The sequence below is a fragment of the Bubalus bubalis genome, chromosome 18, assembly GCF_019923935.1.
Source record: "Bubalus bubalis isolate 160015118507 breed Murrah chromosome 18, NDDB_SH_1, whole genome shotgun sequence".
In the NCBI taxonomy this organism is placed as follows: domain Eukaryota; kingdom Metazoa; phylum Chordata; class Mammalia; order Artiodactyla; family Bovidae; genus Bubalus; species Bubalus bubalis.
In genome coordinates, this window is record NC_059174.1 from 49,352,897 (window position 1) to 49,424,844 (window position 71,948).

Genomic DNA, 71,948 nt, shown 5'->3' on the forward strand with positions numbered 1-71,948 from the left:
TTCATATGCTAGCAAGGTTATCCTCAAAATCCTCCAGGCTAGGCTTCAGCAGTATCTGAACAGAGAGCTATGCTGTTGGAGAAGTTTTTTTCCAACTGTGGTGGAGGTGATGAAGTTCCAGTTGAGCTATTTCAAACCCTAAAAGATGATGCTGTGAAAGTGCTGCACTCAATATGGCAGCAAATTTGGAAAACTCAGCAGTGGCCTCAAGACTGGAAAAGGTCTGTTTTCATTCCAATCCCAAAGAAAGATAACGTCAAAGAATGCTCAAACTACCGCACAATTGCACTCATCTCACACGCTAGTAAAGTAATGCTTAAAATTCTCCAAGTCAGGCTTCAGCAATACATGAACCATGAACTTCCAGATGTTCAAGCTGGTTTTCGAAAAGGCAGAGGAACCAGAGATCAAATTGCCAACATCTGCTGGATCATTGAAAAAGCAAGAGAGTTCCAGAAAAACATCTATTTCTGCTTTCTTGACTATGCCAAAGCCTTTGACTGTGTGGATCACAATAAACTGGAAAATTCTTCAAGAGATAGGAATACCAGACCACCTGACCAGCCTCTTGAGAAACCTGTATGCAGCTCAGGAAGCAACAGTTAGAACTGGACATGGAACAACAGACTGGTTCCAAACAGGAAAAGGAGTACGTCAAGGCTGTATATTGTTACCCTGTTTATTTAACTTATATGCAGAGTACATCATGAGAAACCCTGGGCTGGAGGAAGCAGAAGCTGGAATCAAGATTGCCGGGAGAAATATCAATAACCTCAGATATGCAGATGACACCACCCTTATGGCAGAAAATGAAGAAGAACTAAAGAGCCTCTTGATGAAAGTGAAAGAGGAGAGTGAAAAAGTTGGCTCAAAGCTCAACATTCAGAAAACTAAGATCATGGTATCCAGTCCCATCACTTCATGGCAAATAGATGGGGAAACAGTGGCTGACTTTATTTTTCTGGGCTCCAAAATCACTGCAGATGGTGATTGCAGCCATGAAATTAAAAGACACTTGCTCCTTGGAAGGAAAGCTATGACCAACCTAGATAGCATATTCAAAAGCAGAGACATTCCTTTGCCAACAAATGTCTGTCTAGTCAAGGCTATGGTTTTTCCAGTGGTCATATATGGATTTGAGAGTTGGACTATAAAGAAAGCTGAGCTTCAAGGAATTGATGGTTTTGAACTGTGGTGTTGGAGAAGACTCTTGACAGTCCCTTGGACAGCAAGGAGATCCAACCAGTCCATCCTAAAGGAGATCAGTCCTGGGTGTTCATTGGAGGTACTGATGTTGAAGCTGAACTCCAATATTTTGGCCACCTGATGCGAAGAGCTGACTCATTTGAAAAGACCCTGATGCTGGGAAAGATCGAGGGCAGGAGGAGAAGGGGACGACAGAAGATGAGATGGTTGGATGGCATCACTGACACAATGGACATGAGTTTGGGTGGACTCCGGGAGTTGGTGATGGACAGGGAGGCCTGGTGTGCTGCGGTTCATGGGGTTGCAAAGAGTCAGACACAACTGAGCGACTGAACTGAACTGAACTGAACTGATGGTGTTGCAGGACTCTTGAGACTCCCTTGGACAGCAAAGAGATCAAACCAGTCAATCCTAGGACATTCTGGGAGACCGCTGTAAGTAAATGATAGCCTCAAGAAAGCTTCCTAAGTGGCACAGGGTAAAGAATCTGCCTGCTAGTGCAGACACAAAAATACAGACCCAAAAGATGCAGTTTCAATCCTTGGGTTGGGAAGATCCCCTGGAGTAGGAAATGGCAACCTGCTCCAGTATTCTTGCCTGGAAAATTCCACGGACAGAGGAGCTTGGAGGGATACAGTCCATGGGGTTGCAAAGAGTTGGACATGACTAAGCGACAAAGCACACACACACACTAGAAAGCTATCAGAATGTCATGGCACGAAGCAGGCTTGCTTAACTATAAAGCCATAAATAAAAGCATGAGCTATGTCCCAGGCCATTAGGTGAAAGAAAAATATCATCAGCCTTCTACTGATTTGAATAAGTGCTATGATCATCCTAGTTTGACCTTGGAGGGTCAGACACTCTCCTGCCCAACATGAAGAAGGAGCTAGTGATGTAAGCCTGATGTCAATTCAAAGAAGGCAGTCCTTTCCCCTCCCCACTTTCCTTTGACTTTAAATTGTAGCCCACTTAATCTTTGGGGTAGAGCCGCCTCACCTGCCTGCTTGCATCTCTTACAGGTGTCCTATATTAATAAATCTACTTCTTGCCTATTCCCTTGCTTCTAGCTGAATTCCTTCTGTGCTGAGACACAAAGAACCTGAGCTTCATTAAGTCCTGAAATCAAATGCATGGAAAACCAGGTTTTGGCCAGGTTTAAGTTATTGCTGTGGGTGTTCAAGTCCCAACTGGATTTTGGCCGGGTTCAAGTCCCAATCTGAGGTGACTGGTTTCACTTCTCTGGATGAGGTAAGTCTCAAAAAACCTCAGTGACAAGAAGCAGCCTTCCAAGAAGCCCTTAGAAAAGCTAGTGAGTTGGAACATTTGTAGTAAAGAGTCATTTCTGGTTCTTCCCTGGTGGTCCACTTGTTAAGACTCCACACTTCCACTTGATTCCTAGCTGGGGAACTAAGATCCTGCATGCTAGGTGGCACAGCCAAAAAAACAAAAAAAAGTTGACTCATTTCTATGCCACAGGCTAATTAAATGGACCAAAAGTCATGGCCCAAATACCACTACTTAATGAGCATGAATACCCACTTCTTAGTGAGCACATTAAGTGTCATGGAAATAAAAGTCCTACGTGGACATTCCTTGGATGTTTAATTCTAGCTCATTTTGGTAAGGAATCTGAATCCAAAGCTCCAAATTGGTCTTCTTTAAGACATTAGATGCCCACCTCATGTCTTAGTTCTCAGTCTTCTGATGTCTGAAATGGACTGGATAACATCTCCCAGAGTCAAGACTAGTTTATGATACCTGCTCACCTCCCAAAGTTATTTTAAGAGCCAAGCACGATGACTGTGTCAGCAGAAAGGTTATACGTGTCCAGTTGCTTGGGAAAGGAGTTTTTCAGCTCTTGGTCACTGAAAAGCTTTGCTCCAAATGAACTTCCCCCACTTATTTACTTCCTATCCTAGCCATTTGGGCTTCTTGTCACAGCTCACATCAGTGGCTGCCAGCATCTTATTTATTTCTTTTCTCCCCCAGTTGGTGTCAGTTCCAGTGGGGCAGGGACACCTCCCTACTGGCTTGCCTAACCCCAGCCTCAGCACCATGCCTGTTTAAGTGTTTCAGAAATTTTTGCTGTCATCAAGTTGTGTGTGTTAGTCACTCAGTCATATCCGTCTCTTTGTGACCGCACAGACTGTAGCTTGCCAGGCTTCTCTTATCTACGGGATTCTCCAAGGGAGTGGATTGCCATGCCCTTCTCCAGAGGACCTTCCTGACCCAGGGATCAAACCCTGGTCTCCTGCATTGTAGGCAGATTCTTTACCGTTTGAGTGAAAGGGAAGTCCTATTTATCATCAAGTTACTGTTCTTTTTTTTTTTTTTTAAACTTTACATAATTGTATTAGTTTTGCCAAATATCAAAATGAATCCGCCACAGGTATACATGTGTTCCCCATCCTGAACCCTCCTCCCTCCTCCCTCCCCATTCCATTCCTCTGGGTCGTCCCAGTGCACCAGCCCCAAGCATCCAGTATCATGCATCAAACCTGGACTGGCAACTCTTTTCATACATGATATTTTACATGTTTCAATGCCATTCTCCCAAATCTTCCCACCCTCTCCCTCTCTCACAGAGTCCATAAGACTGTTCTATACATCAGTGTCTCTTTTGCTGTCTCGTACACAGGGTTATTGTTACCATCTTTCTAAATTCCATATATATGCGTTAGTATACTGTATTGGTGTTTTTCTTTCTGGCTTACTTCACTCTGTATAATAGGCTCCAGTTTCATCCACCTCATTCTGTGTTCATGTGTCTGTAGGTAGAAATGTAACTGAAAGTGGGGTCTGGCTGCTCACTGCTCAAAAGCCAATAAAGAAGTAAAGTTGGTTGGAAGGCAAGTTGGCTTTATTTTGCATGCTGGCAACTGGGAATAGGGGAAGGCTAAACTCCTGTCCCCTTCCCCCTCAACAATCTGCGGGCAAGAGCTTTTATAGATTGAAAGAGGGGGCTGCATGCAGAAAAACACAGTCAGCTCTGACAGTCTTTTTTTAAGGATTTTTAACACTACGTTTATTTATTTATTTTTGGTTGTGTGGGTCTCCATTGCTTTGCACGGGCTTTCTCTAGTTGCAGCGAGTGGGTGCTACTCTTCCTTGTGGTGGGCGGGCCCCTCCCTGGCGGCTTCTCTTAATTTGGAACACAGGGACTAGGCACACAGGCTCAGTAGTTGTGGCACACAGACTTGCTTGCTCCACAGCATGTGGGATCTTCAGCATTGGCAGGTGGATTCTTACCTACTGTACCACCAGAGAAGCCCTCTGATAGTCATCTTGAAATTGGTCATCAGTGATCAGACCAGCATCATCTTGATTCTTTCAAGTACAATTAATCTTCAGTTCCAGGGTCAGTTTGTTCCCATTTTCTTGAGGTCTGTTCTTGGAATCATGGCAGTTTAAGTCATGGCCACAGTCTGGTCATCGTGTAGTTAACTTCATCCACGTGGTGCGGGTTTTAATATATGTAAGACAGTTCACAGAATATGGCTTAGAATGTTATCTATAGCCCTTGAGTAGGAACTAAAAGTCCTTGACTTTGCTTAATGACTAAACTATTATTGTTTTGTCCTGTTTGACTGCTTTTCTTTGCTTCTGCATTTTCTCACTTTCTGATTAAACTTATTCTTTGGTGAAAGTTTTTTTCCAGAGACAAAAGGCAGTCAGAGGACATCGTGGGGAATAACCATAGAGTCCCACTCCATTTCAGAAATAAAGCCCTTTGTGGATGGCAACTTCTTTGTGAGCAATACAAAAGAATTATTGACATATGTACTTCATAAAATGAAAAATCACTTTGCAGTAATGTACTCTGCTAAAGTATTTTGTAGACAGAAATATTGCTATGTTATGAAATACTTTGTAAACCACCCAGTGTTTGTCTATGCTGTATCCTATGTACAATCTTTATTATTCTATGTATAATCTTTGTAAATGTTAAAGTGCTTTGTAAGTTTAGAAGTACTTTAAAAAGTACAAAATGTTCTGTAAACAGCAAGAAGTTCTGTGTACTGCAATATACTCTGTAAACATTACATAGGTTTTCTAAAGGCAATTTTTTTTAAATGTGAAGTGATCCATACAAGTTGAATTGTTTTGTAATCATCAAGTGCTCTTAAAACTGTAAAATACTTTATAATTGGAAAGATGTAAATTGCTGTATGCTTTTGAATAATCAGATTATTTGTAACAGGCAAAGTCTCTTGCATATTATAAAGTACTGAGCTCACTAAATAACAAAGTAATGTGTAGACAGCAGTGTGTTTGTCAGTGATAACTGGTTTATTAATATAGGATTTGTTCTTTATAAAATAATTTGTGACTTCCCTGGCAGTCCAGTAGATAAAACTCTACACTTCCACTGCAGGGGGGCATGGGTTAAATTCCTGGTCAGGGAACAAATATCCCACTTGCCTCACAGGATGGCCAAAATTTTTTAAAAATTAAACAAATACTTAAAAAAATCAAATAATTTGAAATGGGATAGCTTTTGAAGGGCATGACCACCACAGAAATGGTCTTAACTACTTTGAAACATTTGACCCCAGGTGTCTAAAACATGCTTGGTATACACCAGAGGCTCAACAAGTGTTTCTGGGATGAATGAATATTTTGTAAACTTTAAAGTATTTTGCAAACACTAGAACGATTTTAAATATTACACCATAAATTACATAGATTATAAAGTATAATGTTTCGATAATCAGCAAATTGATTGTAGATTGTAAAGCATTTGGTCATTTTTTAATGCAGTTGGATATCTACAAGGCAGTTCTTGTTGTTCGTTGTTCATTTTTCAGTTGATCAGTCGTGTCTGACTCTTTGTGACCCATGGTCTGTAGCATGCCAGGCTTCCCTGTCCTTCACCATCTCCCAGAGCTTGCTCAAACTCATGTCCATCGAGTTGGTGATGCCAGCCAACTATCTCATCCTCTGTCATCCCCTTCTCCTCTGCCTTCAATCTTTCCCAGCATCAGGGTCTTTTCCAATGAGTTGGCTGCTCTTTGCATTAGGTGGCCAAAGTATTGGAGCTTCAGCTTCAGCATCAGTCCTTCCAATGAATATTCAGGACTGATTTCCTATAAGATTGACTGGTTGGATCTCCTTGCTGTCCAAGGGACTCTCAAGAGTCTTCTCCAACACCACAGTTCAAAAGCATCAATTCTTAAGTGTTCAGCCTTCTTTATGGCCCAAGTCTCACATCCATACATGACTACTGGAGAAACCATAGCTTTGACTAGATGGACCTTTGCTGTAATGCTTGACATTTTAAGATACATGATATGCTGACATGTATTTGGAAAAGATAAACTTATTTTAATAATGCCTTCAAAATAATGAAGTATTTTGTACACGAAAAACTGTGATTTGAACTGCAAATTCCTGCATCCCTTTAAAGTATTTTTCATAATGTAATTAATTAATTATTTGGGGCTTCGATGGGTCTTCGTTGCTGCACGTGAGCTTTCTTTAGTTGCGGAGAGCTGGAGCTGCTCTCTAGATGTAGTTTCCGGGCTTCTCATTGTGGTGGCTTCTCTTGTTGTGGACAGGCTTTGGGCACTTGAACTTCAGTAGTTGTAGCACAGAGGCTCAGTAGTTGTGATGCACGGGCTTAGTTGCACCGAGGCATGTAGAAGTTTCCTAGACCAGGCATCAAACCCATGTCCCCTCTGTTGGCAGGCAGATTCTCATCCACTGTGCCATCAGGGAAGTCCTCTTATAAAGTATTTTATAACTGAACGTTTTGTAATACATGTGCAGTAGGATTCCATTTATAGGAAACTTCCAGAATAGACAAAAAAAAAAACATACCAGTGGCTAGAGGGAAGAAAGAGTGGTGAGTTACCTGATAAGGGGACGAAGTTTCCTTTTGGGGTGATTAAAATGTTTTGGAAGAAAAAGATGATGGTGCAGAGCATAGCGATTGTACTCAAGGCCATGGAACTGTTTAAAGTGGTTAAACATTAATTTTACAATACATGAATTTTACCTGAGAGAGAGAGAGAGAGCGAGCAAGGGAGCACAGATAGCCATTGGCCAGAAAGAACAGAACTTTATTTTGGTCTCACTGGTTTTGGAGGATAAAATCAGAGAGGGGGGGAAGATACACAGCATAGAAGTTGAGGGCTGGGCCATTTTTCCTTCCTCCCGTCCATAGATGTAGTTCCTCCGGGCAAGCGCAGTCTCTACTCCCGCTCCCCCAGGGTCCGCGGCCACCATGGCGCATTAGAGGCAGCAGTGCCTGCGGCAGCATCGGCCTTTGCAGCGGCGGCAGCAGCACCAGGCTCTGCAGCGGCAACCCCCCCCCCCCCTCCCCCAGCGGCTTAAGCCATGGCGCTTTTCACGGCATTCAGCAGCAGCCTTGCTGTAACCGACAAAGACATCTTCGAATTAAGCACATTCCTCGAATTAAGCACCAAAACCTCGCAACATGGCCGAGATGAGCTTTCTGAGCAGCGAGGTGTTAGGGGGGGACTTCGTGTCCCCCTTCGACCAGTTGGGTTTGGGGGCTGAAGAGAGCCTAGGTCTCCTAGATGACAACCTGGAGGTGGCCAAGCACTTCAAACATCATGGGTTCTCCTGCGACAAGGCTAAGACAGGCTCCTCCGAATGGCTGGCTGTGGATTGGTTGGTCTCAGACAACAGCAAGGAGGATGCTTTCTCCGGGACAGATTGGATGGTGGAGAAAATGGATTTGAAGGAGTTTGATTTTGATATCCTGTTCAGTAAAGAGGACCTGGAAACCATGCCAGATGAGCTCTTGGCCACGTTGGATGACACGTGTGATCTCTTTCAGCCCCTAGTCCAGGAGACTAACAAGGAGTCCCCCCAGATAGTAAACCCAATTGGCCATCTTCCAGAAAGTTTACCAACAATTGACCAGGGTGCCCCCTTCACTTTCTTTCAACCTCTTCCCCCTTCCCCAGGGGCCCTGTCTTCCACTGCAGATCATTCCTTTAGTTTAGAGCTATGCAGTGAAGTGGTTATCCCTGAAGGAGATAGCAAGCCAGACTCCACCACTTACACTGCTGTGTTCCCTCAGTGCATAAAAGAGGAGGATGCCCCCTCAGATAATGATAGTGGCATCTGTATGAGCCCTGACTCCTCTCTGGGCTCTCCCCAGGATAGCCCCTCCACCTCCAGGGGCTCTCCAAATAGGAGCCTGCTATCTCTAGGTGCCCTCAGTGGCTCTTCCCGCCCCAAACCCTACGACCCTCCTGGAGAGAAGATGGTAGCAGCAAAAGTCAAGGGTGAGAAGCTAGACAAGAAGCTGAAGAAAATGGAGCAGAACAAGACAGCAGCTACTAGGTACCGCCAGAAGAAAAGGGCAGAACAGGAGGCCCTCACTGGCGAATGTAAAGAGCTAGAAAAAAAGAATGAGGCTCTGAAAGAGAAGGCAGATTCCTTGGCCAAGGAGATCCAGTATCTTAAAGATCTGATAGAAGAGGTTCGCAAAGCAAGGGAGAAGAAAAGGGGCCCCTAGTTAGGGTAGTCAGGAGTATGTGCGCTTGTATATAGGAGGCTGAAGCTGTGTTTTAATAAATTATTTTGTAGTGAAAGTAAAAAAAAAAAAAAAAAAAAAGTTGAGGGCTGAACTAGCCATGTCAATTCAAGGTAGGAGGAGGAGGGCAGGGGTGTGCGGAGCAGATGGAGACAAGGGTGGGAGGCAGGAGATCTGGTACTGATGCTGCTGTTCTGGGAAAGCTTGGGTCTAAATCTTTTTGTCCTCCTTTTGGGCCTCAGTTTTCCTAACTGTGCTGGGGGGTTTGGTGGTGACACTAAGATATTGCAGGTATTTCTTGACCCTGAAATATCCTCAGTTAACAGTGCAGGCCATCTGGGGATGAGGGTGACTACAGCAGGTTGGAGGTGATGGGGAGACCACAGAAGGGACTTTCCACAGGAGAGAGTGAGCAGGGAGGAGTCAGGAGCCTGCACGCCTTAATTCTGGACAGAGGGAGGGGCTGGAGGCAAAGAGTCCAAGGGGATCTGAGCCTCTTCTTGCCTTCCTCCTCCCCTGCAGGGCAGAAAGTTGAGCTGGAACACAGTGGGTGGTCGCACTGCCCCTGTCTCTCTCAGCATGAGGTTGATGTCTTCCAGGCCTTGGGGGACCCCAAGGAGAAGTTCTGCAGCAGAGAGGTCAAGAAGAGGAAGAGCTCTGAGCGGGCCAAGCTCTCACCTAGACAGAGGCGTTTTCCTGCGGGTGTAAGGGAAAGGGTGTCAATGGAGGGGGATCCCTGGAAAACATGTGGCTGCCCCACCTCCACAGTCCTGAAATCTGTGCATGCTCATTTACATAGATTTGCAGGCAAAGTACTTGCGATCCTATCCTTGTCCTCAGTACCAACACCAGAGTGTGTTGCGGCGGGGGGAGTGGGGGTGTATGTGCCAGTGCATGCAGGGGTGTGTGTCTGTAAGTTCTATTTCAGTTCTGCCTCTTCTCAGCCTATCCCATACAGCCCTCCTATGTCCCTCCTGGCACCTAGTCTTTTCCTATCTAGAAAGTTGTGTGCCTCTATATATTAATTATAATCTCAACTAAGCCAATTTATGAGAAAATGGGAAAACAGTGGAGAAATCTCTGACAGCGTGCCTGGCTATGAGGTACAGGGGAACTGAAATCTCTGGCCTGTCCTGAAATGGGTGGGCACTTGGCTGTACAAATGGTGACCTACTTCTAATCAGTGGATTAACTGCCTTTGCTCTAAGCTTCTGAGTGTCCGCACTCTTCTGGTCACTTCGACCCTCCTCCCAGCCCCCTGGTCCTGCCCACCATCAGCAGGCAACAGAGTCAGCCTCCCAGACCCAGTCCCCACCCATGGAGCTTCTGACTGCTCATGCCCACATCATGCTTGATAAGTACCCTTGAATAGTGCCCTGCTCACCCTTGAGCCTCATTTTCTATCATAACACCCACTCGTGTCTTCCTGGAAGGGGAAGTCGACCATCACAAAAGTGCCCATGTAGGTGGAGCCCTGAATATCCACAACTGACTTCAGCACAGGCTGTGTCCACTGGAATAACCAAGAGAGGGACCAGTGTGTGCTTGGGCTGGGCCCCAGTTTGGACTGCATCCTGTTGACCCACAGTCTCAGTGGGAAGGAAAGGATCCCAGAGAGCTGCCTTGTGTGTGTGGCAAAGTTCATTACAGCTCATAAGTAGTCACAGCACATCTCTGGGTGCATAAACGTCTCTGGCACATTGAACTTGGATGGGACTTGCTTTGTCCAATGACCTGAGAGCTAAACAGGTGCATGTTATTCTGTTTTCCTTGTTTCTATGTGTGTCTGGATAGAATTCCCACTAGCTCCATTTCTACATGATGACCTGGGATGGGGAGCATATTGCCTGAGCAGAAAAATAAACTTTTGACTTTTAGTTCTTGAGATATTAAGCATATTTATCATAGCTTAGCTGTGCCCTGACCTACATAGACCATGACTTCCTACTGGGTCTTCAGCAAGCCATCTGCCCTCCTGGGCTTCTCTGTTCCAATTCTATGAGAGAGAAAGATTCAACACTCAGACACTGACTGTTTCTTTAAGAGGTCAAAGGAGAAAAACAATTTGATCACTTGACAGGAGCTGAAAAAATTATCGAGAATACTCAATGCGAGTATTAAATTAAAATTTTAAGAAGAACTTGTAAAATAGGGAGAAGAAAGATATTTCCTTTGGTAGAGTAGTCATAAAATATCTGGAATAGGCAATAGCCAGCATTGAGCTTCATAGAGAAAATAAAAATACTCTCAAAGTTAGGACTTGGACAAGATTGCTCACTATCAGTGCTATTATATTACATGATTCCAGAAGTGCTAGTCCCTGATATTAGGGAAAACATGACATGACATATGGCTTTAGCATAAGAAATAATTAAGTCATAATATTATCATTTACAGATGCTAATACCAGTTATTAGGAAAACCCAAGAGAATAAAGGAAACACTGTTTGTTATGAAAGTAATACAAAGAGTTTGTTCAGTTATGACAGAAATATACACCCCAAAAGCTCAGTGGATTTCTGATATACTTATTAAAACAATTAAAATGTTCTTAGAAGAGTGTTTCTGGACTGAAGTGTGTGCTCCCAAAATTTATTTGTTATAGTCCTAACACCCACGGTGATATTTTCTGAAGGGACCTTGGAAGATAATTAAGTTTAAGTGAGCTGGTTAGGGTGGGACCTTCTTGAGGGGAGAGGAGTCTTTAAGAAGAGGAAGTGATACCAGAGCCCTCACTCTGCCATGTGAGGCCACAGCAAGATGGCGGCCGTGTGGAAGCCAGGAAGACCAGAACCTGACCATGCTGGCACTCTGATCGCAGACTTGTGGCTTCCAGAACTGTGAGAAAATAAATTTATTTTGTTTAAGCCACCCAGTCTATGGCATTTTGTTACAGCAGCCCATAGCCCAACCTGACAAAGAGGCTCTACAAACAATAGCCACAATCTCCTCCCGTGTTTCCTAGCAATAAATTTAGCAAGAAATACACAAAACCTAGCTAAAAAGTTCAAGATGCCTCCAATGATATGAGAAGGACTAAATGGACACACTATCTTTTGTCTAGGATATATTCAACATGTAGACTTGTCAAAGCTATGTGAATCAAATTACAAGTTTAGGTTAACCCTAATAAAATCCCAGTGGAATTTTTTTTTGAGACTTTGACAAAATGATTCTAAAGTATGCTTGGAAAAAAATAAAACATGTTACAGGAACAAAGAAGAGCAATGGTACCTGTAAAATATTAAAACACATTGTACAGATAGAATAATTCAAATAATATTGTATAGCTGGAAAAGGCAGATTAGACAGGCAATGTGAATATGCATCATCATAAAAAACAAACAGAAATAGACCTAAAGAGATTAAACATTTTAAATATAAATTTCAAATAGTGGCTAAAAATTGAATCATTTGATAGATGATGGATTGCGGGTAACTGCAAAATTCTGGGAGTAAATATTCCTTAATTCCTCCTGGATCTCATTCTAAACTGGCTTGTATTTTAAATATGAAACTAGCTAACAAGAAGTAAATCAATGAATTTTTCTTCTTTCTTTTCCTTTCTGTCCCTTTCTTTCTTTTTACTGTTCTTTCAGCTACTTACCCATTATCTATCTATCCATATCACATACCTTGAAAGTGAAAGTGAAAGTCACTCAGTGGTGTCTGACTGTTTGCAACCTCATGGACTATATAGCCCATATAATTCTCCAGGCCAGAATACTGGGGTGGGTAGCCGTTCCCTTCTCCAGGGGATCTTCCCAATCCAGGGATCAAACCCAGATCACCTACCTTGCATATATGTAAATATTGAAAATATTTTTAAAGGACATCCTCTGTAGTATTAATAGGTCTGATTTAGCAGTGACTTAAAGGTTATTTTTAATTCCAACTTTTTACTTTACATCCTTATTTGTGTAAGTTAGAAGAAAAACGGCTATTTTAATTTTGAAAGAAAAACTGTAAACACTTTTCCTCATTGTTGGGACATAGCAGGTGCTTGATAATGGATCATTTATTTCTGTGTGTTCAAGTATGTGTCTGTGTCTCTCACTTTATCTCTATCACTGAGTCTCCATCTTTCTCCCTCATCATACCTCATCCCTTCCTTCCCCCGCCTCCTCACCGCCCCCACTATCCTTGTCTCTGTAGATGTCTTGCTTTCTCTGTCCTTCAAAATCTCATCTTTTGCTGAAACGTGTTTGGGCCTGAACTGAGTCAGAAAGTCACACACAGAGTGGGAGTGAACAGGCATTCCCTTGGGGGAGAAAAAGCATGGCTTACCCATGGAGAATGGAATGAAGACTTCTAACTTTCTGAAGTTGCCCTGCGTATCCAGGAAATGGCCAGGGTAGAAGGCATCTGGCTTCTCAAAGTGGTGTGGGTCACGGAGGGCAGAACTCAGGATGAGATACATGGTAATGCCCTAAAAGGATGTTAAAGACAAGTGGACCCAAATGACCATCAACAAAGAGTGACTGAATCCATTGTGGTGCCTCCACAGCTGATAATGAGCTTCACTCACTGTGTGGCTCTATAGTTCGTGGCAGGAATGTTGAAATGACTCTCCCCTATTTGGTTGCTAGTGTCCTATCCCTCCAGGTATCCTCACCAACCACCCTGATCCCTCATCCCCAGGACCCCTTGGTCTTCTTTATGATCCATCAACTAAAAGGCTCACATCTGACTCAACAGAGCCCTATAAGAAGCTGACTCCAGGACTAGGGCCAGAAAATAATCTGATGGGTGCTGGTATCAATCAACCACTGGGTGATCGACACTGTGAATATCACCCCTAGGTGCACCTATACTCAGCAACATAAGTACCATGAAAAAAATGTTAGAACCATAGGCATCAGCCTGAATAATATATCTATACGTTATGCTGCTATCTGTGCTCAGTCGTGTCTGACTCTTTGTAACCCATGGACTGTAGCCTGGCAGGCTCCTCTGTCCATAGGGATTCTCCAGGCAAGAATACTGGAGTTGGTTGCCATTTCTTTCTCCAGGGGATCTTCCCAACCCAGGGATTGAACCTGCAGCCCCGGCACCTCCTGCATTGGCAGGTGGATTCTTTACTACTGGGCCACCTGGGAAGTCACCAGGGAAGCCCCTATCTATACAGTGTACTGTTATATTAAAAAAGGAAAGCCATACTCATGCACACATACCAGACACACACCAACAAGTTGAAAATTGTACTGATATGGACTTAAAGACCAGAGGGGAAGGTGACATGCACACTGAACACAAGTTGCAGAGTGACAGACAAGGTACCAGTCAGTTGTTGTGTATGTGGAAAATCGCTGCAGACAGTAACTTCAACCAAGAAATTAAAAGATGCTCCTGGAAGGAAAGCTACGACAAACCTAGACAGGTAGGTTTTAAAAAGCAGAGACACCACTTTGCTGACAAAGGTCCATATATTCAAAGCGATGTTTTTTTCTAGTGTCAGTCAGTTCAGTCACTCAGTCGTGTCTGACTCTTTGTGACCCCATGAATTGCAGCACACCAGGCCTCCCTGTCCATCACCAACTCCTGGAGTTTACCCAAACTCACGTCCATTGAGTCGGTGATGCCATCCAGCCATCTCATCCTCTGTTGTCCCCTTCTCCTCCTGCCCTCAATCCCTCCCAGCATCAGGGTCTTTTCCAATGAGTCAACTCTTCGCATGAGGTGGCCAAAGTACTGGAGTTTCACCTTCAGCATCAGTCCTTCCAATGAACTCCCAGGACTGATCTCCTTTAGGATGGACTGGTTGGATCTCCTTGCAGTCCAAGGGACTCTCAAGAGTCTTCTCCAACATCACAGTTCAAAAGCATCAATTCTTCAGCGCTCAGCCTTCTTCACAGTCCAACTCTCACATCCATGCATGACCACTGGAAAAACCATAGCCTTGACTAGACAGACTTTTGTTGGCAAAGTAATGTCTCTGCTTTTTAATATGCTATCTAGGTTGGTCATAACTTTCCTTCCAAGGAGTAAGCGCCTTTTAATTTCATGGCTGCAATCACCATCTGCAGTGATTTTGGAGCCCAGAAAAATAAAGTCAGCGACTGTTTCCACTGTTTCCCCATCCATTTCCCATGAAGTGATGGGACCAGACGCCATGAACTTAGTTTTCTGAATGTTGAGCTTTTAAGCCAACTTTTTCACTCTCCTCTTTCACTTTTATCAACAGGCTTTTTAGTTCTTCTTCACTTTCTGCCATAAGGGTGGTGTCATCTGCATATCTGAGGTTATTGATGTTTCTCCCAGCAATCTTGATTCCAGCTTGTGCTTCTTCCAGCCCAACGTTTCTCATGATGTACTCTGTATATAAGTTAAATAAGCAGGGTGATAATATACAATCTTGACATACCCCTTTCCCAATTTGGAACCAGTCCATTGTTCCATGTCCAGTTCTAATGTTGGTTCTTGACCTGCCTACAGATTTCTCAAGAGGCAGGTCAGGTGGTCTGGTATCCCCATCTCTTTCAGAATTTTCCACAGTTTGTTGTGATCCACACAGTCAAAGGCTGTGGTGTAACCAATAAAGCAGAAGTAGGTGTTTTTCTGGAACTCTCTTGTTTTTTTGATGATCCAATCCAATGGACATTGGTAGTTTGATTTCTGGTTCCTCTGCCTTTTCTAAATCCAACCTGAACATCAGGAAGTTCACAGTTCACATATTGCTGAAGCCTGGCTTGGAGAATTTTGAGCATTACTTTGCTAGCGTGTGAGATGAGTGCAATTGTGCGGTAGTTTGAACATTCTTTTGTACTGCCTTTCTTTGAGACTGGAATGAAAACTGACTTTTTACAGTCCTGTGGCCACTGCTGAGTTTTCCAAATTTGCTGGCATATTGAGTACAGAATTCTAACAGCATCATCTTTTAGGATTTAAAATAGCCCAGCTGGAATTCCATCACCTCCACTAGCTTTGTTCATAGTGATGCTTTCTAAGGCCCACTTGACTTTGCACTTCAGGATGTCTGCTCTAGGTGAGTTATCACACCATGGTCATTATCTGGGTCATGAAGATATTTTTTGTATAGTTTTCTGTGTATTCTTACTACCTCTTCTTAATATCTTCTGCTTCTGTTAGGTCCATACTATTTCTGTCCTTTATTGAGCCCATCTTTGCATGAAATGTTCCCTTGGTATCTCTAATTTTCTTGAAGAGATCGCTTGTCTTTCCCATTCTATTGTTTTCCTCTATTTCTTTGCTTTGTTCTCATAAGAAGGCTTTCTCATCTTTCCTTTCTATTCTTTGGAACTCTGCATTCAAATGGGTATATCTTTCCTTTTCTCCTTTGCCTTTTGCCTCTCTTCTTTTCTCAGCTATATATAAGGCTTCCTCAGACAACCATTTTGCCTTTTTGCATTCTTTTTCTTGGGGATGGTTTTGATCACCAACTCCTGTACAATGTTACAAACCTCCATCCATATTTCTTCAGGCACTCTATCTATCAGATCTAATCCCTTGAATCTATTTGTCACTTCCACTGTATAATTGTAAGGAATTTGATTTAGGTCATACCTGAATGGCCTTTCCTTACTTTCTTCAATTTAAGTCTGAAAGTTGCAGTAAGGAGTTCATGATCTGAGCCACAGTCAGCTCCCGGTCTTGTTTTTGCTGACTGTTGTAGACTTTTTAATAACCATTCTGACTTGTGTGAGGTGATACCTCATTAGAGTTTTGATTTGTATGTTTCTAATACCTGTCAATGCTCAGGATCTTTTCATGTGCTTGTTCACCATCTGTATATCCTTTTGGAGAAGTGTTTACTCAAGTCTTCTGCCCAGTTTTTGATTTGGTTGTTTGCTTTTTGGTTATTGAGTTATATAAGCTGTTCATATACTCTGGAAATGAAGCCCTTGTTGGTCACATCATTTGTAAATATTTTCTCCTGGTCTGTAGGTTGTTTTTTTATTCTGTTTAAGGTTTCCTTTGCTGTGCCAAAGCTTACAAATTTGACTAGGTCTTGTTTGTTTACTTTTATTTTTATTTCTGTTGCCTTCGGAGACTGACCTAAGAAAACATTGGTACAATTTATGTCAGAGAATCTTTTGCCTATTTTATCTTCTAGGAAGTTTATGGTATCATGTGTTGTCTTTTAGGCCATTTTAAGGTATTTTTGTACAGGGTGTGAGGGAGTGTTCTAACTTCATTGATTTATCAACAGCTGCAAATGTTCAGCTTTCCCACCACCACCTGCTGAAGAGACTATCTTCTCTCCAATGTGGATTCTTGTCTCCTTTGTCAAAGATTAATTGACTGTAGGTGTGTGGGTTGGGCAAAGTGTTTTCTATTGTGCAAGTCACTGCTGGAGACCTTGCTATCTTTAGAGCCAATGGGAATAACTTTCACCTTTTCATTCACCCTATGTCCTGGCATGGTGCCACAACTAGAGATAAAGCCCACGTGCAGCAATGAAGATCCAAGTGCAGCCAAAAATAAATAAATATTAAAAAAAAAGAAATACCTTCAATAACTTAGTGTTACAACCATCCCTAGAACAGTTAGGGAAACTGAGGCCCCAAAGGAGGGCAAGATTTAGATCCTGTTTCTCAATGACCCTGCCCACTGTGACATGTGAATGAGTATATAGGGAGAGTAACACTGATGGTCTCTGTGCCCACAAAAGGAGTGAAAAAAGAGTAGTCAGGAGGTTCTGATGCTGACACTTGTTTCTTGAGATCAGTTTCTAGAAACAGGGCAGAGTTTGTGCTACTCACATAGATTATTAACCAATATTTTGTTCTCTTTTCCCAAGAAATAGACAGAAAATGCATTTTCCTACTCACTTTGAAGTTAGACATAACCATGTGACTTGCCTTGAAAGTGGAATATGAGTTAATGTTATCATTATCATTATTACTGAAACAACACACTGTTGAAAAACTGTCTTCTCACTACTGAGAAAAACTCAGAATAAGATGGCCTCAAAGTTAGAGACAGAGACACAGATATTAACATTCAAGAGAAATAAAAATACAGAGAAACAATAATCAAAAATTATCTCAAGAATAGTGAGAGGGACAGACAGAGAAAAAGAGCAAAGTGAGATAAGAATTGAATCTCATCCAGTGGGGTAAGGGCTCACATAGATCCTATTTTCTTCTTTTACTGAATCACTTACAGCATTATTGTTTCAGTCAGTGTATGATTAAATATGCTGTTCAGTTCAGTTCAGTTCAGTTGCTCAGTTGTGTCCGACTCTTTGCGACCCCATGAACTGCAGCACACCAGGCCTCCCTGTCCATCACCAACTCCTGGAGTTCACTCAAACTCACATCCATCGAGTCGGTGATGCCATCCAGCCATCTCATCCTCTGTCGTCCCCTTCTCCTCCTGCCCCCAATCCCTCCCAGCATCAGAGTCTTTTCCAATGAGTCAACTCTTCGCATGAGGTGGCCAAAGTACTGGAGTTTCAGCTTTAGCATCATTCCCTCCAAAGAAATCCCAGGGCTGCTCTCCTTCAGAATGGACTGGTTGGATCTCCTTGCAGTCCAAGGAACTCTCAAGAGTCTTCTCCAACACCACAGTTCAAAAGCATCAATTCTTCAGCGCTCAGCTTTCTTCACAGTCCAACTCTCACATCCATACATGACCACTGGAAAAACCATAGCCTTGACTAGACAGACCTTTGTTGGCAAAGTAATGTCTCTGCTTTTCAATATGCTATCTAGGTTGGTCATTACTTTCCTTCCAAAGAGTAAGCATCTTTTAATTTCATGGCTGCAGTCACCATCTGCAGTGATTTTGGAGCCCAAAAAAATAAAGTCTGACACTGTTTCCACTGTTTCCCCATCTATTTCCCATGAAGTGATGGGACCAAATGCCATGATCTTTGTTTTCTGAATGTTGAGCTTTAAGCCAACTTTTTCACTCTCCTCTTTCACTTTCATCAAGAGGCTTTTTAGTTCCTCTTCACTTTCTGCCATAAGGGTGGTGTCATCTGCATATCTGAAGTTATTGATATTTCTCCTGGCCTAATTATGCTGTAGTAACAAACAATCCCCTCGTCCAAGGTAAGGAGCAACAGCTGTGCTTTGCTGAAGCAGCCATGAAGAGATACCCCACATCCAAAGTAAGAGAAACCCAAGTAGGATGGTAGGTGTTGCGAGAGGGCATCAGAGGGCAGACACACTGACACCATAATCACAGAAAACTAGCCAATCTGATCACATGGACCACAGCCTGTCTAACTCAATGAAACTGAGCCATGCCATGTGGGGCCACCCAAGACAGACGGGTCATGGTGGAGAGGTCTGACAGAATGTGGTCCACTGGAGAAGGGAATGGCAAACCACTTCAGTATTCTTGCCTTGAGAACCCCATGAACAGTATGAAAAGGCAAAATGATAGGATACTGAAAGAGGAACTCCCCAGGTTGTAGGTGCCCAATATGCCACTGGAGATCAGTGGAGAAATAACTCCAGAAAGAATGAAGGGATGGAGCCAAAGCAAAAACAATACCCAGTTTTGGATGTGACTGGTGATAGAAACAAGGTCTGATGCTGCAATACAATATTATAAAGTAATTAGCCTCCAATTAAATACATTTAAATTAAAAAAAAAAAAAAGAGCAGTATTGCATAAGAACCTGGAATGTTAGGTCCATGATTCAAGGCAAATTGGAAGTGGTCAACAGGAGATGGCAAGAGTGAACATCGACATTCTAGGAATTGGAGAACTAAGATGGACTGGAATGGGTGAATTTAACTCAGATGACCATTGTATCTACTACTGTGGGCAGGAATCCCTTGGAAAATGGAGTAGCCATCATGGTCAACAAAAGAGTCCAAAATGCAGTACTTGGATGCAATCTCAAAAACGACAGAATGATCTCTGTTCGTTTCCAAGGCAAACCATTCAATATCACAGTAATCCAAGCCTATGCTCCAACCAGTAACACTGAAGAAGCTGAACTGTTCTATGAAGACCTACAAGAGCTTTTAGAACTAACACCCAAAAAAGATGTCCTTTTCATTATCAGATCAGATCAGATCAGTCGCTCAGTCGTGTCCAACTCTTTGCGACCCCATGAATCTCAGCATGCCAGGCCTCCCTGTCCATCACCAACTCCCGGAGTTCACTCAGACTCACGTCCATCGAGTCAGTGATGCCATCCAGCCATCTCATCCTCTGTCGTCCCCTTCTCCTCCTGCCCCCAATCCCTCCCAGCATCAGATCTTTTCCAATGAGTCAACTCTTGGCATGAGGTGGCCAAAGTACTGGAGTTTCAGCTTTAGCATAATTCCTTCCAAAGAAATCCCAGGGCTGATCTCCTTCAGAATGGACTGGTTGGATGTCCTTGCCGTCCAAGCGACTCTCAAGAGTCTTCTCCAACACCACAGTTCAAAAGCATCAATTCTTCAGCGCTCAGCCTTCTTCACAGTCCAACTCTCACATCCATACATGACCACTGGAAAAACCATAGCCTTGACTAGACGAACCCTTGTTGGCAAAGTAATGTCTCTGCTTTTGAATATGCTATCTAGGTTGGTCATAACTTTCCTTCCAAGGAGTAAGCATCTTTTAATTTCATGGCTGCAGTCACCATCTGCAGTGATTTTGGAGCCCAGAAAAATAAAGTCTGACACTGTTTCCACTGTTTCCCCATCTATTTCCCATGAAGTGATGGGACCGGATGCCATGATCTTCGTTTTCTGAATGTTGAGCTTTAAGCCAACTTTTTCACTCTCTACTTTCACTTTCATCAAGAGGCTTTTGAGTTCCTCTTCACTTTCTGCCATAAGGGTGGTGTCATCTGCATATCTGAGGTTATTGATATTTCTCCCGGAAATCTTGATTCCAGCTTGTGTTTCTTCCAGTCCAGCGTTTCTCATGATGTACTCTGCATATAAGTGAAATAAGCAGGGTGACAATATACAGCCTTGACGTACTCCTTTTCCTATTTGGAACCAGTCTGTTGTTCCATGTCCAGTTCTAACTGTTGCTTCCTGACCTGCATACAAATTTCTCAAGAGGCAGATCAGGTGGTCTGGTATTCCCATCTCTTTCAGAATTTTCCACAGTTTATTGTGATCCACACAGTCAAAGGACTGGGATGCAAAAGTAGGAAGTCAAGAAACACCTGGAGTGACAGGCAAATTTGGCCTTGGAATATGGAATGAAGCAGGGCAAAGGCTCATAGCATTTTGCCAAGAGAACGCACTGGTCATAGCAAACACCCTCTTCCAACAACACAAGAGAAGACTCTACACATGGACATCACCAGATGGTCAACACCGAAATCAGAGTGATTATAGTCTTTGCAGCCAAAGATGGAGAAGCTCTATACAGTCAACAAAAACAAGACCAGGAGCTGACTGTGGCTCAGATCATGAACTCCTTATTGCCAAATTCAGACTGAAATTGAAGAAAGTAGGGAAAACCACTAGACCATTCAGGTATGACTTAAATCAAATCCCTAATGATTACACAGTGGAAGTGAGAAATAGATTTAAGTGACTGGACCTGATAGACAGAGTGCCTGATGAACTATGGATGGAGGTTCGTGACATTGTACAGGAGACAGGGATCAAGACCATCCCCATGGAAAAGAAATGCAAAAAAGCAAAATGACTGTCTGGGGAGGCCTTACTAATAGCTGTGAAAAGAAGAGAAGTGAAAAGCAAAGGAGAAAAGGAAAGATATTCCCATTTGAATGCAGAGTTTCAAAGAATAGCAAGGACAGATAAGAAAGCCTTCCTCAGCAATCAATGCAAAGAAATAGAGGAAAACAATAGAATGGGAAAGACTAGAGATTTCTTCAAGAAAATCAGAGATACCAAGGGAATATTTCATGCAAAGATGGGCTCGATAAAGGACAGAAATGGTATGGACCTAACAGAAGCAGAAGATATTAAGAAGAGGTGGCAAGAATACACAGAAGAACTGTACAAAAAAGAGCTTCACGACCCAGATAATCACAATGGTGTGATCACTGACCTAGAGCCAGACATCCTGGAATGTGAAGTCAAGTGGGCCTTAGGAAGCATCACTACGAACAAAGCTAGTGGAGGTGATGGAATTCCAGCTAAGCTATTTCAAATCCTGAAAGATGATGCTGTGAAAGTGCTGCACTCAATATGCCAGCAAATTTGGAAAACTCAGCAGTGGCCTCAGGACTGGAAAAGTCAGTTTTCATTCCAATCCCAAAGAATGCTCAAACTACTGCACAATTGCACTAATCTCACACACTAGTAAAGTCATGCTCAAAATTCCCCAAGCCAGGCTTCAGCAATACATGAACAGTGAACTTCCAGATGTTCAAGCTGGTTTTAGAAAAGGCAGAGGAATGAGAGATCAAATTGCCAACATCTGCTGGATCATTGGAAAAGCAAGAAAGTTCCAGAAAAATATCTATTTCTGCTTTGTTGACTATGCCAAAGCCTTTGACTGTGTGGATCACAATAAACTGTGGAAAATTCTAAAAGAGATGGGAATACCAGACCATCTGACCTGCCTCTTGAGAAACCTATATGCAGGTCAGGAAGCAACAGTTAGAACTGGACACAGAACAACAGACTGGTTCCAAATAGGAAAAGGAGTACATCAAGGCTGTATGTTGTCACCATGCTTATTTAACTTATACGCAGAGTACATCATGAGAAATGCTGGGCTGGAAGAAGCACAAGCTGGAATCAAGATTGCTGGGGAGAAATATCAATAACCTCAGATATGCAGATGACACCACCCTTATGGCAGAAAGTGAAGAGGAGCTAAAGAGCCTCTTGATGAAAGTGAAAGAGGAGAGTGAAAAAGTTGGCTTAAAGCTCAACATTCAGAAAACCAAGATCATGGCATCTGGTCCCATCACTTCATGGGAAATTGTCGGGGTCCAGCCCTGGCTGATCCAGGGTATTCGAAGCGGGGATGGCGTCGGCAACCTATTTAATTATTTATTCATCAAAGATATAAAGAGTAATAGAATGAGGATAGCTCAGTAGGAAAATTCAGTGGAGAAAAGAGGCTGAGTAGCTTGGTTTATGCGAGGGACCAATAAAACTTCAAGACAAGAAGCTTGCACCACTTACGTAGGCCACAGGCGTCCTTCCGTTCTCCCGAAGGAGAGGAGACACTGAGGCCTCCCCGATCCGATCTTAGAAGCCCAGGCATAATTAGTAAGCATGGTGGGTTCCGCGCTCCAGATGGAGACTCAGCCAGAGTTTGAGAGAGAGAGAGAGAGACATGGGGAGACCAGTCTTTCGAGGAACTGATCCCAATTCTTTATTTTCCATGGTCTACTTTTATACACTGAGATGTTATGCAAAAGTCATGCGGGGTCAGCAGTCCTGACTTTTATCAAAGTCAGGTGCTTCATACAAATGTATACAGAGGTCTTAGGGGTGTGACATCATCTTCTGGCCAGGGGGCCTGCTGACGATTTATGACCCTCTCCTTGTGACACCGGTCAGTCAACCAGGACACTTATTTCTCCAGGGGTGATTATTCTTAAAACAGATGCCACCCAAATAAAGTTACATTCCTATAGGGTGAGGGTGTAGTGGGTTTTAGTTAAGGAAAGAATTTATTTAGCCTAAGGTCTAACGTGATTTATATCAAAGGTTAATACTTATTTCTTCTATATATTCATTAATGTGTGTAAGGGCAGGGGATATGGAGACTTAGCAACAAACATTGGCTCAACAAATGAAAAACCCTTCACCAATACAATTTCTAATCAGCCCACTATACTTATACTAATGGTTTTCTAACTTCTCTAAAGAACCTGTTTATAGAAGGTTTAAAGCATCTCGTGCCTCTCACAGTTGGGAGGCTGTGAGCAATCACATGTGGCCGGACAAGCCTGTCAGGCAGGCTAAAGAACCTTCAGAGGAGTTTGTAGGTTGAAACACTCCTATCACGCCCAGGAATTATTATTAACTGGAGCTCTAAGTTAACTCCTTCTCCGAAAGAGGTGGTGGGGGACAGCCCCCGTAAAGCCAGAGGTGTAGGTGAGAGCACAAAGTAGTAAAGTAGGCAGGCTCTGGTTATGGGGGTAGATGCTCGAGGATTTCCAGGGGGACTCCTGAGGCTCGATCCCGCCTTTGTGTATGTCGAGCCTCCTTCCTCATGACCTTTGCCATGGGCGGAGTGCCTCACGCCGGCCCCCAACAGGAAATGGATGTGGAAACAGTGGAAACAGTGGAAACAGTGTCAGACTTTATTTTTCTGGGCTCCAAAATCACTGCAGATGGTGATTGCAGTCATGAAATTAAAAGGCCCTTACTCCTTGGAAGGAAAGTTATGACCAACCTAGACAGCATATTCAAAAGCAGAGACATTACTTTGCCAACAAAAGTCTGTCTAGTCAAGGCTATGGTTTTTCCAGTGGTCATGTATGGATGTGAGAGTTAGACTATAAAGAAAGCTGAGTGCCAAAGAATTGATGCTTTTGAACTGTGGTGTTGGAGAAGACTCTTGAGAGTACTCTGGACTGCAAGGAGATCCAACCAGTCCATCCTAAAGGAGATCAGTCCTGGGTGTTCATTGAAAGGACTGATGCTAAAGCTGAAACTCCAATACTTTGGCCACCTCATGCGAAGAGTTGACTCATTGGAAAAGAACCTGATGCTGGGAGGGATTGGGGGCAGGAGGAGAAGGGGACAACAGAGGATGAAATGGCTGGATGGCATCACCGACTCTATGGACATGAGTCTGAGTGAACTCTGGGAGTTGGTGATGGACAGGGAGGCCAGGCATGCTGCAATTCATGGGGTCGCAAAGAGTTGGACACGACTGAGCAACTGAACTGACTGAACAAAGAATGCCAGAATCTCAATTGCTTACAAGAGCTAAGCATATTTCTTGGTCACATTTATTTTTATGGGAAGTCAACAAGAGATTCTACTGCACGTCTTCTTCATTTGGGGACTCAGCTGAAGAGACAGGCTCCATTGGGGATTTTGCTTGTCTAGCAACAGAGTTAAAAGAGGGATGATGGCAGACTATGCAATGGCTCTTACAGCTTTCACTGTGATAACACTCAACACTTCTCCTTGTATTCCATTGGCCAAAGTAAGTCATCTGTCCTAGCTGGACATCTGTAGCATGTGAAATATAGTCTATCTGTAGTGGGAGTAAGGGCAGCCTAGCCCTGGGGTCCAACACAGGGAAGGCAAGTCCCCTTAGCTGGTTTGAAAACCAGCAGGGCTCACCAGAGGGCTATAAGACTTTGCTCTTAAAGAGCGTGCTTGGTTGGATTGCTTACTCCTAATCACAGCACTAGGTGATATGGAAGAATGCAGAAGCTATCTGGAAGATAGAATAATGGAAAGCATCCAATCAGGACAGCAATAAGAAAAACAAAATTTTTTTAAAAGAGGATAGTTTAAGATAGCTCTGGGACATCAAGCATGCTAATATTCACATAATAGAGGTCCCATAAGGAGAAGAGAGAGAGAAAGGGGTAGAATGTCTTTGATAGCATTGTAGTGGAAAAATTCCAGAAGTTGAAGAAGGAAACAGATTTCCAAGTACAGGAAGCATGGAGAGTCCCAAAGAAGATGAACCCAAAGAGATCCACACCAAGATGTATCATAGTTAAAACGGCAAAATTAAAGAATTTTCAAGGCAGCAAGAGAAGAACAAAAAGTCACAAGAGACTTTAAGACTATCAGTTGATTTTTCTGCAGATTCTTTACAGGCCAGAAGGAAGTGACGTGATATGGTCAAAGTGCTGAAAGGGAAAACACTGCAACCTAGGATATTCTGCCCAGTAAGGTTATCATTCAGAGTTGAAGGAGAAATAAAGAGTGTTGCAGACAAGCAAAAAAGTAAGAGTTCATCAATACCAAACTGAACTTACAAGAAGTTTAAAGGGTCTTAAGTGAAAAAGAAAAGGTTACAACAGAGTAAATTTTTAAGTGACTTAGCAGCAGCAGCAGCAGAAGCAAGAATTTAAAAGGAAGGAAAAAATCTGACTAGTAAGAGCTGTGGATCAACCACTTAAGTAAGCTAGTATTATAAAAAGGTTAGAAGACAAAATCTGTAAAATTAACTCTAACTACAATAAACACTTAAGAGATAGATATCAAGATGTAAAAAATATGGCATGAAAAATGTAAAATGTGAAGGAAGGGAGTAAAAAAGGTAGATTTTTTTTTTAGACTGCAAAGGGACTTAAATGACTTAAATATAAATATATAAGTCATTTTTAAAATGTAAATATAAATAAACTTAATTATCAGTTTGAAATAAGTATATATAGATATAAGTCAACATATAGGAACTCCATGATAACAATATATTAAAAGTCTATATTACTACTACTACTAAATTGCTTCAGTCGTGTCCGACTCTGTGTGACCCGGGAGACGGCAGCCCACCAGGCTCCCCCTTCCCTGGGATTCTCCAGGCAAGAACACTGGAGTGGGTTGCCATTTCCTCCTCCAATGCATGAAAGTGAAAAGTGAAAGTGAAGTCACTCAGTCGTGTCCAACTCCTAGCGACCCCATGGACTGTAGCCTACCAGGGTCCTCTGTCCATGGGATTTTCCAGGCAAGAGTATTGGAGTGGGTTGCCATTGCCTTCTCCAAAAGTCTATATTAGATACAAAACAAAAAAAAAAAACCCTAGAAAGAAAGGAATATAAGCACAACCCGAAAGAAAATCATTAAACCAAAAGGGAAGAGACTGAAAGGTGAAGAACACCTTCCTTCCATTACCCTGATAGAGAGTAAAACAAAAATAGGGCATCCCTGTTCTCGAATGTTCCTAGCAGCTCCATTCACAACATCCAAAAGGTGGAAGCAACCCACATGTCAATCAACGGATGAATGAATACACAAAATACACATTGTGTGGTATTTCCACACAATGGAATATTATTTGGCCATAAAACGAATGATGTACTGATACCTGCTACAATATGATTCAATCCTGATAGTTCAGTTCAGTTCAGTTCAGTCGCTCAGTCGTGTCCGACTCTTTGCGACCCCATGAATCGCAGCACGCCAGGCCTCCCTATCCATCACCAACTCCCGGAGTTCACCCAGACTCATGTCCATCGAGTCAGTGATGCCATCCAGCCGTCTCATCCTCTGTCATCCCCTTCTCCTCCCGCCCCCAATCCCTCCCAGCATCAGAGTCTTTTCCAATGAGTCAACTCTTCTCATGAAGTGGCAAGCTAAATGAAAGACCCAGAGAAAATCACTTACTGTATGATGCTATTTATATGAAATTTCCAGAATTGGTAAATTCACGTGAAAAAAAAGCACACTAATGGTTGTTGGGGGTCAGTGGGAGGAGAGAACTGGAGACTGACATATTTTAGCAGGATGGAGTTTTGTTATGGGATGATGAAAATGTTTTGAAATAGATGGAATTGATCCTTACACAACATTATGATTGGACTAAGTGCCATTGAAATGTACACCTTAAAATAGCTGTGGTTAATGTTACAATATGCAAATTTTACCTGAAAAGAGAGAGAGACATGGAGCACAGATAGCCATTGTCCAGAAAGAACAGAACTTTATTTTGGTTTCAATGATATTGGAGGATAAGATCAGAGAGGTAAAAGAGCTATTTTGGAGTCATGCAGCGCAGAAGTTGAGGGCTGAATGAGCCCTTTCAATTCAACGGAGGAGGGGGGCAGGGGTATGCAGAGTAGATGGAGACAAGGGGAGGCAGGCAGGAGATCTGGTGCTGATGCTGCTGTTCTGGGTAAGCTTGGCTCTAAATCTTGCCCTCCTCTGGGGCCTTAGTTACCCTAACTGTTCTAGGGATGGTGGTAACACTAAGTTATTGAAGGTAATTCTTTTTTTTTTTTTTTAATTTTTATTTATTTGTTTGTTTTTGGCTGCACTTGGATCTTTGTTGCAGCACGTGGGCTTTCTCTTTAGTTGTGGCAATTGGAGACTACTCTCTAATTGCGCTGCTCGAGTTTCTCATTGAGGTGGCCTCTCTTGTTGCGGAGCACAGGCTCTAGAGCAAGGGCTTCAGCAGTTGTGACACACAGACCCAGTTGCCTCGTGGCATGTGGAATCTTTCCAAATCAGGAACTGAATCTATGTCCTCTGCACTGCTAGGCTAATTCTTTACCAATGGACCACCAGGGAAGTCCAGCCCGTATTTCTTGACCCTGAAATATCCTCAGTCAACAGTACAGGCCATCTAGGAATAAGTGGTGATTACAGCAGGATGGATGGAGAGACCACAAAAGGGACTTTCCACAGGAGAAAGTGAGCAGGGTGGAGCCTGCACATGTTAATTCTGGACAGAGGCAGGGGCTGGATGCAAGGACTCAGAGGACATCTAGGCTTCTTCTTGCCCTCCCCCTCCTCTGCGGGGCAGGAAGCGGACCTGGAAAAAAGGAGGTGGTCTCCCCAGCCCATTCTCCCTTGGCGAGAGGTCGATGTCTTCAGGGGCCTTGGGAGACCCCAAAGAGAAGTTCTGCAGCAGAGTGGTCAAGAAGAGGAAGAGCTCTGAGCGGGCCAAGCTCTCACCCAAACAGAGGCGTTTTCCTGCGGGTATAAGGGAGAGAGTATCATTGGAGGATAAGATCAGAGAGGTTAAGGAAACTATTTTGGAGTCACACATCATAGAAGTTGAGGGCTGAATTAGCTATTTCAACTTGAAGAAGGAGGAGGGCAGGGGTGTGCAGAGTAGATGGTGACAAGCAAAAAGTAAAAGTTTATCAACATGAAGCTGAACTTGAGAACATTTGGTTGCCCCATTCCCCAAAACCCCAGGATATTTGCATGTTCATTTACATAGATTTACATGCGAGGTGTTCTGATCCTATTCTTGTCCTCAGTACCAACACCACCAACAACGTTAGTAGGGGCTGAGAGTGGGGGCGGGCATAGGGTGAGCAGTGCTCATACATTTCTATCTCAGTTATATTTCAGTTCTGCCTCCTCTGGGATTATCCAGTACAGTGCCCTCCTCTGTCCCTCCTGGTACCAAGTCCTTTTGTGTCTCATTTTTTTGTGTGTCTCTGGTTAAGTATACTGTCAACTAAGCCAATTTATGAGAAAAAAAATGTGAAAATGCTGGAGAAATCTGTGGCAATATGCTCTAGGTATGAAGACCATGAGAGATGAGTTCAGGGGAGCTGAAACTTTTGGCCTACCCTGGAGTAGGCGGGCACCTGGCTGATCAAATATTGACCTACATCTGATCATTTGGTCTAAACTTCTCAGTGTCCCCACTCTTCTGGCCACCTTGACCTTCCTCTCAGCTCCTTGGTCCTACCCACAATCAGCAGCCAACAAAGTCAGCCTCCCAGACCCAATCCCCACACCCCAACCTGTGGAGGTTCTGACTGGCCATGCCCACTTCATGCTTATAAAGACTTGAATAGCACTCTGTTCACCTTTGCCCCCATTTTTCTGACTCTCATAACACCTACTCATGTCTCCCTGCACGATGAGTTTGACCACCACAAATTGTCCCATCGAGATGGAGCCCTAAGTATCCACTGACTTCAGCACAGGCTGTGTCCACTGGAATAACCAAGGGTGAGGTCAGCATGTCCCTGGGCTGGGCTAGAGTTTCCACTATATCCTGTTGACCCGCAGTCTCATGGGAAGGAAAGGAGCCCAGAGAGCTGCCTTGAGTGTGTGGCTAAGTTCACTATGCTTCATAAGTATTCATAGATCATCTCTGGGTGTATAACATCTCAGCCACATTGAACTTGGATGGGATTTTCTTAGTCCCACGAAGTGAAGGCTAAACTTATACATGTCACACTGTTTTCCCTGTGTCTTCATGTTTCAGGATAGAGCCTCCGTTAACTCCCTTTTCTACATGACTGTCATGGTTTGGGATGGGCATGTTGCATGATCAGGAAAACAATCTTTTGGCTCTCAGTTGCTGAGATATTCAGAGAGTTTATCACAGCTTAGCCCTGCCCTGACCTCCATAGATCATGACTTTCTACAGGGGCTTGGCCAAGTCCCCTGAACCCTGAGCCTCTCTTTTTCCAATTCTACAAGAGAGAGAATGAGTCAACACTCAGACGTCAAAGGAGCAAAGCAATTTGATCATCTTGACAGGAGCTGAAAAGATTACTACTCAATATAACATCCTGATCAAATTTTTCAAAAAATAAAATCTTGTTGTAAAATAGACATTAAAAAGATCTTTCCTTAATTTCATTTAGAGTTGAGAAAAATTGGGACCTTCTCTGGCAGTCCAGTGGTTAGTATTTTGCATTTTCACTGCAGGGGACACATGTTCAATTCCCAGTCAGAGATCTCAGAGCCCACAAAATGTGCGCCGTGTCCAAAAAAAGAGAATAGAATTGAGAAAAATATATGGTAGGATCACTGACTCAATGGACATGAGTTTGAGCAAACTCTGGGAGATAGTGAAGGACAGGGAAGCCTGGCATGATGCAGTTCACGGGGTCACAAAAAGTCAGACATGACTTATTGACTGAACAACAAAATATGTTAGAATAGCCATAAAATATCTGGAATAGATCATAGCCATCATTAAGCTTAAGAGAGAAAAGAAAAATATTCTCCTTAAAATTAGAAGTCACTACTTTTACTGTCATTACTATTACTTCCCATGTTTCCAGAGGTGCTAGCTCATATTAGGGAAAACATATGACTTTAACAGAAGAAACAAAAAAGTCAAAATATCATCTTTTGCAGATGCAAATGCCAATTATTTGGAAAACCCAAGAGAATGAAAAATGGTTAGTTGTAAAAGTAATATAAGGAAATTGTCTGTTATGACAGAAATATACATTTCAAAATACCAGTGGATTTCTGATATACCTATTCTAAAAATTTTAAATACTACATCAAAAGATTGCTGTGAACTTAATCGTGTCCTTTCAGAATTTATATGTTGCAGCCCTACCTCCCAATGCAATGGTATTTGGAGAAAGGATCTTAGAAAGTAATTGGGTTGATCTTTTCTTTTTGGCCGCCCCTCATGGCATGTGAGATCTTAGCTCCCTGACCAGGGATGGAACCCATGCCCACTGCAGTGGGAGTCCAGGGTCTTAACCACTCGACCACCAGCAAAGTCTGGTTATTAGGTTTGCATGCATGCTTGCTAAGTCACTTCAGTTGTGTTGGACTGTTTGCGACCTATGGACTGTAGCCTACCAGGCTCCTCTGTCCATTGGATTCACCAGGCAAGAATACTGGAGTGGGTTGCCATGCCCTCCTCCTAGGGATCTTCCCAACCCAAGGATCGAATCTATCTGTGTCTTTTACTTCTCCTGCATTGGCAGGCAAGTTCTTTACCACAAGCACCACCTGAGAAGCCCTTAAGGTTTAGATAAGCTCATTAGAAAAGCTCCTTAGGCCTCCATGAGGGAATAGTGTTCTTTTTTGTTTGTTTGTTTAAAAATTATACCGTTTTCTATTCTCTAAACTTTCAACAATACATTAGCTTTATAATCAGAAGAAAAAGCTACTAATAGCAACAATCTCTTCTCATGTTTCTTAGGAATAAATCTATCTAGAAGTATTCAAAACCTAGTTAAAAAAAATTCAACTGATATAGAGGTGATTCAAAGGAAATGCTATCTTCTTGACTGTGTGTGTGCTCAGTCCTGTCCAACTCTGTGCGAGCCCACAGACGGTAGCCTGCCAGGCTCTTCTGTCCATGGAGTTTCCCTGGCAAGAATACTGGAGTGGGTTACCATCTTTTCCTCCAGGGGATCTTCCCAACCAAGGAATCGAACTCATGTCTCCTGCATTGGAAGGCATATTCTTTACTACTGAGCCACCTGGGAAGCCCTTCTTCTAGACTGGGCTGTCAAAGTTATTTGAATTTGTAAAGCTGTCAAAGTTATTCAATGTAAACTACAAATTCAGGTTAATCTTAATAAAATTTCAGGGGGAGTTTTTGAGACTTTGACAAAATAATTCCAAAGTATACTTGGAAGGAAAACAAAATATGTTTAAAAAAAAGAAAACCCATAGAACTATCTATAGAAGAAGAGTAATACAGAGAGACTAGCAACTGTAAAATAATAAAACATATTTCTTGGGTAGAAATAGTCAAGCAGTATTATATAGCTAGAAAGACAGATGAGTAAATGAACCAGATTTAGATCTACTCAGATTGAAATTTTTTAAATATGATAAATTTCAAGTCAGTGACTAAAAGTTGAATTATTTTATAGATGGTTGAATTAGGTTGTTGTATAGTTGCTCAGTCGTGTCTGACTCTTTTGCAACCCCATGGCCTGTAGCCCACCAGGCTCCTCTGTCCTTGGGATTTCCCAGGCAAGAATACTGGAGTGAGTTGCCCTTTCCTTCTCCAGGGGATATTCCTGACCCAGGGATCTAATCTGTGTCTCCTGCATTGGCAGGTGGATTTCTTACCACTGAACCACATGGGAAATCTGATTGAATCAGGGCACACATGCAAATCCAAGAATGAATATTCCTTAAATCTCTGTTCTTTAAGTGCCTTCTGAACCTCACGCTAGTCCATGGCTTGGATTAACAATTGACAAACAAGAAATAAATCACCGAATCTCCCTTCTTTTCTCTTCCTTCATTTTTACTATTCTTTCATTTTCTTACCTATTGTCTGTGTATCTATCTGTGTATCCATGTATGTAGCTATTTATCTACCTATCTATCCATCTATCCATCTAAACCTTTGTGTTCGTATACATACTAATAAAAGGACATCCTCTGTTATTAATAAGTGTGGTTGAGTGGTAAGTTACAGGTGATTTTCAAATTGAATTTTATTATTTCTTGCTTTGTATAAATTAGAAAAATAATGGTTATTTTCATTTTCAGAGAAAATGTGGAAAATGCCTTTCCTTGATTTCGGCACATAACAGGTGCTTGGTAATGGATCATTTATTTGTCTGTTATTTTGAGCGTGCATGTGTGTGTCTGTGCTGTCACTTTATCTCTATCACTGAGTCTCCATCTTCCTCCTCCATCGTACCTCATCCTTTCTTTTCCCCTTCACACTATCTTTGTCTCTGTAGATGTCTTTCTATATCCTTCAGAATTGTCATATTTTCCCAAAAACGTTCACCTAGTGTTTGGAGTTGGATCAAGAAAGAGAGTTACACACAGAGTGTGAGCAAGCAGGCATTTTCATGGGGAAGAAAGAGCATGACTTACCCATGGAGAATGGGATGAAGACTTCCGGCTTCCTGAAGTTGCCCTGCGCATCCAGGAAGTGGCCAGGATAGAAGGTATTTGGCTTCTCAAAGTGGCGTGGGTCTTGGAGGGCAGAGCTCAGGACGGGGTACACGGTAATGCCCAAAGAGATGTTAAAAACAAGTGGAACCATCAGTTCATCAGTTCAGTCGCTCTGTGGTGTCCGACTCTTTGCGACCCCATGGGCAATGGGGCCTCCTTGTGCATCACCAACTCCCAGAGTTTACTCAAACTCATCTCCACTGAGTTGGTGATGCTTTTCAACCATCTCATCTTCTGTCATCCCTTTCTCCTCCTGCCCTCACTCTTTCCCAGCATCATGGTCTTTTACAATGAGTCAGCTCTTCACATCAGGTGGCCAAATTATTGGAGTTTCAGCTTCAACATCAGTCCTTCCAATGAACACTCAGGACTGATTTCCGTTAGGATGGACTGGTTGAATCGCCTTGCAGTCCAAGTGACTCTCAAGAGTCTTCTCCAACACCACAGTTCAAAAGCATCATTCTTCGGCGCTCAGCTTTCTTTATAGTCCAACTCTCACAACCATACATGACTACTGCAAAAACTGTAGCTTTGACTAGACAGACCTTTGTTGACAAAGTAATGTCTCTGCTTTTTAATATGCTGTCTAGGTTGGTCATAGCTTTTCTTTCAAGGAGAAAGTGTCTTTTAATTTCATGGCTGCAATCACTATCTGCAGTAATTTTGGAGCCCAGAAAAATAAAGTCTGACACTGTTTCCACTGTTTCCCCATCTATTCACCATGAAGTGATGGGACCAGATACCATGATCTTAGTTTTCTGAATGTTGAGCTTTAAGCCAACTTTTTCACTCTCCTCTTTCACTTTCATCAAGAAGCTTTTTAGTTCTTCTTCACTTTCTGCCATAAGGGTGGTGTCATCTGCATAACTGAAGTTATTGATATTTCTCCCAGCAATCTTGATTCCAGCTTGTGCTTCCTCCACCCCAGCATTTCTCATGATGTATTCTGCATATAAGTTAAATAAGCAGGGTGACAATATACAGCCTTGACATACTCCTTATCCTATTTGGAACCAGTCTGTTGTTCCATGTCCAGTTCTAACTGTTGCTTCCTAACCTGCATACGGATTTCTCAAAGAGGCAGGTCAGGTGGTCTGGTATTCCTATCTCTTGAAGAATTTTCCACAGTTTATTGTGATCCACACAGTCAAAGTCAATAAAGCAGAAATAGAAGTTTTTCTGGAACTCTCTTGCTTTTTTGATGATCCAATGGATGTTGGCAATTTGATCTCTGGTTCCTCTGCCTTTTCTAAAACCAGCTTGAACATCTGGAAGTTCATGGTTCACGTATTGCTGAAGCCTAGCTTGGAGAATTTTAAGCATTACTTTACTAGCATGTGAGATGAGTGCAATTGTGCAGTAGTTTGAGCCTTCTTTGGCATTGCCTTTCTTTAGGATTGGAATGAAAACTGACCTTTTCCAGTCCTGAGGCCACTGCTGAGTTTTCCAAATTTGCTGGCATATTGAGTGCAGCACTTTCACAACATCATCTTTCAGGATTTGAAATAGCTCAACTGGAATTCCATCACCTCCACTAGCTTTGTTCATAGTGATGCTTTCTAAGGCCCACTTGACTTCACATTCCAGGATGTCTGGCTCTAGGTGAGTGATCACACCATCATGATTATCTGCATCGTGAAGATCTTTTTTGGACAGTTCTTCTGTGTATTCTTGCCACCTTTTCTTAATATCTTCTGCTTCTGTTAGGTCCATACCATTTCTGTCCTTTATTGAGCTCATATTTGCCTGAGTGTTCCCTTGGTATCTCTACTTTTCTTGAAGAGATCTCTAGTCTTTCCCATTCTGTTGTTTTCCTCTATTTCTTTGCACTGATCACTGAGGGAGGCTTTCTTATCTCTCCTTGCTATTCTTTGGAACTCTGCATTCAAATGGGAATATCTTTCCTTTTCTCCTTTGCTTTTCACTTCTCTTCTTTTCACAGCTATTTGTAAGGCCTCCTCAGACAGCCATTTTGCTTTTTTGCATTTCTTTTCCATGAGGTCTCCTGTACAATGTCACAAACCTCCATCCATAGTTCATCAGGCACTCTGTCTACCAGATCCAGTCACTTAAATCTATTTCTCACTTCCACTGTGTAATCATTAGGGACTTGATTTAGGTCATATCTGAATGTCTAGTGGTTTTCCCTACTTTCTTCAATTTCAGTCTGAATTTGGCAATAGAGTTCATGATCTGAGCTACAGTCAGCTCTCAGTTTTCTTTTTGCTGACTGTATAAAGCTTCTCCATCTTTGATGGCAAAGAATATAATCAATCTGATTTCAGTGTTGACAATCTGGCTATGTCCATGTATAGAGTCTTCTCTTGTGTTGTTGGAAGAAGGTATTTGCATTCTCTTGGCAAAACTCTATGAGCCTTTGCCCTGCTTCATTCTGTACTCCAAAGACAAATTTGCCTGTTACTCCAGGTGTTTCTTGATTTCCTGCTTTTGCATTCCAGTCCTCTATAATGAAAAGGACATCTTTTTTGGATGTTAGTTCTAGAAGGTCTTGTAGGTCTTCATAGAACCGTTCAACTTCCGCTTCTTCAGCATTGCTGGTTGGGGCATAGGCTTGGATTACTGTGATATTGAATGGTTTGCATTGGAAACGAACAGAGATCATTCTGTCTTTTTGAGACTGCATCCAAGTACTGCATTTCGGACCCTTTTGTTGACCATGATGGCTGCTCCATTTCTTCTAAGGGATTCTTGCCCACAGTAGTAGATATAATGGTCATCTGAGTCAAATTCACCAATTCCAGTCCATTTTAGTTTGCTGATTCCTAAAATGTCAACATTCACTCTTGCCATCTCCTGTTTGATCACTTGCAATTTGCCTTGATTCATGGACCTAACATTCCAGGTTCCTAGTGGAGGTGATGGAATTCCAGTTGAGCTATTTCAAATCCTGAAAGATGATGCTGTGAAAGCGTTGCACTCAATATGCCAGCAAATTTGGAAAACTCAGCAGTGGCCACAGGACTGGAAAAAGTCAGTTTTCATTCCAATCCTAAAGAAAGGCAATGCCAAAGAAGGCTCAAACTACCGCACAATTGCACTCATCTCACATGCTAGTAAAGTAATGCTTAAAATTCTCCAAGCCAGGCCGCAGCAATACGTGAACCATGAACTTCCAGATGTTCAAGCTGGTTTTAGAAAAGGCAGAGGAACTAGAGATCAAATTGCCAACATCTGCTGGATCATTCAAAAAGCAAGAGAGTTCCAGAAAAACTTCTATTTCTGCTTTATTGACTATGCCAAAGCCTTTGACTGTGTGGATCACAATAAACTGTGGAAAATTCTTCAAGAGATAGGAATACCAGACCACCTGACCTGCCTCTTGAGAAATCTGTATGCAGGTTAGGAAGCAACAGTTAGAACTGGACATGGAACAACAGACTGGTTCCAAACAGGAAAAGGAGTATGTCAAGGCTGTATATTGTCACCCTGCTTATTTAACTTATATGCAGAGTACATCATGAGAAATGCTGGGGTGGAGGAAGCACAAGCTGGAATCAAGATTGCTGGGAGAAATATCAATAACCTCAGATATGCAAATGACACCACCCTTATGGCAGAAAGTGAAGAAGAACTAAAAAGCTTCTTGATGAAAGTGAAAGAGGAGAGTGGAAAAGTTGGCTTAAAGCTCAACATTCAGAAAACTAAGATCATGGCATCCGGTCCCATCACTTCATGGCGAATAGATGGGGAAACAGTGGAAACAGTGTCAGACTTTATTTTTCTGGGCTCCAAAATTACTGCAGATGGTGATTGCAGCCATGAAATTAAAAGACACTTACTCCTTGGAAGGAAAGTTATGACCAACCTAGACATCATATTAAAAAGCAGAGACATTACTTTGCCAACAAAGGTCTGTCTAGTCAAGGCTATGGTTTTTGCAGTAGTCATGTATGGATGTGAGAGTTGGACTATAAAGAAAGCTGAGTGCCAAAGAATTGATGCTTTTGAACTGTGGCGTTGGGAGAAGACTCTTGAGAGTCCCTTGGACTTCGAGGAGATCCAACCAGTCCATCCTAAAGAAGATCAGTCCTGGGAGTTCATTGGAAGGACTGATGCTGAAGGTGAAACTCCAATACTTTTGCCACCTGATGTGAAGAGCTGACTCATTGCAAAAGACCCTGATGCTGGCAAAGATTGAGAGCAGGAGTAGAAGGGGACAACAGAGGATGAGATGGTTGGATGGCATCACCGACTCAATGTACATGATTTGGGTGGACTCCAGGAGTTGGTGATGGACAGGGAGGCCTGGTGTGCTGCGGTTAATGGGGTCGCAAAGATTCGGACATGACTGAGCGAGTGAAGTGAACTGAACTTAACTGATGCAATATTGCTCTTTACAACATCGGACCTTGCTTCCATCACCAGTCACATCCACAACTGGTTGTTGTTTTTGCTTTGGTTCCGTCTCTTCATTCTTTTTGGGTTATTTCTCTACTGATCTTTAGTAGCATATTGGGCACCTATTGACCTGGGGAGTTCATCTTACAGTGTTCTATCTTTTTGCCTTTTCATACTGTTTATTGGGCTCTCAAGGCAAGAATAAGTGGTTTACCATTCCCTTCTCCAGTGGACTTCATTTTGTCAGAACTCTCCACCACGACCCATCCATCTAGTGTGGCCATAGATGGCATGGCTCATAGTTACATTGAGTTAGACAAGGCTGTGGTCCATGTGATTAGATTGGTTACTTTTCTGTGATTGTGGTTTCAGTCTGTCTGCCCTCTAATGCCCTTTCCCAGCACGTACCATCTTACTGGGGTTTCTCTGACCTTGGACCCAAATGACCATTAACAAAGAGTGGCTGAATCTATTAATGTGCCTCCACAGCTGATAATGAGCTCTATAGTTGGTGGCAGGAATGTTTAAATGACTCTCCCCCATTTGGTTGCTAGTGTCCCATCCCTCCAGGTATCCTTACCAACCACCCTGATCCTTCATTCCCAAGACCCCTTGGTCTACTTTATGATCCATCAACTAAAAGGTTCATATCAGACAGCAGAGCCCTATAAAGAGCTGACTCCAAGACTGGAGCCAGAATATAACCTGATGGGTGCTGTTCATTGGGTGATTCAAAACTGTGGATATCACCTCTAGGTACACCTATGCTCAGCAAAGTAAGCTCCCACACACACAAAAATGAGTTATAACCATAGGCATTGACCTGAACAATATATCCACAGCAAACCGTTATATTAAAAAAAAGAAAGGCACACTCACATACACACACACACACACACACACACACACACAAATTGCAAATTGTGCTAGATGCATAGGAAGACAAGGTCACTCAGTTGCAAAGTGACTGCCACAGTATGAGCCAATTGTTGTGTGTATGGATATATATAAACACATGGATTCATATAAACATTAAGAAGAAATTATTTTAAAAGATTTAAAAAAACCAACTCTACTGTATAACAAGCTTCAAAAGTATATTCTATTTTCTCCAGCAAACCTAATATCTTGTAAAGGTAATAAATATGACTGAACAAAAGAAAGAAGACTTCAGTATATTTGTAAAATCTCTTCTCTTCCATAGAAATCTGGAAATGAAAATTCTTATCATAGTCCAACAACCAGATAATGAGCCATAGGACTGGAGGCAAACAGCACCTACAGTCAAGATTTGTGACCCTGCTGGTCTCACCTTAGGGAGGTAATATCCTCGGAAGTGAGTGTCCTTGGTGACAGAGTGGGGGACACCAACAGGGACTAGGTCACTGAATCTCTGAATCTCGTGGATGACGGCATCTGTATAAGGCATTTTTGCCCGATCTTCCAGAGCTGGGAGACGGTGTGCACCAATCACTCTGTCGATTTCTGCCTGGACTTTCTCTGAGAACAGTTCAGGTGGGAGGAGGGTATGTCAATAAATGCCCATAACAGTGGACTCAACCAAGTGACCTGAAAATGACCTGCAGACTGATGAGAGGGTCTTGTAAATTCTTTTCTAAGATATTGGCTTATCATTCCTCTCAATGAAAGCATCAAAAAAGAAAGTTAGAAACTTGTTTGTGAAGAAGTCTTACCTGTTATTTCTACTCTAGTTATGAATTATGACAGGGGGTAACTTGGGTAAGGATGGGTGGGTGGAAATTCATTCAACACTTAATGGTGTTTTTTGCTTTTCCAACTAAAAATGAGTTGTAGCTGAAACTGGTGTCATCTCCTTTTGTCACACTCATGCACTATGTGATTTTAGATAAGTCATTTCCTCAGGCTGGCCTTAAATTCATTCTTATGAAACAATGGAGTTTGATGAGGTGAGAGTTTCTCCAAGTCTGATCTGCAGACATCAACATGAGAACCAATGAAGGTGCTTTTTAATTAGTTGTAATTTGGCAATATATATTAAAAAGTCAAGTTCTTAGTCCACCTCAAAGAGTAGTTGGCAAGAATCCTGTACTTTAGTAGACAGCAAAATGCACTGTAAAAGGTAATGCTTTACGTCAGGAGCAGTCTTTGAAAACCAGAAGGCACCTTACCATCACTCAGGGCAGATTGCAAAACACTTCGTAAGTACAAACACCTTCTATACCAGACGGTGTTTGCCTGCATGAAAAATTCTTTGTAAAGTAAATCCTAAAGTGCTTTGTCAACTTTAAAGAGCTTTGTCTCTAGCAAACTTTTATTACAAGTTACAAATGCCTATGTGCTGTGCTTAGTTGCTCAGTCACGTATGACTCCTTGCAATCCCATGGACTATAGCCCACCAGACGCCTCTGTCCATGAGGATTCTCCAGGCAAGAATATTGGAGTGGGTTGCTATGTCCTCCTCCAGAGGATCTTCCCAACACAGGGATCCAACCCAGGTCTCCCCCATTGCAGGAGGATTCTTTACCAGCTGAGCTACCAGGGAAGCCCTTGGGGTGGTTTGTTCCCCCCCCCACCCCCACCCCCAGATCCTCAGGACAGAAGTTATCTGTCTTAGCCTATCAGCCTTCCAGCATGGCCTTACAGACAGACCCTCATTCCTCCCCTGCCCCCACCTCCCATAAGCCCAGCTCACCTAAGACATCAGGGTTCTTAAGAAGGAGTAGAAACCCAAAGCAGAGTGTGGAGCTGGAGGTCTCTGTACCAGCAAAGAACAGTGAGAGCACCGTGTGAACGAGATTCTTCTGGTGAAACTCACTCTCAGGATCTAAGCGCTCCTAGAGATGGAGATGGCTGATTCTTAACATTTCACCCTGCAGAAATTCCCAGTTTCTGAGTCTTATTATCTCCCTACCAACACCATGTTCCTCTGTGCCAGTTATTCTTTTTCTTGAAACTTTTTTTCTCTAATCAAGGCCAAAAAGGTACCAAAAGGGTGAGCTCCAGAGTGAAAGTGCCTGGACTTCAAATTCTGGCCCTAACATTTACCAGCTGTGTGTATTTGGGCAAGGAATATAACCTTTTGGTGCCTTAGCACATCCTTATGGAGTCACTTTGATAATGTATGATAAGCTCAATGAAAGTTAGAGGTTAATTTGTTGATGTCATTGCTGTTGTTGATTTTCTCTGTCCTTGGGTGTCATTGCACTCCCGATTGGCCTTTGCAGCTTACATTCCAGGGATATTGCTGAACATATTTAACAACTAGTAGGCACTTGCCAGAACAGACATTGGTCTCAATCAGTTAGAACAGATGTGGGCTTCTGACTAATCAGAACAGACTCAGTTCTGTGTCTCAGAATTGGGGGAACGAGTGAGATCCATCTCAGAGTAAGCTTACTGGGCCACATGTTAACTCCTTGGTCTTAATCTCTTTAAACGCATTCCAGAAGGAAGGCTTGGAGAGGATTAGGAAGGAATAGAGGGGAGGGATTGGACCATGGACTGCTTGCTAATCCTTAGGGAAGTATTTCAACATTTAAAGAACACATACCTCCCACACAAAGATACTAGCTCAATGTCAGTAGTGTGTCTATCACTCTCTTTCTGGCTCCCCCAGGGCAGACCTTGCCTTGTCCATATTTAACAACTGGTATGGCTCTTGCCAGACCAATCAGAACAGACATTGGCCTGCACCAATCAGAACAGACATTGGTCTTTATCAATCTGAATATACATGGAGCTTGACCAATCAGAACAGACTTGACTCTGTCACAGCTGGGGGAAGGCGTGAGCTGTGTCTCAGAAAAAGCTTACTGGACACATGTTAACTGCTTAGTTATCAGCTCTTTAAAGGCTGTTGGGAGGAAGGCTTGGAGAGGCATAGGGAAAAATGGTGGGGGATTATGGATTTTGGCTTTCTTGCTGATCCTTAGGGAACTACTTCAACGTTTAAAGAACACGTACATCGCACCCAAAGATATTAGTTCAATGTCAGTACAGTTTCCATCGCTCTGTTTCCCATCCCCAACGCATATCCTGCACAGGTCTTGCCTTGTCCATGCGAAGCAGGAAGGAATCAATGAAGTCCTTAGGGCCACTGGGATCCAGCATCTTCTGGTGCCTCTCCATGTTCTCAGTGATAAAATCTTTCACTTCTTCAATCATGCTGTACAAGCGGGTGTGTGTGCCAGAAAAGTGTTTCAAGATGCCCGGAAAGATTTCAAACACCTACAGGGCAGCAGACAAGGTGCAGAACCCATTGTATTCACTTGGCTGGTTCTGTGAGTGTTGATGCTCTGAGCTGCACATGTAGCAACATCTAAAGGGTATCGTTCACCCTGTGGACTTGGAGGGTGTGCCTCCCAACTGAATGTGCATGCACACACTCACACACACACACACTCACACAAACACACACACAAACAGTGGTGCATGGACCTCTGCACCCAGCCCCAGTCACTCTCACATCTGCTGAGGTTCCTTCTCTCGAAGCCCGTCCTGTCCAAGGCCTGATTCAGACCCCCAAACTGACGGATGGTCTCACCTGGGAGGGCCACTAAACCTTCCATATTTAGTGTTCAGGACAGAAAGTATCTGATCTCTTCCTGGGGTCCACCACCCTAATTGCTGGCCCACTATGCAGTTGATGACTCACCTGGGTATAGAAGGAGCAGAGAATGATGAAGATTTCATTAAGTAAATGTAGCAGCTGTAATAGTCTAGGGTCCTGGTAATTAAAGCGCTCACCAAAGACAATGGAGCAGACTATGTTGGCGGTGATGGCGTTAAAGAGGAAATGAGGATCCAGGTAGGCCCCTGAGGAGAGAGGTCTGTCATGGGGGGAGGGGTCCCCTGCACAGTCCTTCTGGTTGGCTCTGACCTGACTGGTGCCATTTCATCCTAGCTTCTTTGATTAGTTTCTTTGTCTTTCTCTTGGCTGACTGGGTTTTCATTGGGTATCTAAGATTTTCTTTCTGAAAGTCTTCACCTCTGAGTCTCTTGTTGCTTTTCTTGTTCTATGTCTTGGGCTGACTTTCTCTGGTCTTTTCATTCACTCTTTCTTTCAGACTCACTCCTTCTCTGTTCTCTTGCCACATCTTTGTAGCCCCTCTCCTTAGCCTCATTGACATTCTGTGTTCCCCTGACTTTAATAACTCCCTACTCCCTTTACTTTTTGCTTTCACTTTTCCTTGCAGCTTCTGTTCCTAGATTTATTGTGTCACCTTCTCCATATCTCTCTGTCTTGCTTTTGCTGTGTTTCTCTCTGTCTGTGCTCTCTGTGCTTCTGTCTACTTTATCTGCCTCTCCCTCTCTCTTTGCTAGTCTCTGTCTCTCTCTGTTTTTCCTCATTCTCTTTCTCTTTTTCTGTCTCTATCTCCTTCTCCTCTCTTTATCTGAACCTGTTTCTGCCTCTCTCTGTCTTTGTCTCTGGATCTCTCTTTATCAGTCACATGCCCTCTCCCTCTCTCTCACCCCATCTCATCCCCACCTCCACCCAGCCTGCACTCACCCTGGGATTTCTGAAGCTCCTCCACCAGACACTGAGCCTCCTCCTTGATTCGTTCCTCAATACTCCGCTTCCCCATCCCAAAGTCCTTCATAGTGGTCACAGAGAATCGCCGTAGAACCTTCCATGACTTTCCGTTGGCAAAGACCACACCTGATGGTGGGGCGTGGAGGGAAGGTTGAGAAGACACATGGGATGTTCCCTCCTCCCCTCCCTAGTCCTCACCCTCATCCCCCACTCACCTGTTCCCTGGAAGACAGGGTCAATGATGGCGATGTGCCCTCGGCCAGAGAATGCCTCGGCCTGATCCACCAGAGCCTCCTTCATTGCTTCGTACCCCCACAGGATGACAGCAGGCCGAGACCCCAGATAGATGGTAAAGACATCCCCATATTTCTCCCGCAGCTGTGGGGGCAGAGTCCAGGTCTCACTCTCTGACTCAAGAGAAGGATCTCCACCTCACCCCTGGATCACACCTCCCAGTTAGTCTACCCTGCAGGCTGCAGCCCCATCAGGGAAGAGCAAAGACTGGAGCTCTATGGTTTCCTTCCAACCTCACATATATCACCTGACCCCAAGCATCCACCTCTGTTGACTTTACCCTGAGCCCTCCCAGCTTTGCTTTTAAGAATTACAGAGGGCATGGTCCTAAGATGGTGGAGGAATAGGACAGGGAGACCACTTTCTCCCTGACAAATTCATTGAAAGAACATTTGAACGCTGAGAAAATTTCTGAACGCTGGCAGATGACATCAGGCACCCAGAAAGGCAGCCCATTGTCTTCAAAAGGAGGTAGGACAAAATATAAAAGATAAAAATAGAGGCAAAAGGGTTAGGGATGGAGACCTATCCCAGGAAGGGAGTCTTAAAAGAAGGGAAGTTTCCAAGCACCAGGAAACCCTCTCACCGGTGAGTCTGTGGGGAGTTTTGGAATCTCAGAGGGCAACATAACCAGGAGGAAAAATAAATAAATAAATAAAACCCACAGATTATTTGCCTAACGGCAACTCCCAGCAGAGAAGTAGCCCAGATGCTCGCATCCGCCATCAGCAAGCATGGGCTGAACAGGGAGGCACAGGCTGCAATTGCTTAGGGTAAGGACCAGGCCTGAATGTCCTGAGGGCAATCTGAGGGAGCTAATGTGAGATAGCAACCCAAATTGTGGGATAGCCAGAGAGAGAGTGAGGGAAAAAAGAGAGAGAGAGAACTATCCCACAAAAAAGCCCTAACATAAGGCACTGCAGGGCCCGCTCACAGAACAAAGGACTAAGCTAATACCAGAGAAGAGCTAGCCAGCTGTGGACCAGCCCATCCCCTGCCAGAGGCAGGGAGGCAGACAGGTGGCAGCCAGAGCCAGAAAGGGGCAATCTTGGCCCCAGAGATGGCATCCTCTACCAAACTGCAAGCAGGCTCCCAGTTGCTAACCAAGACTTCTGGGATTCTGGACAGTTGACATCCACTGGGAGGGTCACAGCCAGAGATCTGCCCCCCAGAAGAGACACACAGTACACCTGAGATGGCGTGCCTGCTGTGTACCCAGGAAACCGAGTGGCTGGGACAGGGGAGGCAATAAGACACACCCACTACCCGGGGAGAGTGTGCTCTCCAAGCACCTGGTCCCTGAGCTGCTCAGACCTGGGAAGTGCACACAACCCAGGGCCCACTTTAGACAGTTCCTCTGCAGAGCCTGAGCTCTTTAGCACTGTAGACTGGAGCCTGAGCAGTGTAGACTGGGAAAGCACACATGCCGTGAGCAGGGGCAAACACAGTGTGGCCGAGACACTGTGAGCACTCCCCACACACACCAGTGATATTTGTTTGCAGTGTTCCTCCCTCCCCACAGCACGATTGAACAAGTGAGCCTAAATAAGTGACCACCTTCACCCCCGTGTGTCAGGGCAGAAATTAGACACTGAAGAGACCTGCAAACAGAAGAAGCCAAAATAAACAGAGGGAACTGCTTTGGAAATGACAGGTGCAACAGATTAAAGCCCTGTAGTTAGCACCGACTACATTGGAGGGGCCAATAGATCTTGAGAAGTATAAGCTGAAGCAAGAAACTATCTGAGACTGAACTGACCCCACACTGCCTGCAACAGCTCCAGAGAAATTCCTAGATATATTTTTACTATTATCATTTAAAAAATTTTTTTAATTAAAAAAATTTAAAGTCCTCTATTACTCCTTTAATTTTCATTTTTATAACCTACTATTACCTTTCCAAAAAAAGACCCTATTTTTGAAGCAAACTTCATATATATTTTTATAATTTTTGTGATTTTTTTTTTTAATATTGTATTTTTGAGAGTCTAATCTCTACTCTGGATTTTTAATCTTTGCTTTTTGGTATTTGTTATCAATTTTGTACCTTTAAGAATCCAATCTTCAGCACCCATTTTTACTTAGGAATGTGATTAATGGCTTGATTACTCTCTTCCCCTTTTGACTCTCTTTTTTCTCCCCCAGGTTACCTCTATCTCCTCCCTCGCCCTTCTCTTCTCTACCCAACTCTGTGAATCTCTTTGTGTGTTCTGGGATGTGGAAAACACTTAGGGAACTGATTACTGCCTAGATCTGTCTCTCTCCTTTTGATTCCCCCTCTTCTCCTCCTGGCCACCTCTATCTCCTTCCTCCCTCTGCTCTTCTCTGTGTAACTCCGTGAACCTCTCTGAGGGTTCCAGACTGTGGAGAGCACATAGGAAATTGATTACTGGCTAGATTGCTCTCTCCCCTTTTGATTCCCCTCTTCTCCTCCTGGTCACCTCTATCTCCCTCCTCCCTCTTCTCTTCTCCATGTAAGTCTGTGAACCTCTCTGGGTGTTCCTCACTGTGGAGAATCTTTTCACCATTAACCTAGATGTTTTATCATCAGTGCTGTATGGATGGAGAAGTCTTGAGGCTACCGTAAGAATAAGACTGATACCAGAGGCAGGAGGCTTAAGCCTAAAACTCGAGAACACCAGAGAACTCCTGACTCAGGGAACATTAATCGGTAAGAGCTCATCCAAAAGCCTCCATACCTACACTGAACCAAGCACCACCTGAGAGCCAACAAGTTCCAGAGCAAGACATAACATGCAAATTCTACCACAATGCAGGAACATAGCCCTGAGTTTCAATATACAGGCTGCCCAAAGTCACACCAAACCCATAAACATCTCAAAACTCACTACTGGACACTTCATTGCACTCCAGAGAGAAGAAATCCATCTCCACCCACCACAACACTGACGCAAGCTTCCCTAACCAGGAAACCTTGACAAACCACTCGCCCAACCCCACCACAGGGAGGAATCTCCACAATAAAGAGGAACCACAAACTGCCAGAATACAGAAAGGCCACCCCAAACACAGCAATCTAAACAAGATGAAAAGGCAGAGAAATACTCAGCAGGTAAAGGAACAGGATAAATACCCACCAAACCAAACAAAAGAGTAGGAGAAAGGGAGTCTACCCGAAAAAGAATTCGGAATAATGATAGTAAAAATGATCCAAAATCTTGAAAACAAAATGGAGTTACAGATAAATAGCCTGGAGACAAGGATTGAGAAGATGCAAGAAATGTTTAACAAGGACCTAGAAGAAATAAAAGAGAGTCAATAATTAATGAATAATGCAATAAATGAGATAAAAAACACTCTGGAGGGAACCAACAGTAGAATAATGGAGGCAGAAGAGAAGATAAGTGAGGTAGAAGATACAATGGTAGAAATAAATGAAGCATAGAGGAAAAAAGGAAAAAAAGAATTAAAAGAAATGAGGACAACCTCAGGGACCTCTGGGACAATGTTAAATGCCCCAATATTCGAATCATAGGTGTCCCAGAAGAAGAAGACAAAAAGAAAGGTCATGAGAAAATACTTGAGGAGATAATAGTTGAAAACTTTCCTAAAATGGGAAAGGAAATAGTCACCCAAGCCCAAGAAACCCAGAGAGTCCGAAACAAGATAAACCCAAGGTGAACACCTCCAATACACATATTAATCAAATTAACAAAGATCAAACACAAAGAACAAATATTAAAGCAGCAAGGGAAAAACAACAAATAACACACAAGGGGATTCCCATAAGGATAACAGCTGATCTTTCAATAGAAACTCTTCAGACCAGAAGGGAATGGCAGGACATACTTAAAGTGATGAAAGAGAAAACCCTACAACCCAGATTACTGTACCCAGTAAAGATCTCATTCAAATATGAAGGAGAAATCAAAAGCATTACAGACAAGCAAAAGCTGAGAGAATTCTGCACCACCAAACCAGCTCTTCAACAAATGATAAAGGATCTTCTCTAGACAGGAAACACAGAAAGGGTGTATAAACTCAAACCCAAAACAACAAAGTAAATGGCAATGGGATCATACTTATCAAGAATTATCTTAAAAAAAAAAAAAAAAGAATTACCTTAAATGTAAATGGGTTGAATGCCCCAACCAAAAGACAAAGACTGGCTGAATGGATGCAAAAACAAGACCCCTATATATGCTGTCTACAAGAGACCTACCTCAAAACAAGGCACACATACAGGCTGAAAGTGAAGGGCTGGAAAAAGATATTTCACACAAATGGAGACCAAAAGAAAGCAGAAGTAGCAATACTCATATCAGATAAAATAGACTTTAAAATAAAGGCTGTGAAAAGAGACAAAGAAGGACACTACATAATGATAAAAGGATCAATCCAAGAAGAAGATATAACAATTGTAATATATAGGCACCCAACATAAGAGCACTGCAATATGTAAGGCAAATGCTAAGAAGTATGAAAGGGGACTAATTAAGAAAGTCACAGGGAGGAGCCAAGATGGCGGAGGAGTAGGACGGGGAGAACACTTTCTCCCCCACAAATTCATCAAAAGAGCATTTAAACATCGAGTAAATTCCACAAAACAACTTCTGAATGCCAGCAGAGGACATCAGGCACCCAGAAAAGCAGCCCAACTCTTCGAAAGGAGGTAGGAAAAAATATAAAAGACAAAAAAAGAGACAAAAGAGGGAGGGACAGAGTTCCGTCCCGGGAAGGGAGTCTTAAAAAGAGAGAAGTTTCCAAACACCAGGAAACCCTCTCACTGCCGAATCTGTGCCGAGCTTTGGAAGCACAGAGGGCAACATAAAAGGGAGGGGAAAAAAAAAATAAACAATTAAAAATCGCGGATTGTGAGCCCTACGGTAACTCCCCCAGCGGAGAAGCAGCGCAGACGCCTGCACACGGCATTAGCAAGCGGGGGCTGGGCAGGGAAGTGCAGCGCGGGCTGTGTCCCTTAGAGTAAGAATCGGGCCGAATGTCCTGAGTGCTATCTGAGCAAAATAATTTGGGCTAGCAAACCAGACTGTGGGATATCTACCACGCGAAAAGCCAGCCCTAACCTAAGACACCGTCAGGCCTGTGCACAGAACAAAGGACTGAACAGAGATAGCCGGCTGCAGACCTTCCCCCTCCGGTGACAGGCAGCCAGAGCCGGAAGGGGGCAATCGCAGCCCCAGAGAGACACTATCTATAAAACTGTAAGCAGGCTTCTTTGCTAACTAAAACTTCTTGGGGGTCTGGATGGTCAACAGCTGCCTGAGAAGGTGCGCCGGTTTTACACCCAGATAACCGAGTGGCAGGGAGGCGATAAGTCGCAGCATTGGCGCCCGCCAAACACCTCATCACCTGAGCTGCTTGGATCTGGGAAGAACACAAAACGCAGGCCCAACCGAGTCTGCGCCTCTGAGGACTACCTGAGTGCCTGAACCTGAGCGGCTTGGACCTCGGAGCTCAGCCCAGGGCCGGCCTCTGATTGTTCCCGGCGGAACAACCTAGAGCCCAAGCAGTGTGGGCAGGGAGGCTACACGCACCGTGAGCGGGGGCAGACCCAGTGTGTCTGAGGCACTGCGAGTGCATGCCAGTGTTATCTGTTTGCAGCATCCCTCCCTCCCTCCCCACAGCGCGGCTGAACAAGTGAGCCTAAATTAAAAAAAAAAAAAAAAAAATAGTGTCCTCAACCATCCCCTTTGTGTCAGGGCGGGAACCAGACACTGAAGAGACCAGCAAACAGAAGAAGCTATAACAGAGGGAAACGCCTTGGAAGCTACAGGCTATAGATTAAAACCCTGTGGTTACTACGGATTACATAGGAAGGGGCCTATAGATCTTGAGAAATATAAGTCGGACTAAGGAACTGCCAAAAATGAACTGAACCCACAATACTCACAACAAAACCAGAGAAAGACCTAGATATATTTTTACTATTTTTACGATCAATCTTTCTTTCTTTTTTTTTAATTAAAAAAAAAATGTTTTTAAGTCCTCTATTGTCATTTAATTTTCACTTTTATAACTATTACTTTGCAAAAAAAAAAAAGACCCTATTTTTTTTTCTTCTTCAGCAAACTTCATATATATATTTTATAATTTTTTGACCATGTTTTTTTTTTTTCTTTTTTCTTTTTCTTCTTTTCTTTAACATTGTATTTTTGAAATTCCAAACTCTACTCTAGATTTTTAATTTTAGCCTTTTGGTATATGTTATCAATTTTGTACCTATAGTTTTTTTCATAATTTCTGTGACTTTTTTTTCCCTCTGTTTCTTTCTCTTCTTCTTTTATATAACATCGTATATCTGCAATTCGAAACTCTACTCAAGATTTTTAATTTATGCTTTTTGGTATTTGATATCAATTTTGTACCTGTATTTTCTTTATAATTTTTGTGACATTGTTTTTGTTGGTTTGTTTGTTTTCTCTCTTTATTTTTCTTCTTCTTCTTCTTTTTTTTTTTTTTAATATTGTATTTTTGAAATTCCAAACTCTACTCTAGATTTTTAATTTTTGCTTTTTGGTATTAGTTATCAATTTTGTACCTGTAGTTTCTTTATAATTTTCACGACCTTGTTTGTTTTTCTTTGTTCATTTTTTCTCTCTTTCTTTTCCTTCTTCTTTTCATTAACATCGCATTTTTGAAATTCCAAACTCTACTCTAGATTTCTAATTTTTGCTTTTATGTATTTGTTACCAATTTTGTACCTTTAAGAACCCAATCTTAAGGACCCATTTTTCACTAGTGTACGAGATTACTGGCTTGACTGCTCTCTCTCCCTTTGGACTCTCCATTTTCTCCACCAGGTCACCTGTATCTCCTCCCTAACCCCTCTCTACTCTACCCAACTCTGTGAATTTCTGTGTGTTCCAGACGGTGGAGAACACTTAAGGAACTGATTACTGGCTGGATCTGTCTCCCTTCTTTTCATTTCCCCCTTTTATCCTTCTGGCCACCTCTGTCTCCTGCCTCCTTCTTCTCTTCTCTGTATAACTCCGTGAACATCTCTGAGCGGTCCAGTTGTGGAGTGCACATAAGGAAGTGACTACTGGCTAGCCCACTCTCTCCACTATTGATTCCACCTCATCTCATTTGGGTCACCTCTAACTCCCTCCTCCCTCTTCTCTTCTCCATGTAACGCTGTGAACCTCTCTGAGTGACCCTCACAGTAGAGAAACTTTTCATCTTTAACGTAGATGTTTTATCAGTGGTGCTGTATAGAAGGAGAAGTTTTGAAACTACTGTAAAATTAAGACCGATAACTGGAAGTAGGAGGCTTAAGTCCAAACCCTGACTCCAGGGAACTCCTGACTCCAAGGAACATTAATTGACAGGAGCTCATCAAACGCCTCCATACCGACACTGAAACCAAGCACCACACAAGGGCCAACAAGTTCCAGGGAAAGACATAACAAGCAAATTCTCCAGCAACAAAGGAACACAGCCCTGAGCTTCAAGATACAGGCTGCCCAAAGTCACCCCAAAACCATAAACATCTCATAACTCATTACTGGACATTTCATTACACTCCAGAGAGAAGAAATACAGCTCCATCCACCAGAACATCGACACAAGCTTCCCTAACCAGGAAACCTTGACAAGCCACCTGTACAAACCCACACACAGCGAGGAAATGCCACAATAAAGAGAACTCCACAAACTGCCAGAATACAGAAAGGACACCCCAAACTCAGCAATTTAAACAAGATGAAGAGACAGAGGGATACCCAGCAGATAAAGGAACAGGATAAATGCCCACCAAACCAAACAAAAGAGGAAGAGATAGGGAATCTACCTGATAAAGAATTCCGAATAATGATAGTGAAATTGATCCAAAATCTTGAAACTAAAATGGAATCACAGATAAATAGCCTGGAGGCAAGGATTGAGAAGATGCAAGAAATGTTTAACAAGGACTTAGAAGAAATAAAAAAGAGTCAATATATAATGAATAATGCAATAAGTGAAATTAAAAACACTCTGGAGGCAACAAATAGTAGAATAACAGAGGCAGAAGATAGGATTAGTGAATTAGAAGATAGAATGGTAGAAATAAATGAATCAGAGAGGATAAAAGAAAAACGAATTAAAAGAAATGAGGACAATCTCAGAGACCTCCAGGACAATATTAAACGCTACAACATTCGAATCATAGGGGTCCCAGAAGAAGAAGACAAAAAGAAAGACCATGAGAAAATACTTGAGGAGATAATAGTTGAAAACTTCCCTAAAATGGGGAAGGAAATAACCACCCAAGTCCAAGAAACCCAGAGAGTCCCAAACAGGATAAACCCAAGGCGAAACACCCCAAGACACATAGTAATCAAATTAACAAAGATCAAACACAAAGAACAAATATTAAAAGCAGCAAGGGAAAAACAACAAATAACACACAAGGGAATACCCATAAGGATAACAGCTGATCTTTCAATAGAAACTCTTCAAGCCAGGAGGGAATGGCAAGACATACTTAAAATGATGAAAGAAATTAACCTACAGCCCAGATTATTGTACCCAGCAAGGATCTCATTCAAGTATGAAGGAGAAATCAAAAGCTTTTCAGACAAGCAAAAGCTGAGAGAATTCTGCACCACCAAACCAGCTCTCCAACAAATACTAAAGGATATTCTCTAGACAGGAAACACAAAAACTGTGTATAAATTCGAACCCAAAACAATAAAGCAAATGGCAACGGGGTCAAACTTATCAGTAATTACCTTAAACGTAAATGGGTTGAATGCCCCAACCAAAAGACAAAGACTGGCTGAATGGATACAAAAACAAGACCCCTACATATGTTGTCTACAAGAGACCCACCTCAAAACAGGGGACACATACAGACTGAAAGTGAAGGGCTGGAAAAAGATTTTCCATGCAAACAGGGACCAAAAGAAAGCAGGAGTAGCAATACTCATATCAGATAAAATAGACTTTAAAACAAAGACTGTGAAAAGAGACAAAGATGGTCACTACATAATGATCAAAGGATCAATCCAAGAAGAAGATATAACAATTATAAATATATATGCACCCAACATGGGAGCACCACAGTATGTAAGACAAATGCTAACAAGTATGAAAGAAGAAATTAACAATAACACAATAATAGTGGGAGACTTTAATACCCCACTCACACCTATGGATAGATCAACTAAACAGAAAATTAACAAGGAAACACAAACTTTAAACGATACAATAGACCAGTTAGACCTAATTGATATCTATAGGACATTTCATCCCAAAACAATGAATTTCACCTTCTTCTCAAGTGCACACGGAACCTTCTCCAGGATAGATCACATCCTGGGCCATAAAGCTAGCCTTGGTAAATTCAAAAAAATAGAAATCATTCCAAGCATCTTTTCTGACCACAATGAAGTAAGATTAGATCTCAATTACAGGAGAAAAACTATTAAAAAATCCAACATATGGAGGCTGAACAACACGCTGCTGAATAACCAACAAATCACAGAAGAAATCACAAAAGAAATCAACATTTGCATAGAAACGAATGAAAATGAAAACACAACAACCCAAAACCTGTGGGACACGGTAAAAGCAGTCCTAAGGGGAAAGTTCATAGCAATACAGGCACACCTCAAGAAACAAGAAAAAAGTCAAATAAATAACCTAACTCTACACCCAAAGCAACTAGAAAAGGAAGAAATGAAGAACCCCAGGGTTAGTAGAAGGAAAGAAATCTTAAAAATTAGAGCAGAAATAAATGCAAAAGAAACAAAAGAGACCATAGCAAAAATCAACAAAACCAAAAGCTGGTTCTTTGAAAGGATAAATAAAATTGACAAACCATTAGCCAGACTCATCAAGAAACAAAGGGAGAAAAATCAAATCAATAAAATTAGAAATGAAAATGGAGAGATCACAACAGACAACACAGAAATACAAAGGATCATAAGAGACTACTATCAACAATTATATGCCAATAAAATGGACAACGAGGAAGAAATGGACAAATTCTTAGAAAAGTACAACTTTCCAAAACTCGACAAGGAAGAAATAGAAAATCTTAACAGACCCATCACAAGCACAGAAATTGAAACTGTAATCAAAAATCTTCCAGCAAACAAAAGCCCAGGTCCAGACGGCTTCACAGCTGAATTCTACCAAAAATTTAGAGAAGAGGTGACACCTATCCTGCTCAAACTCTTCCAGAAAATTGCAGAGGATGGTAAACTTCCAAACTCATTCTATGAGGCCACCATCACCCTAATACCAAAACCTGACAAAGATCCCACAAAAAAAGAAAACTACAGGCCAATATCACTGATGAACATAGATGCAAAAATCCTTAACAAAATTCTAGCAATCAGAATCCAACAACACATTAAAAAGATCATACACCATGACCAAGTGGGCTTTATCCCAGGGATGCAAGGATTCTTCAATATCCGCAAATCAATCAATGTAATACACCACATTAACAAATTGAAAGATAAAAACCATATGATTATCTCAATAGATGCAGAGAAAGCCTTTGACAAAATTCAACATCCATTTATGATAAAAACTCTCCAGAAAGCAGGAATAGAAGGAACATACCTCAACATAATCAAAGCTATATATGACAAACCCACAGCAAACATTATCCTCAATGGTGAAAAATTGAAAGCATTTCCTCTAAAGTCAGGAACAAGACAAGGGTGCCCACTTTCACCATTACTATTCAACATAGTTTTGGAAGTTTTGGCCACAGCAATCAGAACAGAAAAAGAAATAAAAGGAATCCAAATTGGAAAAGAAGAAGTAAAGCTCTCACTGTTTGCAGATGACATGATCCTCTACATAGAAAACCCTAAAGACTCCACCAGAAAATTACTAGAACTAATCAATGACTATAGTTAAGTTGCAGGATATAAAATCAACACACAGAAATCCCCTGCATTCCTATACACTAATAATGAGAAAACAGAAAGAGAAATTAAGGAAACAATTCCATTCACCATTGCAATGGAAAGAATAAAATACTTAGGAATATATCTACCTAAAGAATCTAAAGACCTATATATAGAAAACTATAAAACACTGGTGAAAGAAATCAAAGAGGACACTAACAGATGGAGAAATATACCATGTTCATGGATTGGAAGAATCAATATAGTGAAAATGAGTATACTACCCAAAGCAATCTATAGATTCAATGCAATCCCTATCAAGCTACCAACAGCATTCTTCACAGAGCTAGAACAAATAATTTCACAATTTGTATGGAAAAACAAAAAACCTCGAATAGCCAAAGCGATCTTGAGAAAGAAGAATGGAACTGGAGGAATCAACCTACCTGACTTCAGGCTCTACTACAAAGCCACAGTTATCAAGACAGTATAGTACTGGCACAAAGACAGAAATATAGATCAATGGAACAAAATAGAAAGCCCAGAGATAAATCCACGCACATATGAACACCTTATCTTTGACAAAGGAGGCAAGAATATACAATGGATTAAAGACAATCTCTTTAACAAGTGGTGCTGGGAACTCTGGTCAACCACTTGTAAAAGAATGAAACTAGAACACTTTCTAACACCATACACAAAAATAAACTCAAAATGGATTAAAGATCTAAACTTAAGACCAGAAACTATAAAACTCCTAGAGGAGAACATAGGCAAAACACTCTCTGACATACATCACAGCAGGATCCTCTATGACCCACCTCCCAGAATATTGGAAATAAAAGCAAAAATAAACAAATGGGACCTAATTAACCTTAAAAGCTTCTGCACATCAAAGGAAACTATTAGCAAGGTGAAAAGACAGCCTTCAGAATGGGAGAAGATAATAGCAAATGAAGCAACTGACAAACAACTAATCTCAAAAATATACAAGCAACTCCTACAGCTCAACTCCAGAAAAATAAATGACCTAATCAAAAAATGGGCCAAAGAACTAAATAGACATTTCTCCAAAGAAGACATACAGATGGCTAACAAACACATGAAAAGATGCTCAACATCACTCATTATCAGAGAAATGCAAATCAAAACCACTATGAGGTACCATTTCACACCAGTCAGAATGGCTGCGATCCAAAAGTCTACAAGCAATAAATGCTGGAGAGGGTGTGGAGAAAAGGGAACCCTCTTACACTGTTGGTGGGAATGCAAACTAGTACAGCCACTATGGAGAACAGTGTGGAGATTCCTTAAAAAACTGGAAATAGACTTGCCTTATGATCCAGCAATCCCACTGCTGGGCATACACACTGAGGAAACCAGAAGGGAAAGAGACATGAGTACCCCAATGTTCATCGCAGCACTGTTTATAATAGCCAGAACATGGAAGCAACCTAGATGTCCATCAGCAGATGAATGGATAAGCAAGCTGTGGTACATATACACAATGGAGTATTACTCAGCCATTAAAAAGAATACATTTGAAGCAGTTCTAATGAGGTGGATGAAACTGGAGCCTATTATACAGAGTGAAGTAAGCCAGAAAGAAAAACACCAATACAGTATACTAACGCATATATATGGAATTTAGAAAGATGGTAACAATAACCCTGTGTACGAGACAGCAAAAGAGACACTGATGTATAGAACAGTCTTATGGACTCTGTTGGAGAGGGAGAGGGTGGGAAGATTTGGGAGAATGGCATTGAAACATGTAAAATATCATGTATGAAATGAGTTGCCAGTCCAGGTTTGAGGCACGATACTGGATGCTTGGGGCTGGTGCACTGGGACGACCCAGAGGGATGGAATGGGGAGGGAGGAGGGAGGAGGGTTCAGGATGGGGAACACATGTATACCTGTGGCGGATTCATTTTGATATTTGGCAAAACTAATACAGTTATGTAATGTTTAAAAATAAAAAAAAAAAAAGAAGAAGTATGAAAGGGGAAATTAACAATAACCCAATAATAGTGGGAGACTTTAATACCCCACTCACACCTATGGATAGACCAACTAAACAGAAAATTAACAAGGAAACACAAACTTTAAATGATACAATGGACCAGTTAGACCTAATTGATATCTATAGGACATTTCACCACAAAACAATGAATTTCACCTTTTTCTCAAGTGCACACGGAACCTTCTCCAGGATAGATCACATCCTGGGCCATAAATCTAGGCTTGGTAAATTCAAAAAAATTGAAATCATTCCAAGAATCTTTTCTGACCACAATGCAGTAAGATTAGATATCAATTACAGGAAAAAACTATTAAAAATTCCAACATATGGAGGTTAAACAACACACTTCTGAATAACCAATAAATCACAGAAGAAATCGAAAAAGAAATAAAAATATGCATAGAAATGAATGAAAATGAAAACACAACAACCCAAAACCTATGGGACACTGTAAAAGCAGTGCTAAGGCAAAGGTTTATAGCAGTACAGACTTACCTCAAGAAACAAGAAAAAAGTCAAATAAATAACCTAACTCTACACCTAAAGCAACTAGAAAAGGGAGAAATGAAGAACCCCAGGGTTAGTAGAAGAAAAGAAATCTTTAAAATTAGGGCAGAAATAAATGCAAAAGAAACAAAAGAGGCCATAGCAAAAATCAACAAAGCTAAAAGCTGGTTCTTCGAGAAGATAAATAAAATTGACAAACCATTAGCCAGACTCATCAAGAAACAAAGGGAGAAGAATCAAATCAACAAAATTAGAAATGAAAATGGAGATATCACAACAGACAACACAGAAATACAAAGGATCATAAGAGACTACTATCAGCAACTATATGCCAATAAAATGGACAACTTGGAAGAAATGGACAAATTCTAAGAAAAATATTAACTTTCCAAAACTGAACCAGGAAAAAATAGAAGATCGTAACAGACCCATCACAAGCATGGAAACCAAAACTAGTCAGAAATATTCCAGTAAAAAAAAAAGCCCAGGACCAGACAGCTTCACAGCTGAATTTTACCAAAAATTTAGAGAAGAGCTAACACCTATCCTACTCAAACTCTTCTGGAAAATTGCAGAGGAAGGTAAACTTCCAAACTCATTCTATGAGGCCACCATCACCCTAATACCAAAACCTGTCAAAGATGCCACAAAAAATGAAAACTACAGGCAATATCACTGATGAACATAGATGCAAAAATCCTTAACAAAATTCTAGCAAACAGAATCCAACAACATATTAAAAAGATCATACATCATGACCAAGTGGGCTTTATCCCAGGGATGCAAGGATTCTTTAATATCTTCAAATCAATCAATGTAATACACCACAATAACAAATTGAAAGATAAAAACCATATGACCATCTCAATAGATGCAGAGAATGCCTTTGACAAAATTCAACATCCATTTATGATAAAAAAAAAAACCTCCAGAAAGCAAAAATAGAAGGAACATACCTCAACATAATAAAAGCTATATATGATAAACCCACAGCAAACATTATCCTCAATGGTGAAAAATTGAAAGCATTTCCCCTAAAGTCAGGAACAAGAAAAGGGTGCCCACTCTCACCACTATTATTCAACATAGTTTTGGAAGTTTTGGCCACAGCAGTCAGAGAAGAAAAAGAAACAAAAGGAATCCAGATTGGAAAAGAAGAAGTAAAACTCTCACTGTTTGCAGATGACATGATCCTCTACAGAGAAAACCCTAAAGACTCCACCAGAAAATTACTAGAGCTAATCAATGAATATAGTAAAGTTGCAGGAATAAAATTAACACACAGAAACCCCTTGCATTCCTATACACTAACAATGAAAAAACAGAGAGAGAAATTAAGGAAACAATTCCATTCACCATTGCAATGAAAAGAATAAAATACTTACTAATATATCTACCTAAAGAAACAAAAGACCTATATATAGAAAACTGTAAAACACTGATGAAAGAAATCAAAGAGGACACTAATAGATGGAGAAATATACCATGTCCATAGATTGGAAGAATCAATATAGTGAAAATGAGTATACTACCCAAAGCAATCTATAGATTCAATGCAATCCCTATCAAGCTACCAATGGTATTTTTCACAGAACTAGAACAAATAATTTCACAATTTGTATGGAAATACAAAAAACCTCGAATAGCCAAAGCAATCCTGAGAAAGAAGAATGGAACTGGAGGAATCAGCCTATACTGTAAAGCTACAGTCATCAAGACAGTATGGTACTGGCACAAAGACAGAAATAGAAATCAATGGAACAAAATAGAAAGCCCAGAGATAAGTCCACGCACCTATGGACACCTTACCTTTGACAAAGGAAGCAAGAATATACAATAGAGAAAAGACAATCTCTTTAACAAGTGGTGCTGGGAAAACTGGTCAACCACGTGTAAAAGAATGAAACTAGAACACTTTCTAACACCATACACAAAAATAAACTCATAATGGATTAAAGGTCTAAATGTAAGACCAGAAACTATAAAAGTGCTAGAGGAAAACATGGGCAAAACACTCTCTGACATAAATCGCAGCAGGGTCCTCTATGATCCACCTCCCAGAGTAATGGAAATAAAAGCAAAAATAAACAAATGGGACCTAATTAAACTTAAAAGCTTTTGCACAACAAAAGAAACTATAAGCAAGGTGAAAAGACACCCTTAAGAATGGGAGAAAATAATAGCAAATGAAGCAACTGATAAAGAATTAATCTCAAAAATATACAAGCAGCTCGTGCAGCTCAATTCCACAAAAATAAACCACCTGATCAAAAAATGGGCCAAAGAACTAAACAGACATTTCTCCAAGAACTAAACAGACTAAAACATACAGATGGCTAACAAGCACATGAAAAGATGCTCAACATCACTCATTATCAGAGAAATGCAAATCAAAACCACAATGAGGTGCCATATCACACCACTCAGAATGGCTGCTATCCAAAAATCTACAAACAATAAATGCTGGAGAGGGTGTGGAGATAAGGGAACCCTCTTATACTGTTGGTGGGAATGGAAACTAGTACAGCAACTATGGAGAACAGTGTGGAGATTCCTTAAAAAACTGGAAATAGAACTGCCATATGACCCAGCAATCCCACTGCTGGGCATACACACCAAGGAAACCAGACTTGAAAGAGACACGTGTACCCTGATGTTCATTGCAGAACTATTTATAATAGCCAGGACATGGAAGCAGCCTAGATGTCCATCAGCAGATGAATGGATAAGAAAGCTGTGGTACCTATACACAATGGAATATTATTCAGCTATTAAAAAGAATGCATTTGAATCAGTTCCAATGAGGTAGATGAAGCTGGAGCCTATTATACAGAGTGAAGTAAGTCAGAAAGAAAAACACCAATACAGTATACTAACACATATATATGGAATTTAGGAAGATGGTAACGATAACCCTATATGCGAGACAGCAAAAGAGACACAGATGTATATAACAGTCTTTTGGACTCTGTGGGAGAAGGCGAGGCTGGGATGATCTGAGAGAATAGCACTGAAATGTGTATAATATCATATGTGAAACAGATCACCAGTCCAGGTTCGATGCATGAGACAGGGTGCTCAGGGCTGGTGCACTGGGATGACCCAGAGGGATGGGATGGGGAGGGATGTGGGAGGGGGTTCATGATGGGGAACACAGGTACACCCATGGCTGATTCATGTCAATGTATGGCAAAACCCACTACAATATTGTAAAGTAATTAGCCTCCAATTAAGATAAATTAATTAAAAAAAAAAGAATTACAGAGACTCCCTACATCCAAGCTATAGAATCTCTCCCTCCCAACCCACACGGTGTCACAGCTCAAAGTCTCATTTCTATTCAAATGTCCCTCTCCAAAGGGAACCCTCCTACACTGTTGGTAAGAATGTAAATTGGTCTAGTCAGTATGGGGAACAGTATGGATGTTGTTCCGAAAACTAAAAATATAGTTGCCTTATGACCCAGGAATCCCAGTCTTGGGCATACATCCAAAGAAAACCATAAGTTGAAAAGATACATGCCCCCCAGTGTTTACTGCAGCACTGTCTACAATAGCCAAGACATGGAGACAACCTAAATGCCCATAGATAGAGGAGTGGGTAAAAAAGATGTGGTACATATATACAGTGGTATATTACTCAGCCATAAAAAACAATGAAGTAATGTCACTTTCAGCAACATAGATGGACCTCAAAATTGTCATCCTGAGCAAAGTAAGTAAGACACAGAAAAACAAATATATGGTGTCACATATACATTGAATCTTTAAAATAATGGTACAACGGACCTGTTTACAAAACAGAAATTGAGTTACAGATACAGAAAACAAACTTACAGTTACCTAGTGGGGAAAGGGAGTGTGATAAATTGGGGAATTTGGATTAACATATATACACTACTGTATATAAAAAGAAAGTGTTAGTCATTCTGTTGTGTCCAGCTCTCTGTGATCTCAGGGAGTGTAGCCAGCCAGGCTCCTCTGTCCCTGGAAATCTCCAGACAAGAATACTGGAGTGGGTAGCCAATCCCTTCTTTAATGATTCCACCCCCTTTGCCCTTTCCATCTCACCGCCTGGAAAGACTTGAGGAGACCCTTCTGGTCCATTTGCAAGACATTCCCCAGGAAGGGCAGAGGCCAGGGTCCAGGAGGGAGGCAGCCCCGGGAGGCAGGGCAGCCCCAGAGGAGCAGGAGGCCAATGAAGAGAATGAGGAACAGGATGGTGGAGAGAGCCATGGTCTGTGCCTGCCTTTGATCCTGCTGTCCCTCTTAAAGGCAGCTTACTCTGTTGTTTGTTATTTTGCCCTATGGGTGGGGAAGGTGTGCCAGGATCCTCCCTTGGCAGAGCTCCTGCTAACTCTCCAGAGACAAGAGGGAGCATAAAGGACCAGGTGCTGCAGAGGCCACAATGTTTATCATCTCAGTGGATCCCAAGCAGCTTCCGATAAGCCCTTGTGGGTTGGAGTTGTCTTGGTGGGTGATTCCCTTGAACAGAGAGAATGTCCTCCAAGGAAGAGGAGTGGTGTCAGCTCCAGGAACTTGTGGAGGCTGTGTTTAGAGTGTTGGCACCACAAGGGCAGCTCTCAGACAGTTTTATCAGTGAGTGGCATTGCATCATGAGGGACTGAGGTTAGCTGGCCAGCAGAAATGGGCCAACACCACAGTTCAAAAGCATCAATTCTTTGGTGCTCAGCTTTCTTTATAGGCCAACTCTCACATCCATACATGACTACTGGAAAAACCATAGCTTTGAGTAGATGGACATTTGTTGGCAAAGTAATGTCTCTGCTTTTTAATATACTGTCTAGGTTAGTCATAGCTTTTCTTCCAAGGAGCAAGCATCTTTTAATTTCATGGCTGCAGTCACCATCTGCAGTGATTTTGGAGCCCCCCAAAATAAAGTCTCTCACTGTTTCCATTGTTTCCCCATCTATTTGCCATGAAGTGATGGAACCAGATGCCATGATGTTAGTTTTGTGAATGTTGAATTTTAAGCCAGTTTTTTCACTTTTCTCTTTTACTTTCATCAAGAGGCTCTTTAGTTCCTGTTCGCTTTCTGCCAAAAGGGTGGTGTTATCTGCATATCTGAGGTTACTGATATCTCTCCTGGCAATCTTGATTCCAGCTTGTGCTTCATCCAGCCTGGCATTTTGCATGATGTACTCTGCATTATATAAGTTAAATAAGCAGGGTGATAATATACAGCCTTGACATACTCCTTTCCCAGTTTGGAACCAGTCTGTTGTTCCATGTCCAGTTTTAATGTTGCTTCTTGACCTTCATACTGATTTCTCAGGAAGCAGGTAAGGTGGTCTGGTATTTCCATCTCTTGAAGAGTTTTCCACAGTTTGTTGTGATCTACACAGTCAAAGACTTGGCATAGTCAGTAAAATAGAAGTAGATGTTTTTCTGGCATTCTCTTGCTTTTTTTGATGATCCAACAGATGTTGGCAATTTGATCTCTGATTCCTCTGCCTTTTCTAAATCCAGCTTGAACATCTGAAAGATCACAGTTCATGTACTGTTGAAGCCTGGCTTGGAGCATTACTTTGCTAGGGCGTGAGATGAGTGCAAGGGCAAAGCAGAAAGCTTTGAAAGAAAGGCAAAAGAGAAGCTAAAGGCAAAGGAGAAAAGGAAAAGTATACCCATTTGAATGCAGAGTTCCAAAGTAAAGCAAGGAGAGATAAGAAAGCCTTCCTAAGTGAACAACGTAAAGAAATATAGAAAAACAATAGAATGGGAAAGACTAGAGATCTCTTCAGGAAAATTACAGATACCAAGGGAACATTTCATGCAAAAATGGGAGGAGAATTCTCACCTCTCAAAAGATCTCTAGTGATTAGACAATAAATGAGTCATATGTAATCTGCTAGGATCACCTGCCCCAGGGATGCCAGATATAGGATGTTTATTTGTGGCTCAGGGTACTGGAAGGGGACTATCAGGGAATCCAAGACCCCATTATAGAACCACACAGCTCAGGGGCCATGGGCTGATGGGCTCCTTCATGAAGGGAAGGAGGAGGGAGAGGCAAGAAGATGAAGATGAGGGAGGACCACTCTGCAACTATGATCTCCAACATGGATGTAACTGGATAACACCACATTAAGTAAAAAAAAAGCCAGACATGAAAGACCAAGATTGTATAATTCATTTATATGAAATGTGCTGAACTGGTAAATCCATGGAGACAGCAAGAATTTGGTGTTACCAGGGGCCGAGGGGAAGGGTAAATGGGGAATGACTACTAATGGGTACCAGGTTTTCCTCTGGGTGATGAAAATGTTTGGAACTAGAGAGAGTAGTGGTGATGGTCAGGTTTGTGAATGAACTAAATGCCACCAAATTATACACTTTAAACTAGTTAGTTACATGATGTGAACTTCAGCCTCATTTTAAACTATCTCGTGGGCAGAAAGGAGCTGAGTGAAAAGTTTGAGCTCAAGAGCCAGGGACCCAGAGTGTGAATCTCGCTTCTCCACTCACTAACCAGGTGACCTTGAAGCACTCTGGCCGTTGCCTAGCTCCTGTTTACTCATCTGTAAGGTGTGCAAAATCAATTGAACGCACTTCAAGGGGTTACTGGAAGGAGGACTCAAGAGAGCTCATGGATGCACAGATTAAGGAGCACAAGGTGATGAGAAAAGGAAGCTGTGGTTGTGCTGAAGAGGGGAGAAGTCACTTGGGGTGAGTTGTGGTCTCAGAGGCAGGAGTGGAGAGAGATACTGAGCCATGTTTTCCCATTTAGCCCTATTTTCTACACATAGAACATGGCTGAAATTCTATAAATGGGGGAAGAAAAACACCTCCTTGAGTTTAGAAGAGCTGTGGAAGGATGGAAGGAGGTGAGACTGCAGATGGGACTTTCCCATGGAGGTGGCATCCATGGAGGGGAGAGATGCTGGCTCACAACACAGCCTGATCAGAGGCAGGAAGACAGGGAGAGAGTCCAGGGGCAGTTCTCTGCAGAAGTGGGGACACACGTGACCCTGGCATCCTTGATCACCTTCCCTCAGCCTCTTTGATGGGCAGGAAGTGGATCTGGAACATCAAGGAAACTTTGCCCACCCCACTGTCCTGGGGAGTAAGGTCAATGTCTTCAGAGGTTTAGGGGCTGGCCATGGAGAAGTTCTGGAGGATGGCGGTGAAGAAGAGGAGTAATTTTTTGTGGGAGATGCCTTTGCTGAGACAAATAGGCTTTCCTGTGAGCTCAGAGGTTCACAATGTGGACAACAGGTGCTTGCACATTCTTTGCCCTGTCACCTCCCAAAGCCCAGACACCTGTGTCCATTGCAATATATTTGTGTGAGATTGACTGTTAACCTGCCATTCAAGGTTGACTCCTATAGAAGTCCCAGATTCTGTGAAAGTAGGTGTGTTTTTTTGGGTGGGTGTAACTTTCTCATCTTTCCATGTCACTGTTTGTAGCATTTGTTTGATTTCCAAAGAGTTCAGTGGTTCCACAGAATGTAAGGAGATATTTCTGTTCGGATGTGTGTGTGAGTGTGTGTGTGCTTCCACATGGAGGTATGGGCATATTTCTGACTTGACAGTTTTACTGTCTTTCATGTCTGATATGGGAAGGACAGTACCTATCTTGTAGGGCTATAATGAAGTAAAAGAAGTTAATGTTTGTTAAAATTCTTAGAATAACAAGTGACCCACATCTAGGCCCATTTAGAAATTAGGACACATGAACTTAGCAATACTCAGGGAAGAGCTCCCATGTGATTATTCTGAAACTGGTTCTGCAACCAGGCTCTTCCAAAAGAACCTGATTTCTGCTCCCTCCCACCCGGTCCTCCCCATCCCTTGGGCTCTGCAACCAGACACCCTTGGGTTCTCTCTGCCCGTGGTCATCTGCCTCAATCCTTTTTCCTGTCTATACCTCCTGTCGGGCACTGTTTCTTTCTATACTCTTTTCCTCTTCCTTGTTCTGCCTTCTTCAATCTTATTTAACTCACCTTCTCTGTTTATGCCAGTTTGATTCTGTCTGCAATGCTTTCTCATTTTGCAGTCTCCCTATTGAGTTCCCTTTTCTCTGCTTCAGTGTTTCTTCTTTGCTATTTATGTCAACCTCTCTTTTCCTCTCTCTGTCTTGCCCTGTTTCTCTCCTTCTTCTTCCTCCTCTTCCTCTTCATCCTTCTCCTCCATCTACTTGTGTTACCTCACATCTCTCTCAATCTTTCTGCCAGTATTTCTCCTGTCTTTCTCTGTCTCTGTCTTGTCTATCTGTCTTTCTCTCACTGTATCCTTATCTGTCTGTCTCTCTCTTTACTTGCCACATCTTTGCCTCTCTCTAAGCTTAGAAGAGGACTGTTGAATGGATAAACTGACTCTCATGCATCAACCCACATGTGCCCCCAGCTGAAGATAAATTGAAGGAGGAGGCCACTGCACTGGGCAGAGCTAGGGTTTCTGGGTCAGTGAAGTCATTGGTACAATTCAAGACTAGGGACTTGATGATAATGAAAACCACAATCACAGAAAACTAAACAAAATGAAAAGGCAGAGGATTATGCCTCAGATGAATGAACAAGATAAAACCTCAGAAATATATGGTATATATATATATATATATACAATAGAATATTACTTAGCCTTTAAAAAGAATGAAATAATGCCATTTGCAGTAACATGGGTGGATCTAGAGATTGTCAGAGAGTTAGTCAGAGAAGGATAAATATCAGATGACACCCCTCATATGTGGAATCTAAAAAGAAATGATACAAATGAACTTACAAAACAAAAAGAGACTCACAGGCTTAGAGAATGAATTTATGGTTGAGGAGAAGGATGCGGGGAAGGGATACTTAGGGAGTTTGGGACCGATATGTACACACTGCTATACTTAAAATGGATAACCAACAAGGACCTGCTGTATAGCACAAGGAACCCTGCTCAATGTTATATGGCAGCCTGGATGGCACAGAAATTTGGACGAGAATGGGTACATGTACATATATGGCTGAATCACTTCACTGTTCACCTGAAACAATCACAATCTTGTTTGTTTGTTAATTGGCTATTTGAAATTGAAAGTGTTAGTCACTCAGTCATGTCCGAGTCTTTGCAACTCTGTGGACTGTAGCCCTCCAGGCTCCTCTGCCCGTGGAATTCTCCAGGCAAGAATACTGGAGTGAGTGGCCATTCCCTTCTCCAGGGGATCTTCCCAACTCAGGGATTGAACTTGGGTCTCCCACACTGCAGGAATATTCTTCATCTTGTGAGTCACCAGGGATACCCCAATACAAAGTAAAAAGTTTTAAAAAAGAGTAAGGGTGGAAAGTGTTTCAGTAAGGAAATGAAACAGATGTGGAACCTGGGACCCTTCACTGCAGTGCTACAACGCTTGCATATGGACATACCTCTCCACAGTAGACAAAAGGTGGAACAATCAACATGTCAATCAACTGATGAAAGAAGACACAAAATGTATTTCCACACAATGGAATACTAGTCAACCATTAAACAAATTACATACTAATATCTGCTACTGCCGAGGTCCAGCCCCGGCTGATCCAGGGAGTTCGAAGTGGGGACAGCGTCGGCGAGGATCAGGAAACAATAGTTTCAATTAGATATTAATTAGAGATATAAAGAGTAATAGAATGAGGATATCTCAGTAGGAAAATTCAGTGGAGAAAAGAGGCTGAGTAGCTTGGTTTACGTGGGAGACCAATAAAACTTCAAGACAAGAAGCTTGCACCACTTACGTAGGCTGCAGGCGTCTTTCCATTCCCACTTATGTAGGCTGAGGCCTCCTTGGTCGGATCTTAGAAGCCCAGGCATAATTAGTAAGCATGGCGGGTTCTGTGCTCCAGATGGAGACTCAGCCAGAGTTTGAGAGAGAGAGAGAGACATGGGGAGACCAGTCTTTCGAGGAACTGATCCCAATTCTTTATTTTCCATGGTCTACTTTTATACACTGAGATGTTATGCAAAAGTCACATGGGGTCAGCAGTCCTGACTTTTATCAAAGTCAGGTGCTTCATACAAATGTATACAGAGGTCTTAGGGCTGTGACATCATCTTCTGGCCAGGGGGCCTGCTGACAATTTATGACCCTCTCCTTGTGACACCGGTCAGTCAACCAGGACACTTATTTCTCCAGGGGTGATTATTCTTAAAACAGACGCCACCTTCCGAAGGTACCAGATAAAGTTACATTCCTATAGGGTGAGGGTGTAGTCGGTTTTAATTAAGGAAAGAATTTACTTAGCCTAAGGTCTAACGTGATTTATATCAAAGGTTAATACTTATTTCTTCTATATATTCATTAATGTGTGTAAGGGCAGGGGATGTGGAGATTTAGCAACAAACATTGGCTCAACAAATGAAAAACCCTTCACCAATACAATTTCTAATCAGCCCACTATACTTATACTAATGGTTTTCTAACTTTTCTAAGGAACTTGTTTTTAGAGGGTTTAAAGCATCTCGTGCCTCTCACGGTTGGGAGGCTGTGAGCAATCACATGTGGCCGGACAAGCCTGTCAGGCAGGCTAGAGAACCTTCAGAGGAGTTTGTAGGTTAAAACACTCTTGTCACGCCCAGGAGTTTTTTATTAACTGGAGCTCTAAGTTAACTCCTTCTCCGAAAGAGGTGGTGGGGGACAGCCCCCCATAAAGTCAGAGGTGTAGGTGAGAGCACAAAGTAGTAAAGTAGGCAGGCTCTGGTTATGGGGGTAGATGCTCGAGGATTTCCAGGGGGACTCCTGAGGCTCGATCCCGCCTTTGCGTATGTCGAGCCTTCTTCCTCATGACCTTTGCCACGGGTGGAGTGCCTCCTGCTGGCTCCCTGCATGCTACAATGTGGATGAACCTTGAAAACATTATGGTAAAGGAAAGAGCCAGAGATAGTCACTTATTGTATAATGCCATTTATATGAAATTTCCAGAATAGGTAAATTCATACCAAAAAAAAAAAAGCATTCTGATGGTTGTCAGGGGCCTATGGGAAAAAAGAATCAGGACCTGACATCTTAATGGGATGGAGTTTTTTAAAAAAATTATTTATTTATTTTAACTGGAGGATAATTACTTTATTGTGATGGCTGATTTATATTGATGTGTGGGATGGAGTTTTTTAAAGAGGTTATGAAAATATTTTGGAATAGATAAAATTGATGGTTACACAACATTATGATTGTACAAAATGCCATGGAAATGGACACCTTAAAATGCTTATGGTTAATTTTACAATATGTGTATTTTACCTAAATAAGAGACAGGGAAACTAGGCAGCAGACATAACCATTGTCCATAAAGACAATGGTTCACTGGTTGTCATGTGTCAAGTCAGAGAAATAATGGAAGTATTAAGTCACGTAGCACAGCAGTTGAGGGCTGAACAAGACAATTCAATTCAAGGAGGGAGGAGAAGGGCAGGGATGTGCAGAGTAGAAGGAGACAAGGGAGTGAAGTACAGGACCTGGTGCTGATGCTGCTGTTCTGGGTAAAGTGAAGTAGTTCAGTTGTGTCTGACTCTTTGCGGCCCCATGGACTATAGCATACCAAGCCCCTCTGTCCATGGGATTCTCCCAGCAAGAGTACTGGGAGTGGGTTGCCATTTCCTTCTCCAGTAAGCTTGGATCTAAATCTTGCCCTCCTTTGGTGCCTCAGTTACCCTAACTGTGCTAGGGGCGGTAGTGCTTGCATGCTGAGTTGCTTCAGCATGTCTAACTCTTTGCAACCCTAAGTACTGTAGCCCACCAGGCTCCTCTGTCCATGGGATTCTCCAGGCAAGAAAACTGCCATGGAATGCCATGACTTCCTTCAGGGGATCTTCTCAACCCAGGGATCAAACTCAGTATCTTATGTCTTCTGCATTGGCAGGTGGGTTCTTTACCACTTGTGCCACCTGGGAAGCCCAGGGGTAGTGGTAACACTAAGTTTTTGAAGATATTTCTTGACCCTGAATTATTGTCAGTCAACAGAGTGGGCCATCTGGGGATGAGTGGTGACTATAGCAGGCTGGATGAAGGAGAGACCAGAGAAAAGACTTCCACCAAGAGAGGGAGCAGAGAGGAGTCAGGAACCTGCACATGTTAATTTTGGACAGAGACAGGGGCTGGATGGAAGGACTCCGAGGGCAACTGCTCCGCTTCTCACCATCCCCCTCCCCTGCAGGTCAGGAAGCAGACCTGGAACACAGCGGGTGGCCTCCCTGCTACATTTGCTCACAGCATGAGATCGTTGTCTTCTGGGGTCTTGGGAGAATCCAAGGAGAAGTTCTACAGAAGAGACGGTGGAGCAGAGGAAGAGCTCTGAGTGGGCCAAGCTCTCACCCAGACAGAGGGTGGGAGAGAGGGAGAGATGTAATGCAGGGAGAGTCAGTGGGTGGAGTCCTGCAGAGAACTTGGTTGCTCCACCCCCACAATTTCCTGAGGGTGTGAGGGAGAGTCAGTGGGCGGAGTCCTGCAGAGCACTTGGTTGCTCCACCCCCACAATGGCACCCCACCCCAGTACTCTTGCCTGGAAAATCCCATGGATGGAGGAGCCTGGTAGGCTGCAGTCCATGGGGTCGCTAAGAGTCGGACACGACTGAGCGACTTCACTTTCACTTTTCACTTTCATGCATTGGAGAAGGAAATGGCAACCCACTCTAGTGTTCTTGCCTGGAGAATCCCAGGGACGGGGGAGCCTGGTAGGCTACCGTCTATGGGGTCACACAGAGTCAGACACGACTGAAGTGACTTCGCATAGCATAGCATAACAGGTGAGGTACTTCTGATCCTGTTCTTGTTCTCAGTACTAACAAACCTCTGTGTGTGTGTGTTTGCCTCCGTGCTGGAGGGGTATCTATATGTTCTAAGTCCTTCCTCTTCTCAGCCTATCTCATATGGTGCCCTCCTCTGTTCCTCCTGGAACCTAGTTTTTTCCTGTCTGAAGTTCTCGTGTGCCTTTATGTGTTAACTATAATCTCAACTAAGCCAATTTATGAGAAAATGGGAAAACAATGGAGAAATCTGTGGCAGCGTGCCCTGGGTATGAGGACAATGGGAGAGAGGTAGAGGAGAGATGAAACCTCTGGTCTGTCCTGGTGACCTATTTCTGATCAGTGGATGCACAGCCTTGCTCTAAGTTTCTGAGTGTCCACACTCTTCTGGTCACCTTGACCCTCCTCTCAGCCCCCTGATCCTGCCCACAATCAGCAATCAACCAAATAAGCCTCCCAGACCCATGCCCACACCCCAACCTGTGGAGAGTCTGAGTGCTCATGCCCACATCATGCTTTAAAAACTTTGACTAGGACCACATCCATTCTTGCCCCCATTTTTCTTTCTTTTTTTAATAAATTGATTTATTTTAATTGGAGGCTAATTACTTTACAATATTGTAGTGGTTTTTGCCATACATTGACATGAATCTGCCACAGTTCTGACTGTCAAAACCACCTCTCATATCTCCCTATAAGATAGGTTCAACTTCCACAAAAGCATCCATGCAGGTGGAGCCCTTAGTATCTCAGTTGACTTCAGCACAGGCTATGTCCACTGGAGTAACCAAGGGTGAGAGCAATGTGTCCTTGGGCTGGGCTAAAATTTTGACTGCATCTTGTTGACCCACAGTCTCATGGGAAGGAAGGGAGCCCAAAGAGTTGCCTTGTGTGTGTGTGTGTGTGGCAAAGTTAATTACTGCTCATTAGTATTCATAGCTCATCTCTGAGTGCATAAACATCTCTGCCACATTGAATTTGGATGGTATTTGCTTTGTCCAGTGAAGTGAGGGCTCAGTTTTGCATGTCATGCTGTTTTCTCTGTGTCTAATATGTAAGATAGAGCCTTCATTAGCTCCCATTCTACAAGACTCTCATGGCCTGGGATGAGCATGCTGCATGTGCAGGAAAATAACCTTTTGATTTTAAGTCACTGAGATGTTCAGAGTATTTATCACACCTTAGCCCTGCCCTGACCTCCATAGACCATGGCTTCCTATGGGGCTTTAAGCCAGTCCCCTGTCCCCTGAGGTCTCTCTTGTTCCAGTTCTACAAGAAAGAGAATGATTCAACATGAAGACATTGACTATTTATTTAAGTGGTCAAAGGAAAATATAATTTGATCATTTGATAGGAGCTGAGAAAATCATTGGTAATACTCAATATAACATCCTGGTAAAAAAAATTTAAAAGGAAGAACTTGTTGTAAAATAGAAACAAGATATTTCCTTAATTTGATTTACAATTGATAAAAACATATGATAGAATAGCTATAAAATATTTAGAATACATCATAGCCAGCATTAAACTTAATAGAGAAAATAAAAACATTCTCCTTAAAGTTAGGAATTAGAGGAGATTGCTCACTATCAGTACTATTTCTTCACATGATCCAGAAGTGTTAGGAAAGCATGACATGTGACTTTAGCCTAAGAAACATTTAAGTCAAAATATCATCATTTACAGATGTTAACACCATTTATTAGGAAAAGAAAAGAGAATAAATGAAAAACTGTTAATTATAAAAATAATATAAGGAATTTGTTCAGTTAAGACAGAAATGGAATGGGGAGGGAGGAGGGAGGAGGGTTCAGGATGGGGAACACATGTATACCTGTGGCGGATTCATTTTGATATTTGGCAAAACTAATACAATTATGTAAAGTTTAAAAATAAAATAAAATAAAAAAAGACAGAAATATGTACCCCAAAACTTCAGTGGATTTCTGATATACATATTAAAACAATTTAAAATACATTAGAAGAGTGCTCTGTACTGAAATGTGTCCTCCCCAAATTTATACCCCCAAGGGTATAAAGAAGAATTGATGCTTTTGAACTGTGGTGTTGGAGAAGACTCTTGAGAGTCCCTTGGACTGCAAGGAGATCCAACCAGTCCATTCTAAAGGAGATCGGTCCTGGGTGTTCATTGGAAAGACTGATGCTAAAGCTGAAACTCCAATACTTTGGCCTCCAATACTTTGGCCACCCTTTCTGCCATAAGGGTGGTGTCATCTGCATATCTGAGGTTATTGATATTTCTCCCACCAATCTTGATTCCAGTGTGTGCTTCTTCCAACCCAGCATTTCTCATAATGTACTCTGCATATAAGTTAAATAAGCAGGGTGACAATATACAGCCTTGACGTACTCCTTTTCCTATTTGGAACCAGTCTGTTGTTCCATGTCCAGTTCATGGACACCAGGGTCTTGGAAAAGACCCTGGTGCTGGGAGGGATTGGGGGCAGGAGGAGAAGGGGATGACAGAGGATGAGATGGCTGGATGGCATCACCGACTCGATGGACATGAGTTTGAGTAAATTCGGGGAGTTGGTGATGGACAGGGAGGCCTGGTGTTCTGTGACTCATGGGGTCACAAAGAGTCGGACACGGCTGAGCGACTGAACTGAACTGAACAGAACTGAGTAGGTTTATAAGTGAAGTGAAGTGAAGTGAAAGTCGTTCAATCACGTCTGACTCTTTGCAACACCATAGACTACAATCCATGGAATTCTCTAAGGCAGAATACTGGAGTGGGTAGCCTTTCCCTTCTCCAGGGGATCTTCCCCACTGAGGGATTGAACCCAGGTCTCCCACAATGCAGGTGGATTGTT

The 71,948-nt window shown here is 42.3% G+C and overlaps 2 protein-coding genes and 2 pseudogenes across 3 annotated transcripts; 1 reads left to right on the plus strand and 3 right to left on the minus strand.

Annotated features, from left to right (window-relative positions):
• The first annotated feature begins 7,344 nt into the window (after positions 1 to 7,344).
• LOC112580290 (cyclic AMP-dependent transcription factor ATF-4-like) lies at positions 7,345 to 8,778 on the plus strand. Its single transcript, XM_045163490.1, has one exon. It carries the CDS (start codon positions 7,649 to 7,651, stop codon positions 8,699 to 8,701), a length of 1,053 nt encoding a protein of 350 aa, XP_045019425.1. The 5' UTR covers positions 7,345 to 7,648; the 3' UTR covers positions 8,702 to 8,778.
• A 381-nt stretch (positions 8,779 to 9,159) lies between these two features.
• On the minus strand, positions 9,160 to 13,139 carry LOC112580122 (annotated as a pseudogene).
• A 14,010-nt stretch (positions 13,140 to 27,149) lies between these two features.
• On the minus strand, positions 27,150 to 60,651 carry LOC102403709 (cytochrome P450 2B4-like). 2 transcript variants are annotated; one of them, XM_025269141.3, is made up of 9 exons: positions 60,466 to 60,651; positions 42,955 to 43,117; positions 42,716 to 42,865; positions 41,861 to 42,021; positions 41,257 to 41,433; positions 39,899 to 40,040; positions 38,537 to 38,724; positions 32,785 to 32,926; positions 27,152 to 28,185 (listed from the first exon to the last, which is right to left on the minus strand). In XM_025269141.3, exons 1-9 carry the CDS (start codon positions 60,628 to 60,630, stop codon positions 27,977 to 27,979), a joined length of 1,497 nt encoding a protein of 498 aa, XP_025124926.3. In that variant the 5' UTR covers positions 60,631 to 60,651; the 3' UTR covers positions 27,152 to 27,976. The 2 variants fall into 2 exon arrangements, with proteins under 2 accessions (XP_044786613.2, XP_025124926.3); XM_044930678.2 differs by lacking the exon at positions 42,716 to 42,865 and having other exon boundaries at positions 27,150 to 28,185.
• Positions 60,652 to 63,396: 2,745 nt separating this feature from the next.
• The window catches only part of LOC102391053, a 214,638-nt pseudogene continuing 206,086 nt past the window's right edge, over positions 63,397 to 71,948 (minus strand).

What these genes read in the sequence shown, in the direction of transcription:
- LOC112580290 (XM_045163490.1), top strand. Translation starts at nt 7,649, where the DNA reads ATGGCCGAGATGAGCTTTCTGAGCAGCGAGGTGTTAGGGGGGGACTTC.
- LOC102403709 (XM_025269141.3), bottom strand. Translation starts at nt 60,630, where the DNA reads ATGGCTCTCTCCACCATCCTGTTCCTCATTCTCTTCATTGGCCTCCTG. An exon ending in GGAGCTTCAGAAATCCCAGG is followed by an intron (nt 42,022 to 42,715) that starts GTGAGTGCAGGC and finishes CTCTCTCCTCAG; the next exon opens with GGGCCTACCTGGATCCTCAT. An exon ending in CTTCATCCCATTCTCCATGG is followed by an intron (nt 28,186 to 32,784) that starts GTAAGTCATGCT and finishes TTATACCCGCAG; the next exon opens with GAAAACGCCTCTGTTTGGGT.